The sequence below is a fragment of the Anas acuta genome, chromosome 1, assembly GCF_963932015.1.
Source record: "Anas acuta chromosome 1, bAnaAcu1.1, whole genome shotgun sequence".
Lineage (NCBI taxonomy): Eukaryota > Metazoa > Chordata > Aves > Anseriformes > Anatidae > Anas > Anas acuta.
Genome location: NC_088979.1, coordinates 94,350,693 through 94,422,781, shown reverse-complemented (window position 1 = coordinate 94,422,781; position 72,089 = coordinate 94,350,693). Strand labels below are relative to the sequence as shown.

The 72,089-nt window shown below is 41.7% G+C and overlaps 1 long non-coding RNA gene across 2 annotated transcripts; it reads right to left on the bottom strand.

Annotated features, from left to right (window-relative positions):
- Window positions 1-12,489: 12,489 nt before the first annotated feature.
- Window positions 12,490-41,469, bottom strand: LOC137850189 (uncharacterized). 2 transcript variants are annotated; one of them, XR_011092341.1, is made up of 4 exons: window positions 40,240-41,469; window positions 28,767-28,848; window positions 13,392-13,446; window positions 12,490-12,703 (listed from the first exon to the last, which is right to left on the bottom strand). It is a non-coding gene; the product is annotated as an uncharacterized lncRNA (long non-coding RNA). The 2 variants fall into 2 exon arrangements; XR_011092342.1 differs by lacking the exons at window positions 28,767-28,848; window positions 40,240-41,469 and adding an exon at window positions 18,834-19,455.
- Between the last annotated feature and the right edge of the window lie 30,620 nt (window positions 41,470-72,089).

Genomic DNA, 72,089 nt, shown 5'->3' with positions numbered 1-72,089 from the left:
AAAGTCACGTCTTGGACAGATTTAGCAGGATGTGGTCTCTCCTGACCATTCAGCCTTCATCTGCTTTTCCAGTGATTTCCAATAAATTCCATGTCTGCTTTCCTTTGCCTCAAGTTTTGATTTTCAATTTCAAACCAGTATTCTCTTAAGTAAAGTCATACAGTTGTTTTTGTTTGTTTGTTTTATAAAAAAATCTGGACTATGTTACTGTACTGCATTATAAATGAGAAGTGTACTGGGTGGTTAAAGTTTTCTCCAATACATTAAATGATTACTCTGAGGTTTGTTACATCAGCTAAGGAAAAACCAGGTATGATTTATTGACTGAAATGTGCTGAGAACAGATTACAGAAGCACAGAACCACAGCTTGCTTGGGGTTGGAAGGGAGCTCTGGAAGTCACCTGGTCCCACTCCCTGCTCAAGCAGGGCCAGCTGGGGCAAGCTGCCCAGGAATTCGTCCAGGTAGCTTTTGATCTCCAAGGTTAGGAACACCACCACCTCTCTGGGCAACCTGTACCAGTGCTCAATTATTCACATAGAAGAGAAGTGCTTCCTGAGATTCAGATGGAGCCTCCTGTACTCCAGTTTGTGCCCACTGCCTCTTGTCCTGGCACTGGGCACCATTGAGATTAATCACCTATTATCATATTTGTTCACTTTAAGGTTAAATGATGCTTCTGATACATTTTTTAATTTTAATTAGATGGAATGATGGTCCAACAACATAAGCCAATAGACATTTCTGATGGCAATATTGTGATCATAAGTATCCAGGATTCACAGTCCAAAATTTGCCATTAAATCTTTGTGTAGCTTTGAGAGAGAGTGCAGGTAAAGATATTGAGGTAGATAAGCTGTCTGTTAAACAGTGATGAAATGAAAACAATAGTATCTGTCTCACAAAGGAGTTGTGTAGACTGCTTAGTTAGTATTTACCAAACATTTTGAAAACGATTATATTCTATAACCCATTCTCTGAGTCTTCAAAAAAAAAAAAAATAATAAATAAATAAATAATGGAAGCCTTGTATGTTACTTGTTACTTCAAAAGTGAACTGCAGATTTAGTGTCCTGTTGTGCTACTGATCCAATTTTACATCCTATGTAAAGTCACTGATTTCAACACTGTTACATCAGGCAGTGAGTTTGTTCTTTGTGTCTTCAACCATTTCATTTTATCCTATTTTGCTTTCCGATAAAATCACTAGGGTGAGGAGGATTGGGTCTGAAATAAAGTAGGAAAATTTTATGTGACATGCTGTGGCAATTCAAGGTGACAGGTTAATTCTAAAGCAAACATTTCTAATAACTGAGGTACTTTATGAAGTTTGAATGACTTTTTAAAAATATTTTAAGACTATTACTTCTTATTAACAGGCAGTGACTTTAATGATAAGATTAAATCTACACTTGTAAAAATGTCTGTGACTCAGAAAGCCATATTCACTCTGATATTATACATTTCTCTAGTCTTATAAACTTCTTTGCACTTGATTTTCCCAGTTCTTTTAACTTACTATATGCCTGCTTCACATTGCCATAGTGGTAAAGAGCAGCCATAGAGACCTGTGAATGAAATCTGAATTTGAAATGAATCTCAGAAGAGGAAAGAAGAAGGTCTTGGTGCTCATTGGTGCCCAAGGACCACTGTGGTTGCTTATCAGAACAATCTTACTTGGGAGAACAAATGTTAATTCAGAACAATATACAACACTGTTGTTTTTCAACTAAACTGTCATTCTGAGCTTGCTGAGGACCAGCAAAGCTGATTTTTGGTTGAAGCTGACTGGCATAAATCTAATAAAATCAAGGCATCTTCCAGTTGAGGTGCAGCTGAAAAGGAGGACTGAAAGGAGAAGAAGCACTGGCCAAGGAACATACCTTGATCAACTAGATTGTATGAATTTTAATACAAAATGGCATCAAATTTAGCAGACTGTTCATGTTTTTTGTCCTGGTCTCACAGCTGGCAATTCCCCTCCTAGATCCATAAATCCCTCCTAAATCCATAAGCAGCTAATCTAACAGCCTTATTAATTATATTTCAGTGTCCCAAAAGTTGAAAGAAACCACATGCTTGGACCAATTTTTTTTCAAAGAAGGTGACTTCCAGGCAACATTTTTCCTTCCAGGGCATGAAGAATAATTTTAAGTCAACACTCTACAAAAGAGTATTCAGCTTGAGTCAGTGTTACTGAGATCACATACGAGGCCATGGTTTGCCAAATATGCAACCACTAAGAAAGTGGGATTTGCCTTGTTTTTGCAGTATTTTTAAATGCATGCTAATGTTCATGTATATATATGTGATAAATAGGAGCTTTATTAAAACAGGATATTTGTGGTTAGCTAAGAAGTTCTCAAATCAAATGATGTATGTATAGGAAAACACCAGCTTCAGTTCTCATTTGATATTTCTTTCCTGTCCTTTTTCCTAAACTTCAAGGCAGAAGCCTTGCCTTTAGCACCCTCCCAAAGACTATCGCCATCTTTGAGCCTGAGCACCTCTCTATGCAGAGAAGTACTGTGAGCTTCATTTCTGGCTCCCATGAACATGGCATGGTGCTCTCTTGGCTGCCTGAGCACCACAAGACCATCCACACCTAGCAATTATTTTAATCACGCCTTCATTTTACCTCTTGCCTGCAGCACACTGCCGACTAGGAAGAGCACTGGTAATTAGTGTAAAATTAGATGAGAAGCAGAGCTGGAGCACTCATTGAAGGCTTCAAGAAGGGCCAAGCCACCATTCAGGGCTCTGATGCTTCCCCGTGGGATGAGGGTATCTCCCTGACCCACTTCTTCACTCCACTCACCCATCCAACCCATACCACGGGACACACTGACATCTCCCAAAGCCTGTGCCAAAACACACCACCAGCCCAGCAGCCACAAAACATAACCTGAGCAAAGCATGCTTGGACAAAGAAGGAGGCAATGCTGTGTTTTTCCTGTGCGGTAAGGACGTATTCCAAACAACATCACCGTATCCTCATCTACTGCCCTGGCTGCAAACTCACTTTGCTTGTTGATGAGAGAAGAAGTCAAAGAGATGAGGAGAGAGGAGGGGACAGGGGAATGTCTAATGAACACTAAAACCATACTTTATTTATGGTAAGCCCCCACAGGTCCCCTTTAGCATCCTGGAGACTTGAGAGGAATGTAAACTAAGCCCCAAAAGAGACACTTAAGTGCTTTCCTCCCCCTGGAGCATCAGCTGAGATTGAGAGAGGAAAAGAAGGGGAGAGTAGCAATAGCCTCAGAGGAACAATGCATAAAGTGCTGGTTTCCCTCATGCAGCTGATGGGCTGTGGAAAGGAGAAAAGGTAAGAAGCATCATCTGAGTCCCAGAAGAAGGGAGAAGTACCACTTTCCAGTACTTATTTTCTTGAACAACAGATGCAAGATCATGTTTTTCTTAAACCAACTGTTAGCTGTGGCAAGGCCTGGTCCTGTGAGTGTTTATCTATGTGTTCAAGCTGAATGCCAAGACACAGACTTCAGTTAAAAATAGATACTTCATAGGTGTAAGGGAGGAAAAATAGAATTTGGAATTGAAACATTGGCTTGAAATTGCTTTTTTTTTCCTTCACTTCAGTTATGATCAAGGTAGCAATGATAACAAAGATGTCATAGCTAAAGGGCAAGAATAGAGCAATACAGCATATAAAGTGTTCTCCCTCTCACCACATTGAGCTATTGACAATTTTTTAAAAAGAGCAGAAAAAAAAAAAAAAAACTTTTACACAGGCCAATATAAAGATTTTCAACCTGCAGACTTGCACTGACTGATTAGCTTCACCTCCATGACTGGAGCCAGGGATGTTAGGTTAGTACACATTTCACGTTTGTAGGACTGGATGCAAATTATGAAATGTTCACACAAAAATACAATAGTTTCCCTTGCACAACATGTGAAATGGAAAGAGCTGCCATGGAGTCACATAAGAGATTCCCACCATCTGATCAGTTCTTCTTCTCCTATTGAAGGAAAGAAGGAAAGAGCTTAAAAGAAAAGCAAAATTAAAAGCTTTACCAGGAAAATGAAAACTCCTCGATAAATGCTGCTGTTGAATGAGCTCCTACTCTGAAAATAAATAACCCCTAACAAATTTCAGCCAATTCTGTTTTTCTGTAATCACACTTGACTCCAGCCAAAGAAAGCCAATGGCTTTGTTGGGCACTCAGGGAAGGACTTTCTCCTTAAAGCAGCAGAAGGTAAAATAAAAGTTCACTTAATTCATTTGTTTTGTACTGTCAGAGGTTTCATACATTATACATCTAGCTGCTTCTTACCCATGAGTAATGCATAAATGTTTATAATATGCACAGCCCATTCAAACTCATTTCCCAGATTTTATTATTATATGAAGGTTATACTGATTTCATCCATTTACATAGTAAGCTAAGAAATCTGAAAATGGAGCTTACTGTATCATCTCAGTTAGCTAAAACTGCACTTCTAACATGCTACTACTACCATGCTCCTTTGAATCCTAACTTTTCACCAGTATTTGGGATTCAGTGAACTGCTTCCATTTGAAGAAAAGGTATTTCTTCTGCTCAGTTCTGCTAAAGTAAAGACATCAAGCAGACCTTCTCTGCTTTCTGAACACTGAGTGGTTCAGACAGCCTTACACGTTTTCCCAAAGCATTCTTTCAGCACCTTTGCCTAGTAGGAGCTCTGCCCTCTCTCAGCTTTTTCTCTGGACTACACAAGTGTTTTTCCAGATGTTTTGCCATTTTCTATTTTTTTCTGGGATGCTTACGGTTGATGCTCCTCCTTTATAGATGAGCCAAGGCATCCAGAAACCCTCACCTATCCTGCAGTGCATCAACCCCTGGCCAAGCCTTGGCAAGAGGAGAAGTTTAGCCCTCCTCCTTCTCCTGCATTAGACTCACCCTGTCAATGCTGGGCACAGCAATGTGGCATGAAGCAGAGCTGCAGATCTGCATGGTACTAGGAGCAGTGCCAGCACTGTGCCAGGGGAGCAGGATGCACTTCAGGGGCTTGTGCCCCTTCACCCTCACCAGTCAGTCCAATCCAGTCAAGTAAATGGGTGCATTGCTCTTTAATTGGCATCATTACCTCATATAATGTTGTCTAATTACGTTATTGATTTCTTCCCCCCATTCTTTTTAATGGATTTCCCTTCCAATTCACCCTCAGTAAAGACACTGGCAAGCACAGAGGATGGATCTCCAGGGAACCTCTTCCAAACGTGCACTGCACCCAGGTGTTTCACTCTGTATTTGCCTCTTAGCTAGCCAGAAGCAACATGTTTCAGAGGATGGTGGAAGCAGCAAGAGACATCATGGCCCACTAACACAGTCAGGCACAGTAATTACTGCTCCATAATAACAGACAGAATTATTACTGTCAACAGTTTTTTTTTATTTTTTTTTCTGTTTCACAGCTCAGAGGAGCTGCCTGTAGAGCTAGGCAGGAAACAGATACTCATTTTTTTGCTCATATGCTGAAAAAAAAAAAAAAAAAAAGCAATTTTAAAAATATTCTGATTGCACATTAGGAAACACCCAAGAATTTTGAAAGAAAAATCAGCATGACCATCCATCCCACACCCAGGGCAAAGTAACAGATAGGTTGTAAAGGCACTGCAAAACAGCGTGACTCTGTGCGCGCAACCAGACAGATGTCAGAGGGCTCTGCTCATCCTCTCAGCTGTCTGGACAGACTTGTAACACAAAACTTGTCATGCATAGCATTTTGAAATTTGATTTTTTTTTCCTTGAAATTTCATAGGTGGTGCAAATTTGAATGTAATCTCCTTGCATTCCCACAAACTTAATTTCTCCACAACAAAGTGATTCCACTTCTATTTGTGTCTGTTGGGTCTTGTAAGTGCTCAAGGGGCCAAAGCCAGGTGCTGCTCCTAAGGCCCCAGGGCACTCTCCGGCAGTGTGTGAATAGAGATAAGAAGAAAGTGGTTCACAGCCAAAGTGGAAACACTTTCCACTAACCAGGGCTAGAAACAGCTTTTCTAACCAGGATTAGAAAAAACACAGTTCTGTGGATATGGGTAGTGCTGGAGCCACCTTTCAAGTCATCAGGTTTCATGACGAGAAAATGGTCCTTGGAGTCAGATCAAAAGTTCACTTGGCTGAGTACAGATGGTGTCAGTATCTAGCACGGGATGCTTAGCTGAGAAAATAAAAGAAACAAACCTTATATATGCTCTGGATTGCAAGAATAAGTAGCTTCAGGACACTGAGCTAGTAAGTGTACACATGTATTAGTTGCCAGTGGATATATTGGTCCCAGGTCACACACTGCATGGTGGTGCAGGCAAGTCAAAGGACGGGAAGGTGGCATATAAACAGAAAACGTGGCTATTACATGCTCCATCGTGAACAGAGTCAGCTGAGAGTTATCCACTCTATTGGAACAAATGCATTTGCCTAGTTATGAATGAGTTGATCCAGTCCTAAAGGACTCACAAAATTCAAAGAGATGCAAGGAGATGTATTCTCTACCATGTTCTCTGTGCCATCACAGAGAGCAGCTGCAGGTGTCAGACCAAAAGATGGTGTGAATTGTCACTCTTCTGCTCTGGGGTCAAAGAGTTGCCCAGAGCTATGTATTACCTGAGATGGGTCTGGCTTTGTCTCCAAGCTCTAGCATGGGAGATAGTGTTATATGGATCCCCAGGAATGCTCCTTGTTGTGTAGCCCTACCTTGTTGTTAAGAAAATGACAGCATTTTCTGCAATGGGGGATTACAGTATTTTCCACAGTGGAAAACAATACATGGGATTTTTCTGCTTTGCTGCAACAAGGTTAAGGCAACAGCAGCCATTCAATAAGCTGATATAATTGCCAGCTGTTTGTATGAACAAGTCTAAACTTTGGGTTAAAGTCCTATACAGAGCTTTAGAAGTGGTCTTTACAAACACTCAGGACAGGTGACGAGAAGTTATCCTTTTTTTCTGCCCTCTATGCCAAAGCTTATAATACTACTTTTCTACTATGAAAAATGCTGTCAGCTTTGTTGGACATTCATAAAAAAAAGCTTACTTCATGGCTTCTCAGTTATGGACAAAATGTTATGATTACTTTAACTTCTCCAGGCTAGCTCATCTGGATGGCTAATCCTCATAACAGAGCTCCTCACAGGTAATGAGCTACATTCTGCTCTCTTAAATGGGTGAGGTGTCACAGATCTCTGCAAACTTGCAATTACACCAGCTCAAAACTGGAGATGAACCATCCTTATACCTACTCAGAATCACATTAGCACCTCATGACTCATTCAGGACCAGTGCCTCTGTTTGCAATAAACACAGAGTGAGAAAAGGTCCCTGCCTTCAGGGATTTGCAGCCAGACATACAGGGAGGACAGAAATACCAACGGAGGATTAAAAGAAATGTAACTGAGGGCATGCAATATTCAGTAGGCTCTGTTGAACTAAGCTGTACTCCAAGCCAGCCTGTGTTTTTCAAGATTGTATCACTTCAAATCCTATATTCTGTTTCACAACATGTGTCTGTATGGGCCAGTTACACAAAACTCCCTCCAAAGCTCAAGCACAGGGAATCATAAATCATAATAGCACTTATGTTCAGACATTTTTACATCCTTAAATCACAGTTGTGGGTGTCATTCCAGGACAGGCAGATGCCTCACCAGCACCTTTCAGAGCTTTATCTCAGGGTACAAGCCACCCTGCAGATGTGGCAGCACGAGATTCCCAGCAGGGCCAGTAGCTGTCTTATTCTGCCAGGGCTCCCACGGACTCTGCTTGATTAAACTTTGCACATACACTCCCAGTCAGAAACTTTTGCATTACTCAGTAGCCAGTCCCACCTGTACACCTTGGTGCTCTGGCAAAATAATTTCTCTGCAGGCATAAGGTGCAAGGCACCCCAATGCTGCCCCATCACTATTATGAGCTGAACCCTTACTCTACCACCATAAAGAATATCCCTGAGAAATAAAGGCTGTGTGAAAGCCTAATCAGGCTTGAAGTCAGGTCATTTTAGTTTGCCTGGTGTTAAAATTTCCTTTTGGGTAAGGAGCCTGTTGCTTAAGCGTTGGCACCTAGTGCATGGTGTTCTGTCCACCTAGCCTGCCACTGGCCATTTGAGGTGTCCTGGGGCATTCAAGACATCCCACCAGGAAGTCAGACGTGAGCTAAAGAAGTCCTGTACCTCCTGGAGCAGTAGCTTGGCTGTGAGGACACGCTGGGTTGCCTGAAACATCACCAAAAACTTGTGCATGGGCAGAGTATCCCCTCTTTACTGCCTCCAACCTTACAAGCCTGGCACGTGTATTGCCATGCAAAGATCTGGCCCCCACACTGCAGTGTATGTGCTCCCTGCGTACATAGTAATAATTCCTGTTCTTTCCAAATTGAGTATTTGTGGGAACTCAAAATAAAAATAAGAATAAAATCCTAGAAGCTGTCTTTCAAAATTATTGTCTAGGTGTTTGACGTGCAACAAGCCCACATCCAGACAGATATTCCTTACAACATATGTGAAACAGTGAGAAAGTTAATCCCACCTTTGCCTTTGAACAATACAACCTAAAGAAATACTTATGCTATTTCCACACCAGGCAATTCTGCCTTTTACATGTTAGGTAATAGAAGCCTCCTTTCTGGGAAAAATGGTGCTTTTTAGTCACAGATATTTTAACACCACTTTGCCAGTCTTCTACTTCAGCTTCATTTTCTCCTGTGTCTCCTGTGTCTTGAGCCAGAACAGAGGTGGTGCAGTCATCAGGAGTGTTCTGGACTGTGTTACAAAGAAATGATGAATTATGCATCATTGATTTATGCTTTTATTTAGTCTCAATCAGTGGAAAATAGAAGCAGTGCTGATGTGTCAAACAGCACTCTTGGCACATGTTGCTAGAAAGATAGGATTGAGGAAAATTTAGGTAACATCCTATTGCGTTTCTTAAACTACAAACCCTCTCACAGTTGGCAAGTGTAAACTTTTACTGGATTTTTTCAAGAAGTAAACTGGCATCGTTTTCACCTGGATGTGCAAAACCTTCACACTGGGATGTAGAAGAAGGTTGCTAAGGAAGTATTCATCTTCTGGTTAAAAATGATTAACAAGAAATTAGTTTTTTTAAGACGTACTCATTGAATAAAATTTGGCATATATTACTGAAGCACTTTGGTGTATCAGCCTATGTACTTTGTTCTCCTGGACGCTCACTCTGCTGACTGGTGCCTGGTATTAATTCTACTGAGCATTTGAGATCACACCATGGCAATTCATAAACACCTTACTAAGCATTTTCTTTTTCAGACCTTCCACAAAAATGGGAAGATGAACAGTACAAAACCTCACCATTTGTGGGACAGGACTACGGCCAAATCACATAAAAGCTAAAAATAAAGAACCAATGTTTTATTCCCTGTTCTTGCAGAGCAGCCTTTGAGGGTTTATGGTGTTTTAAGTTTTTGATGAGAAATGCTCTAAAGTGAATATGAATTTGCAGGCACATCCTTGTGACACATGCAAGTCAATATATCCACTTTTGACCACGCTGTAAGATAAGAGCATGGTGTGAGGCAGATGAGGTGCAGTTAGTGGGTGCTGGAAGCCAGCACAATGCTGCTCTGGCATGGGAGGGAACCTGGTGGAGGGGCTGGGGACTTGGATTGGGCTGTTGAGTAGGTCCGGTGAAAGCACAATGAAGGCCGCATGCTCTCCCTGGAAAACAGGCAGTTTAGCTCTCTAGAGAAGTAAAATAAAATAAAATAAAATAAATAGAGGCATTGTCTGTATGTCTTCCTTGCACTCAGCTTAAATAAGGTCAGCACTGGAATGATCATTTGCAGGACAGAAGAGGTTTGTTTACAGGCTGTTTTAAGTGGTGTTTCTTCAGATTGTTTTTGCCACTGGAATCAAACATCACTGCTGGTTTGACATAGATAAAATATGGGGCAGAGAACTGAACAGCTATTTTCTTTTTACAACCTTGGCAATACAAATGTAATTGATTAAATGCCTGAGCTCCAAACTGACAGACTTGGCAGCATGGTGCCTCCTGAGGATGCTGGATTTACCCCAACTTTTAAGAAGCACGTAGCACTTTCTTCATTTCAAAGGGTGCTGGGGAGAACCCTGGGGTTTGCCAGCAACTGCCTGCCTCCCACCTTTCCTCACCACTTGTCCCTTTGTCTCCCCAGCCCACGCTGCCACTCAGTCACACTCACAGTATCACTCAGTGCACAGCTGCCTCTGAGCTGAGGCCCGTGGTTGCTGTCATGTCTACGGTCAGCATTCATTCCCTTTGCTCTCTTATGGAAAAATAATTGATTTGGTCTTTATGGAGGCAAGAGTTTCCTTTTCACTTTACAAGGGTTTGCTGTCTGTATGTTTATTGTTTTCCTTAGCAGTCTGGGAGACCCTATAGTCTGACCTAGCTGTAACCCTTGTTTCCTGTTTCTGTCAAAATACTGCTAAATGGCTAACAAAGGGGTAAAAAAAAAATTGCAATAGCAGCTGATACTTTTTATTTGTGTAAAGATAGTAAACGGTCAGCTCGGGTTGTGACTGAGATTTGGAAAGTGCCTTCACTCCATGACATCAAATCCCCGCTGGTTTCGAAAAAAAAATGTCATGACACAAATTCAATGTGCTGTCATTTTTAGGAAAGGGTAGGCCGTGCTTCCAAGCCACCTGGGCCAAGACAAATACGGAGCAGAGCAACTATTTCCTGGGGGTGGGACCGGCCAACCCAATGCTGTGGGGTACCACTGTGGGGTGCTGTGGGTGGAGGGGATGACAGAGGGGACAGGGCTCAGCTCAAGTTGCATGAGGGCAGTGAGGACACCCTCTGGTCTGGCAAAGGCTTGGGGTGTCCCCTAAGCAAGGCCTGAGCTGAGGCCTAGGTGCATACAGGAGGGCTGCCCCACAGCAATCCCCCTATTTCATTAGTGTAACCATTGCATGTGGCATGCCTGGCATGGAACCTGCCTGACACTTCCTGGTTTAAGATCCTATTTTCCAGACCTTATCCTGTTATCAGCCACAGGTTCTGTATAAATAGTTATATATGTATGCATCTATTAGTACTTATACACAGCCATTCAATCTATGGAAGAAGCCAATGGAAGCTTTCTTGTTTCTCCATACCAAATAAATAAGTAAATAAATAAATAATAAACATAAAAATAAAATACAGTCTTGTTGTCTATTGTTTTCCTAGAAAATCTCCAATTATCTTAACACGGCTACACCAGCATGACACTGAGGAAAATGTAAGGAGAGTGACCACAATATGTAGACTTAAAGCCAAGCTTTCCCCAAGGGGAAGCATAAAAAAAAAAAAAAAAAAACAAAAAAAAAAAAAAAAAAAACAAAAACCTCCACGTTGGCTAATTAGGTAGACAAACCTCAAGTATGAAAGCTGGAGGAGGAGTTGATCACCAGAGTTTTGGTATAGGAACCTGTGTTTAGTATAATTGCTACTAATGTGAAGTTTCCTCTTCTTCCTTGTATTTGAGCACTGTGTGCATGCATGTCAGAGCTGACCTGGGGCTGGGGGCTGTTGCTGTTCCCTGTCCTTGTTCGCAGCCTGCATGGGCTGCAGTTCCCAGTCTGCAGTTACCACGCAAAGATCCCAGCCCCCAGGTGTAAAATGCTGACTTGGAAGAGCTGTGATTCTTTTGAGCCAGTAACCATGCCTTCCTGTGCTTGGGAGGTTTAACTCGAGTAACTCAATCACTATGTTTGGAGTTTCAATTTTATTTTGAATCTGTATGCTTGCTTTCTTAAAGATAACTAATTTTTATTAGGAGCTGTTAAGAAGCTAATAAATAGGTGCTTTACATTAAACAGTACTTCTTTTTGTCAAGTGGAAGTAATAATATAGCTTGAAAAATAAGCATCTAGATTCTTCGTTTCTTAATGTTATGAAAGATTTAGTGATATACTTCACTATCACTGCATAATTTATTATTTTCTTTGCTTATGATTTGTTGGTCTTTCTATTCAAATAGAAATTGGGATCAAACTAAAGTGTGTATGACCGCTTTTTATCTATTAGTTATTAACAGTAAAATGTGTGGGATGTAAATTGTGAACTTGAATGTTGTGTGTTTAAATCAGCTTAAGAAAGGATTTAGTATCAGTAGTCGATGCACTGAATCAGTCATTTTCATGTTAGGTCTAGCATGTCTCACCTCATCAGGCATTTTTTGTGTGTTTTATGTAGCTTGGAAGAGGAAAACAGAACTTCTGCTTTACAGTTTACTGTTTGCTTACTGACCTCTCTGAAACCCAAGCAGTACCACAAAGCAGAACTGCCTTCTGTCTAAGGCATCAGCAGCTTCTGCCTCCAAGCGCTCAGCCGATGGCTTGGCTTTCCTTGAAACTTCCAGTGCAAGAAAACTTTGCTTTTTATTTTTAACTAGTTGCTGAAATTTACCAGCTAATACATTGTTTTCAGTGAATAAACATACAGTTGAACGTATGTCATTTTTTAAAAAAAGCATTCAATTACATATTTAATCCATTTTGTTTTTATTTAACTTTTCATGTCTTGTACCACCAAGATATAACACACTGGATTAACAAATTGCTACTCCTAGCAAATCAGTTTGGTAATCTTAAAGGTAAAGTCATCAAAACCCAGGAGTAGGAACCATCAGGATGGTATGAGAGCTGAGGTGGCCTCTGAGATGGAAGAGGCTAAAGGAGTCAATTCCTCTGGATGCCCTGCAATGAATATTGACAATGAATGACAATAGCCACAGTCATTTTTACAGGATTTCTGATTGTTATTGGCTCCACTGACCATTTTCAGAGGAAAAATAAGGTTAAGAAACCTTTGGGGAGGTTTTCTTAAGTTGTCATGCTGCCATTTTTTACAGTTTCTGAAAACTGAGGTGGCTGCAAGTCACAGATATATCTAGGCTTGAGGAGCTGATTTAAACTTGCTAACAGAGAAGAATTCCTAACTGCCTATTTATAAATAAAGAACGAGCTCCAGTTTTATACATATGAAAGAGATAGACAATTTTTTTCCTACTTATTCTTTAATTAAAACCCTTGCTGAAAACAAAAAATAACAATTAATTAATTAATTAATTAAAAGCTGTTATCCTAGACTAGAACTTTTGACCAAAACCAGTGGCCAAAACAGACCAGTATGTATTCATTTCTGACAAAGTCATCTGAAATGGTGTGGTGCTGCTTTTGCTGAGGAAGAGTGGGACAGAGTAGAGTATGTCCAGATTTCCACAGTTTCAAACTGCCTTCTGAATTCCCATTTAATATGCTGTCCTACTTCCAAAGCTTATAAAAATCTGGATGAGATAAATCATGAACAAATGTGTATACCTAAGATTAAAATATCTATCTGGTGGTAAAAGAGGGGCAGGATGTCAAGAATGTGCTACTTTACCTGCATGCGTGGCTTAGCTCCAATGAGACCTTGCCAATCTTTTAGGAAGGAAAATCTAAAAGAAAACATCATGAGAAAATGTGTTTGACAATTTTATTTTTGAAGTGTTGCTCCAGAGTCAATTGAGAGTTCAACAGTTTCCAAGACCATGTGAAGAAGCAGCAGCATGATGGATATGAAGGAGGAGGGCTGAAGGCAAGATGGCAACAGTTAAATGTGTGGTTTGAGTGAGTTCAGCATTAGTTTAGGAGACTGTGGTCATTTCAGACAGAGAGAGACAAAAAAGGGTGGGGAGTGCTGCAGAGATAATTCTTCTAAAAGCTAATTCATGTATTTGCTAGCGTTGGAGAATGGACTCAATGCACCCACCCCTCTCACAGTTCCAAAGAAAAAGTGCATTTTATCTTCTGAAACTGGTGCTGATTTTTTTGAAATGAATCACAAATGTCAGTGCCAAAAGCATCTTCAATTTCCAAAGAAGGATATTTGAGTTGATTACTTCATGTGCTTCTTTTTTCAGTCTATGTGTGGCCAGGTATAAAAGCCAAGAGGTTCACGATACTATCTAAAAGATACACTGTGCTCTCCCTGAGGTGCTCAGAATGCACCTGCAGCGAGGCTTTGGCCCTAACAGGCATGCCTCATCTCCTGTCAGACACAGGTGCAGAAGAGCAAGTGGATTCTTCTCAGTGGGAGAGCAAGCTATACAGAACAAAAGTAAAGCTATTTCATTTTGAAAAGTCATTGTAAAAGCTGGTAGGGTTGAGGGGCAGAAAGCTCCATCACACCGTCAAATAAAACGAATGCTTTCTGATTCAGATTTGGCTCCACACTAGGTGAGTACACGACTCTGCTGCCCTAATTATTTGAGAATTTGGCCTTTCAAAGGGATATATTTTATTCTAAAGGAGAGACCTTTCCATGTTTGGTATTCTGCAAAACAAGACTGTATGGTAAGGGCACTTTGACATTCATATGTATCGCGTTGTTTAAACTAAGTACACAAAAACACATGGTCAATAGCCATCATGTTTTAATTGCTACAGTTCATGGAAGGAGCATTACACAGAACAGAAATCCATTTAAAAGCTTCAGAGGTGCTTTTCCCTACATGCACACAGTATACTGCTGCTGGACAAATAGATAAATGCAACCCATTGGACTTGCAAATCAATTTCTGTATTGTTAGAGGCAAGTGAAAATGAGTCTTTTGCACTATTGACCCCAGACAGGCTGGGCATTGGTAATGGTAGGTCAGCCCGCTGCTTCCTTTATGGCCAAATGCTGATAACCCTGCTAAATTATCTCTAACTGAAACCTGGAGATTGTGGCTGGGGGGGGGGGGAGGATAAAAATCACAGGGGTTTCCCATGCTCTTCTGACACATCAGTCATGACGAAGCAAGGGGAGACGAGTTCATGGTGGAGCCCAGCATAGTCATCTCCAATGAGCACCAACAAGCAAGCTCCAACAAGTTTCAATGGGGCAGCTGAAAACTTTACTGCTCCCAAGTGTCCATCCCAGCCTTGCAAACATCCTCATCCTGTATTTGGGTACTTATAGTTCAGTGAATGCTGTAAACTATGGAGTCAATCTCCTCTCTGCACGGCCTTGCAAGCCCACCTAAGCAGAAAGTATGGTTTTAACATCAGCAGAGCTCTGTCTTGCAGAGGCTGTCTGGCAGCAGCAGTGGTGATTAGCAGGTGCTAAGGCCCTGTATTTTTCTTCCATGATGAGTTTTAACCCCCTTCCTTCTGGGGTCTAATGCTGAGCAAGCAGGATGGAAAGTCAGGTTATCACTTTGAGCGGTCAGCACCCAAACAGGAGGGCAGGCATAGGACTCAGAAGTGTGTTGACAAAGTGGAGAGGTGGTCACAGAAATCCTTCAAAACCCACAGAGCTTACTACAGACAGACAGACTTGGTAGAGAGATGCAGAGCCCTGTGCACTGGGGCAGGATTCACTAGTGACCAATGCTTGGTCTACTGAGCTGCTCTGGGGAGAAGGACATGGGGCACAAAGGGTGACAACATGCACATAAATTACCAATTATTAGTAATCTGTGAAAAAGGCAAATAGCCTACTAAGAGGTATAAAGACTCTAAACCAGCCTCCTGTGCTGGTGAACTTGTCCATACTCTCATCAAGCACAGCCTGTGGAGGTTACTTCATCCCCTTTCGACTGCAGATGAAAGAGCAAAAGGCCTGGGGTTGTTTAAGCCACAGAAGACTAGAGGGAGGGATTATTGCCATCAAACATGAAAAAGGCTGCTGTAAAGGAATAAAGCCATTATTTTCAGTCTTGGATAGAAGAAAATGAAGAGGGAGGGCAGTGATTGCAGAACAGCATAGACACGCTTTCCCAAATGCTATAGATAAAGCACCATTATGAGAACCTATCTGAGCAGGACTGGACCCATCATCTCTGGAGGCTTTAGGAACAGGCTGGAGTAAGTATTTTTCAAGAACAACACTGAACTTCAGGTCAGACAATGCTCCTAGTCCTCAGCCCTATTTTTCTGCTTTAAGTGTTACATCTCAAGTAAGTACAGCAGAAAACCAATCTCCAACGTGCACAGCGTGTATATTGCTATTGTAGAAAATTAGTAGGTATTCATGTCCCTTTTTACTACACTTTATAAAGCTTTGAGTTAAAGGAACAAGCCAGTATGTAATGATAAATGTGTCACTTCCAGAGAGGTAAGACATTGACAGCCAAATGTAAAATCAACAGAAAAACAGTCTGCATCATCCCATCCACAAGTCAAATAGCACTTTTCTTCATTTCTACATTGTTTTTTATTCTCCCTTGCCTTTATCTGTCATTTCAGACTTCACTTTCTCTTCCCTAAACTTAGTGCTGCATCTCCCAAATGGCTAAAATCAGATATTACCTAGACTAGGCTTCATGAGCCTACAGACACCACAAAACTTCTCTGGCTGTGAAAGCAGGAAGAAGCTTGTTCAAATGGCTAATGTAGAGCACGTCAAAGAGAGGAAAATGATTTGAATAAAAGGCAAAACAAAACAAAACAAAACTGCAGCATGCTGTTAATTGGCGCCATCCAAATGCCGATGTACATGTTGTCCTTGCGGTGGAGGGCAGGCAATTGGTGTAGTATGTTAAAATATGTCTGTGTCTTTCTCTGTAAATAAATTGTTTAGAGTTCTCAGATTTCTAGCTAAATGGTTATGAAGTTTATCAGGGCTTGCAGATAGTGTTGGTTCAAAATAGGATCTTGCAATTATCACTCAATTACAGTCCTTCGAAAACAGACAACGAGGCACCATTGGCACAGCCCCAGGAAAACATTCTGTACAGAGATACTAATCAAGACGCTGCTCCTAACAGCTAACATGAAATTCATTTTAATACTCTGTGCACTGAGCAACTTGATGTTGTCGGATCAATTCACCCCTTTGATTTTGTAGAGTCCCTGTGAACAAAGTGTAAGCTAAGGCTCTGATTCATTCCAGCTACTCCATTATTTACTAGTGTGTCAGAAGGCTTTGCAACTGATCTTTTATGGGGGATTTAGAGCATGTTCTTCAGGCAGGAGAGGGATGTCATGGAGCAAGCTGCTGAAAGGTAGTAACTCAGCCCACCAGTCATCCATGTCAGCTCTACCAAGCTCTGCCTCTGCGATTTTCACAATTCAGAAGATCGTGGTTGTGGGTATGGCTTGGCTGGACTTTTGAATGGAAAATGCAGTCTGTTTTCTAACAACAGAGATCTCTCCCACCCACGCTGCCTGGGGAGGGAGGTTTTACATCGGGGGTCTAAGGGAAGGCATAGCAATGAAAGTGAAATGGGAGAAATGAGATGACTCAGGAGATGAGACAAAAGCGTAGCTGTACAAGTCAGACAAATTCTTCTCTGTTTAGAGGAGGTCCAGAGGGGCTCACCTCAGACCAGGAGAGCACTTTAGCATGTCTATGACTTTAAGCAAGCTGTCACATAAAGTGTAATGATATTGACTATTCCATTAGCTTGAAGCTGCAAGCACCAGACAAAGAGAAAAATGTAATATTGCTCCCTTAGAAATATTTAACAGAGGTAAGATGGAATAAAGCTGTGACTAATTTCCTCATAATCATGCAATGCAGAGAGGGACACCGTATCTTCCATGTGAAGATCACATCAGTGGAAACTTTTAACCATCAGTGGAAACCCTTTCTACACAACTTGAATCTGAATTTGCTCATCTAGAAACACCATATGTCATTTCTTGGAAAGACCCAAAATAGTCACAGAAATGTGTAACAGTTTAGTACTCTAGACAACACCTAAATCCACATACACAACAGAAGAGGTGGTTGGACATGGTTACTTTGTTTCTTAGTAATTTGTCAGGCTTTAGGGTTTGGAAAGCTGAAGAGCAAAACCATAATGCAATTTCAAGATTAAAAAAAACAAAATGGAGCAAGGACATATTTTAAAGCCATGTGATTCAAAAGGTAAAACATTTTGGTTTGAAGACATGCTTCCTAGATTCTTGACTGATATGTCTAAGCTTCTTGATTTGTATGAAAATAGAGATTCCAGCTGTGCCAAGACAGGAATCTATTCAAAACAAGTCATGTTTACCAAACATTTCTACAATGAGCACTGTCATCACCCTTATGAAGAAACCCAGCAGTAACAGTCAGCTTGCTCCTAATGCTCTCCAGCACTGCTCCATGAATCCCATGACCCACTGAATTTGGAGAGGTTGGTACACAGCAGCTCTCAGGAAGGAAGTTGCTGGACTTCAGACAGATAACCAGACAAATCATCTAGTAGTGTCATGGGATACAAGGGTCAGGGTTTCTTGATGTTTGAGGTGGTGTGCTGGGTATTTAGAAAACATCTTTCCCAATTCTCCAAAAGCCTTTTGCCACCCAGCTGGCACTTCTGCCCAGTCCTAATGTCTGACTAGGAATGTGAACCACTGCTGCAATGCCTCTTTCCCAGCTGCAAGGAGTGCACAATACCAAGGAGCAATGATCCTGTTGTTGTCCTATTTGTCGTGACAACTCTGAGAGAGAAGCTGTGGCAGGCAGTGAGGGAGTTTCCTCCCTCTTTCTGTCTAACAGCAGTCAGTTCCTCATGCTTTTGTTTCCCAAGAACTACGCACTGATGTCTAGGGCTATTTACAGATACTTCTGCTCAAAGACGGCACAGATGTATGCAATACAAGATAAACAAATGGCATAAAGCAAATACCAGACTCTGTGTTCATGATTTCTTTCCCAACAGGAAGAAATCATCATCATTCTACACCTATCATCTCTCTGCATGCCCATCAGAAACAACAGAGGAAGAATGTGGTTTGCTTACACTGTGTTGCCAATTGTCTGCACCTCTGCTTCAGTACTGGGGCCACTAGCTTTACAACTGGGCTTGACTCTGGACAAGAACTGAGAAAAAAAAATGCATTTTGTACAGTCTGAGTTTCTTACTTGTCATATCCTGGCTTGGCCTCTTGGTCAGTTTTATAAAACTGAGGTGGGGAGGAAAGTGTATTTTCCAGCAGACTAATTCCTCTGTTGCCAGCTGCACTGGCTTCCTTTGCTGGCTTCTGCCCCTTCTTTCTTGTAAGTGAAGAAAAAAAAATCCCTTGGCTCCCTGAAGGGAAATTTTAGCCTCAGTTCAACAGGTTTCTCTTCAGGCCATGGCTCATATGCATTCCCAGTCTCACTTATCAACAGCTGGAGGACATTGTGTGCAATGAGTGGGATGAGGAAAACAGGTGAACATGGGAAAGGGAACAGCTGGGCTCAGACACAAACCTGCACTCTTCAAACGAAACCAGAAGAGTAAGGGTAAATAGTGTTCTGCCTTTTCTCTCTGGAAGCTGAGAAGAACGGTGGAGTGACAGGACCTGAGTCATCCAGAGCTCTGGGATGGCTGTCTTCTCCATACACAGAGCTCCTCAGAGAAGGATGAATTTACAAAACTACTAAAAAGGGAGTTTATGATCCAGAATACACACAGTGGTAAATAGAGAAAAAGTGACCAAGCAAGAAATTAAAAGTGTTTATACCCATCTTCCCACCTGCCCACTGGGTCTCTGCAGATAGGTTTTTGGCTTAAGAGTCCTGCCATCAACTCAATGACTTTCTGAATTCCAGCAACCATTGCACAACCATTTCTGGTCCCTAGGAAATCTTCTCTCAGTCCTTTTTGAGGCCTCACTAGGTGTTTGCTCCCTGATTCCCTCAGCAGACAGTCATCCTCTTTTACCTTGAGCAATAGGCTGACATCACTTTCCAGTGATTGTTGCTCTCACCTGCCACCCCTCATCTTGGAGAGCCCTATTTTCCTCTATTTACACCTGCTCCAAGGAAAAGGAAAAAGAAAGACAACAGAAAAGAGGAAGAGAGGGAAAACAACATTACAGAATAAAAAATAAGTACTTGAATTAAGCTTGAGCTACACATTAGGTTGCAAGATAACTGGAGGAAAGCAGACTTGGCATGAACCTCACTCCCTGATTTATCACTCTACAGACAGCATGATGCTAACTGTTGTTCTCCAGGCATCATCTCGGGTTATCTAACAGCCCCCCCTAAAGATGCTATAGATTGTCTGGTAACATTTAGGTAAGAGGAAGAAAGACAAAAGAGGAAAGCAGTGTCAGAATATGACATTTTTCATTACTTGTTGTTTCTAGAACCCTGGCAGCAGTCCTTTGCATTAAGTGTAATTCAGAAAGTGGTTGTCACTTCATTTTTTTCAGCAAACAACTTATCTACTTTGATTTTTTTTTCAGAAGTCAGCTGTTCTCCTGAAAAACATCTGCATTTATCAGGAAACCAGTGTCCCAAAATGTTTAAGTCAAAAGCTTAATCTTTGTTTGCTGAAAACCAAAAAGGCTTTTTTTTTTTTTTTTCTTTTTTCAAATGTTATGTGAGAAATTTCCACAGGAAAAGAAAAAAAAAATCTTGTCTTCAGATGGACACAGATTTATAGTCAGATGAATCATAAAGTGTCACGCTCTGAAGGAACTCTGCCCAGAGAGTTCCTTTTCCTGCTAATGTCGTGCTTCTGCCTTTGTGGTTCACTGCTTGCACATGTCCCTGACTGACATCCCCCTAGAAAGCTCAGTGAGATTGCAGAGAATTTTTCCCCCACTGTGTGCATGTCATTTGTGTTTTATTACACTCCCAGCTGGGTTTTTCACCTTTCATGTAGGAAAATGTATCGCTGCACTTATTGTTCTGGCCCACATATCTATGTGTTAGTGTATATATTTGTATATATACATATATACGTGTATGCGTGTGCACATACATGTATGCATATATATGTGTAAATGTATATATATATATTTATAAATGTATATTTAAGTACAGGTGGGTGGGTGGATGGCTGGATGTATAGATAGATAAATAGATAGATAGACAGCATGGAGCATTTCTACAGGCAGGCAGATGAAAAGCATTGTGTAGGGTCCTTTTTCTGGAAGCAGTCAGCAGTTGTGCACAAATATTTTGTACCTGAGATGGAATATTCCGAGTGGGAGTTACTGCCTGTTTTGTCTCATGCTAATTTGGCTGTACAAGGGCAGCACTGTCTGCAGGATGAGCGAAGCCCCGCTCTGCAGAGGCCCCCCAGGTCCAGAGGCTGGTGCTTGAGCATCTCGTTGGGCCAGGGACACTCCATCCCGCCAGCAGCGTCAGTTCAGGCTGAGTGCCCGCTGTCAAGCCACCGCGGTGGCAATCCCCCAGTGAGGCACAGCAAGCCGTGCTCAGGGCCTCAGCCCTGTCATCCTGTCTCCCACTTGGGCTCATTTATTAAGAGAGACGGCAGGAAGCAGCCATGGGGAAAGGGGGGTCTGGCGGTGACAAACCCATGGCATAACGAGGCTCCTGGCGGCCGGGTCCCATCGGTGCCACCCTCCCCATCCTGTGCTAAAAGCAGGCACTTGAGCTGTAAGACCAGGCACGTCCTAGCTGGGGGTCACACCGGGGGGCTTCGTTTTGCCTGGGTTGGGGGCTGGCTGTTGTGCTGACGTTAGGCTGAAGCTGGGATAGGGGTTGCTTGGGTTAAATGAGTCTCCGGCGGTCAAGTGCTCACAGCAAAGGCCAGACCACAAAAATCAGCATGATAGTTATTTACCATAACCATATACAAAACCACAAGCAGCAGAGGTTCCCTCAAATACATCAGAGACACTGCACATCTCTTTATTAAAGCCTGTCTGTGTTTGTTACACTTCAGCTTGCCTTCAAATCACAAATAGAAACAGAGAATACTAAGTCAGCAGAAACAAGTCAAAAGACAAAAATAATATCTAAAGAAGCAAAACGAGGTTATGAAAATGCTTCCCTCTCTCAATAATCGTTGCCTTTGCTTTAACTTTGAATTTATTTTACTCCAGTCCAGCACTGGAGATTAGTGATAAGCAGCTATAAAATTCCTTTATTCACTCATAAATAAAATATCTGCACTGTTTGAGCGTTATCCACTCCCTTTGACATTAATGAACTTGCCATACATTTTAGTAATCCATTATAATCAATCCAAAGTCCTTAGGCTAAAGAAAGCAGTTACCTGGTTAGAAATCAACTCTCTGGCCCTGTGTTAGTGACACCGCTGTGCTAATTCTTAGTATAATTCATATTTCTATTTAGACACCCAGTCCAATCAGACACCTATTGTTTTGAAGCGCTGCTTCTTTTTAAATTGTTTCCTTTTATCACTGATAGTAATATTTTCTATCTTTTCCAACTAAGAAATTATTTGGCACCTAAACTGTCAGTTTCACATATAAACAGGTGAAAATATTGAGGTCGCCTTTGTTTTTTGTTTACTTTTTTTCATCCCTTTTCAACCACAGCCTTTTCCCTTGACCTCTCCCAGTCTTCCTTCCAGGCCCCTGGCTCAAGACATGTTCTTCACTTATTTCTGCAGAGCATCCCAAGCCAGTCCCTAGGGTTTGCTCTGTCCAGCTGCTGACTCTGAAATTCACAGTGAGAGGGCTTCTCCCTCTCCACCATATCTGTCCCTTCCTCACCCCACCCCCGACCCACACTCCCCTATTAAAAAAAAAAAAAAAAAGTGTGGAGATTGGAGTGGATTGGCATTGCCAATTTACTGGAAACTCAGAATTGAACAAGGCTTCTGAACCCAACTGGATCAGCAAAGGAGCCAACATCTCTCAATCTGCCTGAAGATGGGAACCTCTCAGGATGTTGAGCAGGCGTAGAGCGAGAGATGGCCATTCATCCATTCCTCCCTCCCTCCCTCTTTCCCTTCCTCCCAGGGCTCCCTTCCTCATCTGAGCTGATTTTTTCTTCCCCTTCACTCAGACATAGATAAAGTGATCTGACCTTCTGTGCAATTATACCAAAGAGGGATTAATGGGTTTATTTACTACTCTTTCTCAGAAAGTTTTGTCATTATTGATTAGCCCATCGATATGAGGATTTGTAAAAGCACGAAAGTAAGTTAGGTCCCAGCCATCATCTGTGCCTCTGAAAAGCTCTCTTTGTGGAACAACGCAGAATATGTATCTTCATGCTTTAATATTATGGATATGTCTGATAGCATTTTCAGAAAAATAATGCAGTGTCATTGATCTAAAATTGTTTACAAGTTGGAGTTGAACTCATGAAGGACATGAAGGGAAAATGTTGCAAATGTGAACAGAATTTGAAGATTTTGAAGCTACATATTCAAAGATTTTAGACATCAGGCACACCTTGACGGGTAGATGGTAAGGGTTACCAAATGTCATGCCCTGCTATAAGCATGGAAAAAAGATGTCAGCTCCAGTTTACAGAACCTCTGTTCAGTGTCATAACCAAAAGCCTTGTCCTTTTAAGGCAGGCACAGATTGTTAGGTGATATATTTGGCCCTAAATTGTCATGCTCCTTTTTTTTTTTCATTATTTGCATTATTTCTTTATTTTATTTTTGGCTCAGGAATTAAATTAAAATATATATAATTGATTATTTGCAGTCTTAATTCTAGAAATGTACCATCACCTGCATGAAATCCGTCAAAGTTGCTTTTAAGAAGTGCAAAAGCAGGAAAAGAAATTGTGTTTAGTGATAAGATATATCCAGGGAAAGTACTGAGTCCTCAAGCAAACAATAGTCAGCCCCTATCTATGAGACCCCAGGCAGGTTAACAGACTCATTTTTCTAGACGTAAAGACAACAAGCAGACTCTAGTGCCAAAACCTCTAGCCTCTGAAGGTCAAGAGAAGGAGAGGAGTGTCAGCTGCTGTTGGGGAAATGGAGCAACAGGCAAGGGGATTACGCGGAGGGCAACTCATATCTCCCAGCCCAGAAGTGGGGGATACATCTGGTTTCTGATTTTGCGAAGTTTAGGTAAGATGAGGGATGCATGAATGTCTGTTGTATTAACTGCTTCCTCTGCACGAGTATATCTTTGGGTGGATGAACAATGCACTGGTTTTGGAAGGCTGTTGTGAGTCACATCAATCACCAGACACCACTGCCTGGAAGGAAGTCTCTTTCAGGTGCTCTGCACAGTTAAGCTCCATGGTTTTAGCCAGATCAACAAACGAGATAAGGGTAGGGCTGCAACCTCAAGATCCACTCCCCTTTGGAGAGATGAGGAACATAAAACCTCCCACCAAATAAGCAGGTAAAATGACTGTGTAAAGGGCAACTATTGCAGGATTTGAGGGGAGTCATGTACAGTGTTCACATTGTGTAGTTCTGGCTTTTATAAAAGATGAGTAGTCTGTATCTAAAGAAGGAGCTGTCTAGCACTTCCTAAGCAGGTGCTGAAACAAATGTGACCAGTCAGCAAGGTTGTTTTTTTGGTGGTACAATTTAATATTATTTAATCTTCAAATTCTGTGGGGTAGACCTCAAGGTAGCACTGTCTACATGGCTTATGCTAGCATTCATTGTTCCCTAATTGAGAGGAGTCATGCCAGACTGGTTCTCATTTCCTCCTGCAGAAGACCACAGATCTGTGCTTTGAACTTGCGAGATCCAAGATTAACTGGTGTCATCTTTGTCCTCCTACTTCATTTGGGAGTGGGAATAGGGAATACCAGTGGTCAGCTGTCAACCTCTTTCTGTTTTAGGGTGCAGTGAGTAGAGGGCAGGCTTTGCACGGTAAACTTGAGGAGCTGGTGTCCCTCTGGAAAACTGGCAAATCTCACTCCTGCTACATGCTGAGCAAACCTTGTGAATAGACATCACCTGAAACTTGTCAGTCTCTCCAGGAGATGGTGAGGGATTTACAAGATAGATATTTGTCCTCCTCAGCACAAGCATCTTTAACCCAGTTACAAGGAGCCAGGCAAGCAGCAGCAGGACACCACTGATTTCAGTCAACCTGCCCCAGCTGAGAATCTGACTCTCCCATGTGCTAGTTAGATGAGGGAAGTACATCAGCCCATGTCTGGACTAGTTCAGGTTTCTTCTCAAATGTAATTTTAGATCTCCTCTGCTATCATTTATTCAACAATGTGAATAAGATATAGGTATGTTCCATCCAATCACCTTCATTGATTGCCTTCTTTTGTTTCTTTGTAATTTGCTTTTTCTTTCTAGAGTGTCTCACCAGCACATTACCAATCTGTGTCAACACAGGGAAGGAGAAAAAATGCATTGAATCTAAAAAAAATTTAAAACATTATTTTCTGAACTACATTTCCTGTATTTCTTCATGTTAGTCATTTGCTGAAGTTTATAGTTTTATCTATGCATAACTAGTTGCAACTCTGCTGTTGCAATCTGCACCACACTATTTTAACAAGAATAGAAAAATGTAGCCAGCCTGAAACTGATCTTGGGTAATCTCTAGCAAAATCTGATATTCCACTATGTAGCAAGAGCTTGCTTTCATTTTTGGTCTGCCACCTGTGCAATGCTTGTGCACCTTTTTATTTTAGTTTTTGCAATATACAATTGGCTTGGCAGCAAAATAAGTGATATTCTTTAAATACTGTGTGAGTTCCATATATCCCAGGTATTTAAAGTAGGGAATGTTAAATGAAAATACATGTGAAGAACTGTCCCTGTGAGAAGGGTCTGAACTAGAACATCAGTTCTATCTAGGCTGCTGGTTCAGTCTTCGCTTCACTCCAGGATGTGATGTATCTGTGATTACTGCCCCTGTGCGTTTCCCATTGCTGCCACTTGCATGCAGTCAGCAAACAAGCAAAACAACATGCAAATAGATTATGTTCTTATGTAATACCAGAACAAAAACCAAAGACACCAGGCCCCACAGAAACCATACATGCTGTGAAAATGAAAGCAGCTTTTGAAATACTGGGCAGATTAACATTTTATCTTCATGTACTAGAGCATCATGCCCTCAGGGCCTCATTTTGTAACTTGCAACAACAACTGTGAGATGAAGGGATAAAGCAGCACATAAGCATTCAGTGTAATTAGTTTGTATAGGGTACAGTGGGACATAAAAGGTTGATCATCACAGTGGGGCTGGGAGTTACATGCCACATTGTAGAAAGTTTTCTTCCATTCTCCTGAGAAAACTGCCACCAGATCCAACAGGCATGTTTCAGAGAGTACCTCACTCTCCAAAAATCAGATCTAGTACAAAGCTAGTACTTTTTCAACTTTTTTTTTTTTCTTTTTCTTTTTTCCCCTCCAAATACCACAGAAGTCTATTAAAAATTATACCATCACAATTGCCAGGACCCCACAGAACCCTGCTGGAGATGCCTCCCATTGGGTATAACAGGAATTACTTTTATTCATTTTACCATGTCACCAGAAAGATGTGTTGATGGTGCAGATGGCAAAATGCACTATGTGACTATCTACTCTGCAGGTCTCCTGCAGACAGGTACGCCTGCTGTCTGCTCTCACATGAAGTGATTCTGTCACTGGGAAGTTCTGGGTGCCCTGCTTCAGGAGAGGCAGCTTGGGTCAAGCCCAGGTATCCAGCCCACCTGGACATATTCCAGCTACTTCTGAACGAGTAAAAAAACAGGTTAATTGTCCCATTTCAGTTAGGATATTTTGATGCAATAGATTTATCCTTTCTTTTTTTTTTGTTAGTTTGTTTCAGTGAAAGCTAATTCCAGGTGTCTACCCCTAGGCCTAGAACAGCTTGAATTTTGGACATCAATACACTCAAAGAAAATGAAAAGTTTGTCATATGTAGAAAACCATCTGTGTTAGCTTGCCAAACAAAACCAGTGAGAACTGGGATTCTGACCCTGAATTAAGTAGATTAATCATACTGCTATCATGGGGCATCTGTGAGACAGGGAGGATGCTGATGTGGTTTGTTATAACCCATGGCAGATGAGGCATGTTTGCAAGACAGCTTTGCAGGGAGGGACAGAGTCAGTGTCAATATAATCTACTCAGAATGGCTCACATTGGCCTTTAGAAAAACTGTTCTTGAATTTCTTTCTTCTTCTATTCATTATTGATCTTTAATACTGCAATAGAAGTAGACTGCTAATTTTCTTATGTTCTGTGTCCAGACAAACTTCTGCAGCAGATGAATAGTCAGGAAAGGAATTCATCTACAGCAGCGTTAGGACATAAAACAAAATCTGACTCCCTCTGACTCACAGACTTCTCCTACCTGCAGTTCTCACCCCTATGTAAGGACTGTGTAAGGACTGAGACACTTTTTTATCCGACGAGAATGGTGACCCTCAGGAAGGATGTCTCTTTGCTGTCAGTAAAGGGGAGTCTGTAATGATACAAGGGGGGCTGAGAAATGGTGGGCTGGGAGAAGAGAAGCTTCAACATAATAAAAAGAATGGCATCACTGTTCCCCAGCCTGGCTTTGCAAGTAAATGCCTCTAGCATCTGGGCTGCTCAAAACCCACTTTCTTTCTGCAAAAGCCAGGAAAAGAGACTGTGTTTTCCGTAAGGATATGGAATAGCTGCCGAGCTTCCTCTGGTTTTCTGGAAAGGGTTGGGAAGCCAAGTAGTGCAGTGTTTACCAGAGGTGATGTAATTTGACGTGTCGTTAACACAGGGCAGTTCTTAGATGACACAATCCATCTGTTAGCATGAAAAACAAGAGTAGTTCATACTGCACCTGGTGCAGTAACTTGATGTTGTTGAAGATATGCAGTTTTAGAGGTTACTGAATTTAGTGCATTTCATCTTGTAATTTGAAATAGCATTGCAATCCTAAGGGCTGGAATTTCTTTAGCTTCATTCCTTTACTTTTTAAAGGAAATAAAATTTTGGAAGGAGTTGTAAAACATCCAATATGGCAGCAAGACTTGACAGCCATCATGGTGGTGCAGTGTCAACTAAATTATGACATCCTGTTGACAAAGTTAAGACCTGATTAATTCCAGTGCCTTCTGACACAAACACTTTAGTTAAATACAAGTGGGAATTAACATGCACATCCAAAAACATTTATAGTTATGTTACATAAAATATAAAAAATGCCAGTATCAATGAAATTTGAAAAGGCTTTCCATGGAGTAATACTCATTGGACAAGCCATTACTCACAGAAGCCCTTGCTCTTCTCTTCATGAACCAAATTTTTTGCTTAGATAAGTTCACTACGGGTCATTAACTCAGAGGGTGGTTCAATGGAAGTGTCTCCAGTGCTGGTGTCTGTAACAGTGCTGGTTGAACAGAATCCTGTTAGAGCACTGACAGAAACAGTCTCTTCAGGACACAACTCTTCTCATGCTTGTAATAGAATACTTGTAATCTCTGTATTCTTTTGGAATATATTGCAATCTTTGGATGATATGGACTGTTTGCTATAAGGGCTTCTTTCTCACCACACAATATAAAGACTGTTCAGACAACTAACTCAGATGTAGGTTGCCCAACACCTGAGGTCAGATGAAATGCACTCCACCTAGGACATTTGGAAGCATTGCTAAGACCAGACTGGGGCAAATCATGCCATTGCTGAGGTAAGCATACTTCTGTGGGCAGCAGAGAAACTCTGCTGCCTGCATCACCACTCGCAAAGGCCCTGGGACATCTGGCTGGCTGCTGTCTGAAGCACAATGCTTCCCCAGGAGCAGCAACCTTGCTAACCAGTGCTCAGCCATGTCTTATGCCCAGACTTTGCCCTGTTTTGTTTTGTTTTTTGTTTTTTTTTTTTTAGTTGGAGAGAAGCAACACAGACACTTTGTTTCATATTCACTTAATAAAAGAAATTCCCACTTCTGTGAAAGGAATATCTTGGTCATAGACTGACACATTTAGTGTTCTGTCATCTCCTTCCTGCAGATTGCTAACCCTCGGGAAATTCCCTCACTACTGTGCATCCCCACTGTGAAAGTGACAGGGTTGGGGTGGAAAGCAACAGGGTTCACTGCAGAGGCATCCCCACATTGTTTCTCTCAGCCTCTCTTCCACCTGGGAAGCAATAAAAACATGCTTATTCTGTGATGAAGACATTGAGCGGTCTGGATCCAGTCTTACCCCAGTTGTTGTTCTCTTATTGGAGCAGGGAACGTGTAGGTCCTAGTCCTTCTCCTCTGCACCTTCTCTGTCCTTCCAAACACTGTGTGAGAGACGTGTACAGGTCAAATCCCATCTAAGCCTTGGAGTCTGGAAGAACTGAACCACGTGCCTGAATTGAGGAATTCTCAGCAGGATCACCCTCACCTAGGAAACCTTTGCTCCCTGAAGGTTGAACTCAAGACTGAAATGTTTGTTTGCACCAGCCAGTGCTGAAAGTACTTCCATGTAGCCAAACCAGAAGGTGCAGTGTGATGCCAACTCTAAGACTGGCACAGGAGGAGGATTTAAAGCACCAGTTTAACTACTCTCCTAATTAGTGGCATCTTTATTGGAAAAATACCTTGTTGGTGCCACAGTAGACATTATCCACACTTAAGAGAAAGCTTAGTTTATAAACATATTTCACACTGAAGAGCTGCTCTCCAGTTGCTTGAGTCAGCTGGTAGCATGCATGTTATCTATATAAAATATCAACCTACTGACAGACATAATTACTGAGTTTGTATAACAGAGGATAGGTTATATTCCCGTGTGAATCCTGAAATGACAGTTTGTCTTCATTCAGCCTGTGGTTTCCCTCACTGGGCTCACCCTGTGAAGTGGTTACATGTGCAGGATGACAGGCACAGAGGTGCTTCAGCCTCGTGGGTGAAGTGGAGGGTACCTGAGGTCTAACCACAGAGACCCAACACATCTTAGTGGGTATGTTTTTAAGCTCTCTTTTCCTATTTCCTCAAGGGATGCACATCACACTGGTCTTACCATTGCCATCAAAACAACAATGGACAGTTGCTATGGAGGCACACAAACTCCCTGGCATATCCCTAATTTGAGCAGGATGAAACTAGAGCACATGCCAGGTCAGCATATTAGATCCATGACCATTCCAGACCAAACAGGGCAGATGACCTGGAGAGGTTTGTAAACAAGTGGAAATGCAGGTGTTCCCTAAGCAATTAAAATATGCAATTCTTAGCACCTTCAATATGACTCTGGTGAGAAATAACATCTAGATACATCAGTGGCTATTGAAATAAAATGTGCAGGATGTTATCCATCTCTGAAAACTATAACTTGACTGCTGCACCAAGAGGGTACTCATGGACAATGACACCACACACGTCCTACATGTACTTCTCACACCTTTTCCTTCAGCACAGGCTACTGGCCACTGCTCGAAGCAAAACCCTGAGATGTTTAACCTGAGTAGTCTACTTGTGCACTGTCAAAGTGTTTATTGGAAACAGCCTAACAAAATGACACAGTTAATGTGCAGCTTCTTTCCGCTTCATAAATTTTCTTTTACCATCATACAGTCCGTACATATGGCCTGGTGTTCTGTGGGCCTTATGATTTGCTCCATTCACTGCACTAAACATAATGATATGTGCCTACACAGATAATTAGACAATAACACTATTTGCAAAATAAATAATATTACATGGCCTTTATCTGGGGTGAGACAATCGAATAAAGAATAGGCCTATCATAATACTTCCATCTGATAGGATAAACAAGATACAGAAAGATGTGGTAAGGAAAACAGGTCTTCATGATATAAATTTTTCAGTGCTAAAACCTGAATTCTTGCTTATTTGCTCCATTCCCAGCTTAAGTCCAAGTTAATTACAGCATTACAATAACACTCTGCAAACTGAATTTCAAAGAGCATCTATTTAAAAGTTCAAAAGTTAATGATGAATAAATCAACAATAGTTTATAGAAAAAAATAGGAAAGAATACAAGGCTGGTTTGTTAAATCTACTTCAATTTTCCGAGTTCTCCATATACTAACATCCAGTCTTAGAAAAGGGCAGGAAAAGAAATTGGCACCTTTTGGAGTTGATTATTAATTTGAATGACTTACTTCTGATGTTTTCAATTTATCATCATGTTCACCTCTAAACATTAAGTTAATCTAAAAAACAGAAACAACTTAAACCTTTCCCCCACTGCATATGTAGAAATCACAGCCACAGAGTACCATAGATGCTGGAAGTATGAACTGGAAAAAATAATAGAAAAACTTCATGAAAACAGTATTTCCCTCCAAGATGCAGATACAACTTCTGGCTCAGAAATTGCAGAAGACAAGAAATTTCAGACATTGGTGAAAGCTGGAAGGACATACACTTGGTGGCAGTGCAGTGAATACTTGTTTCTTTTCTGTGTTTGTGTGACTGTGTTAGTAACTGTCAAGTGGCTCATATTTTATTACTAGAATTTTTATTTTTTCTTAAAATTAACTACAGTTTTCTGAACTTTAGGGAGAGTCTGATGGCCTTCTCCCATTTTTTAATCACATTTTTTCCCCACAGGTCTAGGTTTCTGACCTCCACATGGGTATAAATGTGGGTGTGCCTGGAACTCTATGAATAATGCCAACCTGGCAAAATACCTATTCCAGGCCCACCTACAGATTCCTTTCTGTGTTGCCTGTCTTAGGGTTTTGACTTCTTTAGTTAAGTCATACCTGTGCTGAGGACCCATGTTCCTATTTAGTTAGTTAAGCACATCTCAGAGGAGTAAACTTCACTCCTTTGGATGGGTAGGGCCAGCACAGCTGCAGCATATCCAGGTATTTCAGGAGTGTCTTTGCCTCCTGAACTGCTCTAAAATTTGTTTCTTAAAATTAAGGGCTGCTCTGTGCACTGGCTCCAAGATTATGTAGGTAAGCACAGGTCCATCAGGTTTAACGGTGACAGCAAGACAGGGCTTGTCTGCTCCATTCAGTAAAGTACAGCATTGGGTCACCGTCATGAATAACCAGTGTATGGGTCATATACTGAGCAGTTTTCGACCTTCATGGTTTCCTTTACAAACTGTTCAGAATGGCCCAAATTTGTCATCCATGGTAACTATTTGGCTTTTGTCATTGATGCAATTGATTCATCAGAAACTGCAAGGACCACATCTACCTGCCAGGAAGGGAGGAGAGCATTTCCAAAGGAACCGCAGCTGCTCGGCCCTCCCAGCTGCAAGACCCACATTGGGAAACAGGGAGCTGGAGGTGGCTGGGGCATGGGTGAGGACATAATTCCCAACATAGGGCCCAAAGGGCTGGGAAGGAGACAGAGCTGGCATTTTAGCCTCAGCTAGCTGAATGAGGAGCTTGTTTGTCTTTTTTCTCTCCTTAAATAATGCAGATGCTCTCTTGGTGCCAGCTGCTCGCTTGGGTTAGCAGCCAGCCTCCCTGCCACACCACGCTGCCATTACCAACATGCTCCTGAGAGAAGGCTTTGCCAAAACCCACAACCAGAGCCAAGGCTTCTGCGTTTTCCTGGCCAGGCTCCTTCTGGTAAATACAGCCAGGGCTGCGTGTCCAGTCCGCGTGGGTGGGGAGAAACTGGAGCTTGGAAACAACCCGCCCTGGCCAAGCACTGACAGGAACAGCCCCCGCCACCCACATCCCACCGCTGCCCCCACCACCCCCGGCCGGTTCAAATCAACGGGATTTATGAATTCCACCGGGGTGACTGCTAGCAGGGAAAGACTGCCGAAAGCGGCCGGGAAAGAGGAAAATAGGGAGTTAGAAATGAAGCATAGACCGCACTGGCAGGAAGGTATGTCTGCGTGGCCTCGAACAAAGAGCAAGTGAAATTTTTGCACAGAGAAATAAGAGATCAGCTTCATCATGAGCATGTTGCCAAAAGCATTAACTTAAATACATGGTAGGGAATCAGCAAAATTGGCAAGTCCCTGGCCAGTAAAAGGGTGTAGTTTTGTGTTACTGAGACAGCTGATGTCTCCTTTAAAACAGTGTCCTCTGAGTCACCACATTCACTGGAACGAAGGTTTAATTTAAGGCATTCTGCTGGAAATCCTAATCACAAGGGTGCATAGTCACTCTCACTTTTTCTAAAACATGTACATATATAAGTATTTTCTGCCAAAAAGCAGAGTTCTAAAAAAGAAGTTTTCAAACCAGAGTGCCCTACAGCTGAAGCTGGGACATCACCCAAGAGACAAAACTTGGCTCCAAAACAGGCAGAAGCACAACCAGGACCCCAAATATCCACACAACATACTACTCACTGGCCTGTTGAGTGGGAATTCATTACTATAGGTCTGATGTTTTTTTTGTGTGTGTGTGTGAACATTGATGGGGAGAAGTACAACAAGGAACCACGTGCTTTGTTTAGAAGGATGTGCATGCAGCCATCCTAGTTGTGAAGGCTTCAGCAGGCTTTAGCTTGGAGCAGTCCCTACCAGGGTGGCTGCTTGCACATCCTTCAGCTGTGCACAAGACCTTCAGATAACTCAAGAATATGCTGACAGAACACATTTGCTCCCCAGATCAGATGCATCTGATTTGAAGTATCTGGATGATCTGAATTCGGAGCTTACATAGATACAATGCCAGATAGGCCCCAAGGTCTCATTGGAACTTCAGCTGTCTGTTCATGTACCCTGCTGCACAGATATGGCTGCCACACAAAGTATTTTTCTAGACTGCTCTACCATACAAACACTGTGGACTCTGTGTCACTGTCCTAGGCACTCACACCACTGTGAAGTAAGCACACTGGAGCAGAGTTTGCCGAAAAGGTGCTCTGAGGCTGGAGTGATCAGGCTGAAGCTGTGCTATAACTTCTCCTTTCTTCGTGTTTATTGCTAGGAGTGAAAGAGACAAAGAACCCCTGTCCTGAGCTGAGTGCTTTTCCCTCAACATACCCACCCACTTTGCACAATATAGGGCATTCAGAGCCAAGGAATCTGGGATCCATCTGGCTCTGGACAAGCCTTTCCAAAGGTGCAGTTCCCTACATATTCTGGTTCTTCCCCATACTCCCAACAGTCAGAGGATGGTGATCAAATCACACAGTTTAGGATGCTGTACTGGATTTTGCAGAGATGTGGCCCCAGGCAGTGGGGTGCCTCAGGCACCTTCACCCACATACAGCCACTTCTTGCTGTGTTAGACAAAGACACATCCGTGGTGTTGGTGGGTTGCAGACCTCCAAATGTCACTGAAACTAATAAAACTGATGCAATGGAGAGAAAGCATTAACATTTTCCTTGGAGTGGGTGAATGGTCAGCACCTGGATGTTTAGCAAAACAACTTCAGGCTGAACAAGAGGAGGATCCTCTAACCCTTTATTATTGTTTTCTTTGGAAAAGCTTGGGGTTTCATTGTCAAGAACAATTTAATGTGATAAGTTACAGTGTTAAAAAACATGCACAGGAACAGATGAATAACTCAGTATACTGCCTGCTCAACCATGCTGAGACTGAAGTCAAATATTTGAGGTTTGCCACAAACCAAGATGAAGCTTATTTACACTAACAAAGGGCACCCAAGGAACAGTGGTGGCCTTAAGTATGCACAATGTGTTTATCAACACCAGATATTTACCTTAACTTTTATGCTTGGAGAGCGGCTTCCCACATGCTCAGAGTCATGACCTACGTGGTTAGCTTTGTCTTGTCTTGCTTCTGTACAGCACATGCTGTGTATTGTAGGAAGAGACCAGGCTTAGAAAAAAAACATGCGCAGCACAAAATAATACCCCAGAGTATTCATGGAAACCATCCTCCTTTATTATATCCCAGACCATAAGACTCCAGAGCTTTCTGCCCTTGCTAAGTTCTCACAAAACCTTCCAGCTATTAACTATAAATTAGACTCTCTTTCTCAAGGACATTTTTATTCAGAGAAAAGACGTTTTGTTGCCAACAAAGTGGAGTGAGCTTCCCTCATACCAAGTCCTCTGGCAGCTCCCACAGTCCCCTGTTAGTGTGGTTTGTGGTGGGGGAGGGCTTCCTCAGCCTCCACACTGGGCCAAGCACAACCAGTGCTGGGGACATACATGACAACACAGGTTCTTGCACGCCCAGACCAAGTCACTTCCCTCTGCACCAAGGTGTGGGGAACCACGCAGGAGGAGGGAAGGGGCAGCATCCACTGAGAAGCTGCCAGGCCAAAGGAAAGACCACATCACTCTTCACCTCCCCTCCTTTTGCTGTCCTCCTAGGGCATCCAGAAAACAACTTACCATCACGTGTTCTCTAGGGGCAGATTTTATATCAGGGATTTGTTATTTCTCCATCCCACTGGTCTTTCTGTCTTGCTTTTGTTGACTACTTATGTACCTTGTCCTTTCTCTAGACTCTCCAGAAAACCTGAATCAATAAGGAGGATGTGAGTGCTGCTCTGATGATGCATGAAGACCCAAAGCAAACATCTTGACAAAGGACAGCAAGTCTGGGGAGAAGGAAATGCACCTGGCTATCAGTGAGGGGGAAAAAATCATCTGGTTTCCCCAGTACAGGGCAAAACCCGAGTACAGAGCACCTGTGATGTCCTTGGACCTGTCTCCGGACTGTGTCTTGCTCAGAAACTCAGTCAGAAAAGGTCTACAAAGACTACAGCTGCCTGAGTCAGGGAAAGGCATTAATACCAGTTGTATCAGCAGACTGCTAATTCCCTCTAAAACTTCTGTCAGTCCAGTCTTTTTGGAACAATTTTCCATAGACAAGGGTCTATTTTCAATTATATTTGGTTCTTGTGGTTCCTGGGTCATGCTGCACAGAATGGGTTATTAAAACACAACAGAGAGACAATCACTTGCTTTTTGTTAATATTTATGCAGCTTAAGTTCATCTAGTCCAAACCCCTGTATTGAAGCAAGATTAAGTGTAACCAAGGATCTCTGGCAGAAGATTGTCTAGCTGAGTCTTTAAAACATTTTGGGAAGTAAGTTCCCTGATTCTCCTAGACAACGTGCTTTAAAATTTCAGTAACCCGCTTTTTTAAAAAGAAAAACAAACAACAAAAGATTTTGCTGGTAAGCAAGGTATATTATCTTTGCCACAGATTGAGTAGATATGAGTAGATTTATACTTTCCTAGGTGGACTTGAAGAAAATTGATTATCATCCTATACAACAGCCTTTAAATATTCAAAGACTTTATGTATCTTTCACAAACCTTTGCCCTTGAGTAAGCCCCCTACTTCCTTTAATCTTTCCTAACAGATGATGTTTTTTTTTAATTTCTTACTGTTCTTGGAGCTCTCCTCTGGCCTCTCCCTAATTTGTCTACATCCCCAGGCACTGAGAGCATTTGCATTATCCACTCTGATCTTCTGGAGAGCAGTTCCTCCTCCCTTGTAGATTGATCATTAAAAGCATTTTTCTGCATTATGTTATCTTTGAAACTCAATGTGAAATTTCAAAATGAGAATAACAAATGCCGCCAATAATACATGTCTGACTAATGGACTTGCTCGCAGAAAAGTCAAAGCGTGCCAAAGCAGTCCTACCCCTCCTGGGCCCACAGCTGCCCCTGGCTGGAGACACATCCAGCTGGAACGACAACCTATCTCCAAGGCAGTGAGCTTCAGAGAAATCCCCATGTAGAAAACAGAAACTTGATCAAGACTTTTTCATTCCTTGACGTGAGTACCAGGGATTTGGCGTACTTTAGATCCTCTGGTTCCTCAGAGATTAGTTACCTGATTTCATTTTTTAGGATAAAATACAAGTAACAGAAGAGAATGTGGTGTCCAAATTGCAGTTGAAGTGAGCAGAAGTTCCCTAAATATCCCCAGTATACCTGGGACTGACAAAGATCACCAAGGAGAGAATGATGCCACCACCAACTCCGCTCTGGCCGAGGAGTTCTGCATGAGAAACCACATGGCCCCCACCATTGTTACTTCACCATCAGTTTCTTTCCCTTTTTACCCCTGCCAGTGTACAATAGAGAGCTGCCAAGTCCCTTCTGCCACCCAGGAAGAAATGAGCTGCTGTTCTTAGTGGTGGGTTGTTGGTTTTTTTTTTTTTTTTTTTTTTTTTGGTGCAGAAATATGTAATTCCATAGGGCAATATCCTTCTACAAACGATATCAACCCTGGAACGTCTCTTCTTATTATCAGAGGCCCAAGGAGGTTTCCCCTTTTCATTCATCCATGAGAAAATGTTTGATGTGAAATAATGAATGTGGGGTTTTGCTTTAATCTTCAAAATCAGATGCTGTTTATTTTCCAAAGAATTCTGGAAATGAAAAGAAACGGGAATACAAATAGGATGCCAAAATTAATTTAATGGAAAGCTCAGCTGTTGAATAGTGTACTGCTAAACTTCCTGGATAGCCTCAGAGACCTGCAAGCCAAACGTGGGACATCATTGCGCTAGACACATTAAACAATCATTAACTTCCCTGTGTGAGGGAAAATGATTAGGTGTTGCTCAGTGCACCGTGTAAGAAATCACTTGTGCAACCAGAGGTTAGCTTCAAAACATAAAATCCTGCAATCCAGAAACAGAGCAGGTTGTACCCTTATGCATGTAACACAATTGAATGTGTGTGGCACAGCCTGCTCTCTCACCCCATAGTCCCTCTGACCCCAGCCTTCTCCGGCCTGCTCGCCTTCCCCGAATGCTCAGCATCACACCTTTGTGTCCCATTTTTGGTCCTGTGCAGGCTCTGTCAGAGTACAGGCTATCTGAGAATTTCTTTCTGCAGGGTGTTTTCACAGTAGTGAAGTTTGACTAACGTGTGGAGGATATGCCTGAAACTTTGGTATTTCACCTGTCAGCGGTTTGTTTTATCTCAAGACTGGTGCACTGCATGTAAAATATGACACTTCCAAACATGTTGGTGAATTCTGGCTTCCACTGAAGCCAATAGTCCATGGGTTGTATTGATAGTTGGATGTTGACAATAAGTTTGGAAGAGAAAAAAAATTCTTATCCGTGACTGTAGGTTGTAGAAGGAAAATGAGTGATGATTTTAGTTTAGCTTGTCTTAAAATTGCATTGACCCACTCCACTGCAAGGCACAAAGAAAACTTACTACAAGTTACAAGTTACTGTTATTGGACAGATGGTTGGTCTCCTCTGAAATCCTTTTGTATCAGCAAAGTAGAACTGAAGTTCCTTCAACCACTCATTGGCAGCCAACTGTGACACTTGGCTAAAGCCAAATTTACTCAACCCATCTTCCTTGTGTAGGAGCGCACTGGGACTGAGAAAGCAAATACAAAGCAAAACACACCCTGAGGATGCTAGGCCTTGCCTGCCTGTATGCAATGTGCCATACGGGACTTTCCCAGCTGATAAATAAGCTGGCACAGCAGGCCTACAGCTGCTCTAACTTGTAGGTGCAGCTGGTTCATACCTCAGGATCAGCATCTGAGTCAGTGGGGCAGGGTATGGCTGCGCATGGCCAAGGAGTTTCTGACTTTGGAAGCTCTGCCAAGCATTCCCGTTCCTCTAAAAAGTGCTTTACTGTCAGCAGAGTTTGAATACAGTCTCGTCTCATCCTGGAATTGAGGTACCCTGGAGAAATGGCATGAATATTACATGTTCAAAAATATATTACATAACATGTTTATTATTTACCTTGTTTTCAGTTAATTGTTTTTTTGCATGGACTAGAAATCACTGCAGACTTTCAGATACTGGCTTTGTCTAGCACACTGTATTAAATCCCCAGGGCAGGCCTAATTGGCTTGTGGTTGCAGATATGTTGTAACTGACTTGGCTTGAAGTTTTGCTGGCCACTTCATTTAGATTCATCCTTATTTGCTCCTTTAAAACAGGAAGAAGACATCCAGATTTCTTGGGTGAGGTCAGTGTGAGGTTTCTTTCCAGACACAGGGGCCATTTTCTCCCAAATCCTTCAAAATGAATTGAAACACTAAAAGCACTTCAGACCATGAAGCATTAATTCATGGGAGCTTGTTCTCTCAAACTGTCTATTTAAACAGTGAATAATTTTGGTATTTCATCTCTTAGACCAAATTTACATGTCATGTTGCAGACCTTATACTTGTAGCTGCTGTCAGGATTGCCTTACTGCAATGCAGTCCAGCCGTAGAAGGATAGGAAATTACAGAAAATAAGTTGTGCTTCTCTATAAGCCTTGTCTAAACACAGTTTCTGTGCCCATACAATTATTTTAGTCAGTGATACGACTTCCTTCTTGCACACTGCTAGGTCTGTGCCGCCACAGATGGGAGTGCCACATCAGGACGTGTTTAAGACATATACAGTAGCCTTGTGTATGCATGTGCCCCCGTACATCAGTGTGCTGATTCTGGCATCCACTTCTGTATAAAATTAGCCCTAATTAGATCAGCATCAGGCTTGGTGGGGATGTAGTTACACTGAAATAAAAAAGCCTTGTTGTGGTAAAACACATTCTGCTTTCTCGGTAAGAATAACCTAGATTTGTGTAAACATCTTTACAGTTGGGTGATTGCATCCATACCAAGGAGGAGTGGGGGAAAGGTGGAGATTGTTTTACTCTAATTATACCAATAAGGCTAGAGCAGTATGACCTTTCTGTACAGGCAAGGACTTAAGGTCAGGATATAAATGTCCAATAAGTGGTGACCTCTGAGAGCTGGTAGATGAAATATGGCTTCTGATAACAAAGCTTTTCACGGAATATAGCAGTCAGGACATCGCCATGTAGGAATGCAGAAAAATGGCAGTGGGAATATTATTTATCAGAATGATTCAGGAAAGTGCACATAATGGGAAAACTTTATTTTTCCACAGCGATCAGGGTGTTCTTGGGAACTCAGGACTGGGAAGAGCATTGTGCGTTGGCAAGTTCAGCCCCTCACTACCTCAGGCAACATATCCTATAACCTTTCTCGTAACTGACCAAGCTGTATCCTGAAACCGCTTACCTAGGGAGGAGGGAATGGTGCTCTCCATTTCGCCTCCTGGGAGGCTGATAGTTACTTGCATTGACATTTCAGTCTGGCAGCACAAAAGCTGAGTAATGCACCAGAGTACGGCAGCGGTGCCAGGAGTCTAACATGCTCAGCTGGAAAACTAGTAACAAAAAGGCAGGGATTTAAAAAAATAATAATAACAGAGTTTGGCTCCCAGAAAAACTGAGTTCCTAATTCTCTTAGGAAAATCCTAGCACTGGCTGCTGCTAAGCATACACGTATGCCTGCAGGGCTGGCACCTTAGTCATTCAGAAAACATTCCTAGTCTCATGCAGACACCGTGAGAGGTTAAGTGTCCCTGGCAGCTAATGAAAGAGCTGAGCCACGGCTGATGACCATGCTGACCAAGTGTGGGAAACCCAGAGGTTTCCACAGCTTGCGAACCTGTAATTGCATTTCCCAAAATGTTGATTAACACCCGCTGTGTAAAGAAAGAAATTCCTCTGTCTGGGCTCTCCGTGCAGAACCCACCCAGGGACAAAGCAGGGCGCGGGGAGGGGGGAGCAATGATACACTGCTGAAGCTATGCCCACACAGAGAGCTCCACTCCGGTGACTCACGCGGACAAGAAACTGTACACGGGGGTCTGTGAACATGCACCACAGACACAGCCTCTTCCCCAGCTCCCTCACTTCCCCTGGGCTGGTCCCCTCTGCCAGGGACAATGGGGAGAAGGCATCCCCTCTCACTTGCCTCCCCCTCCTGGAGCCGAGGGGAAATTCAGAGGGACCACTCACCTCGCTTGCTTCATCCCACACAAGCCGCAGAAGAGATGGCAGTCAGGGTGCTGGCCCCACCGAATATCTAAGTTGGGTTCCCTGTGAAATGAGGGGGCAGTTCACAAGTCAGAGTGCTGGTTTTCCAGCTCTTGTGCAGACCACAGTATACAGGGATGCAGACCTTTCCAATCTGAACCTGTCGCCAGAAAGCCCCTCATTGGTAACAGGGCAAAAAGCCATCAGAAAGTCCCAGAAACCTTTCTTCTATACCCTGCCACTAGGTTCTGCCATATTTAAGGACCACAGATGTGGAGCCAAAAATAAAAATAAATAAAAAATAAACACTCTGCTGGGTGCTTTCACTTCACACACTTTGCATGGGATGTTTTTTTTAGGATGGCTCAATGCTGAGCACAAGCCTCCTCTCTAACAGACTTCAACTGCTTCCTTTCCCGTGCTCTCCCATCATCACCTTCCCCAGAGAAAGCCCAGAGGGAGTAATAATCTCTTCAGTAACTTGGATAATTTATTCAAACTTCCCCTCCTCTAGAGATAGCCAAGCTTCATTGGCTGGGAGCCAAAGATCACAACTATTTCAAGTCTTCTTTCTCCTCCTCCATTCTGGGTGCTAAGCACCCTAGTCCCATGCTGGAGACAGCTGAGCTGAGGGCCAGCACCCAGAGCTGGCCAGGCCCTACCAGAGCCAACAGGAGCTCATCAGAAGTCAGGTCCAACCATCTGTTTGAAGGTAAACACGTAGTTGGACTTTCTGCCCATGCTGTCTTTGTGTATGTCAGCAGAAGAGCAGCCAATGAATTGCAGATGGCTGGGCAAGTCCCACAAAGGCCTGGCAGCTGGGGTAAGCAGCAATCTTCAGATTTCCAGATGAACTTACCTGGCTGAAAATCAAACCTGAGAATCTTCATCAGGCTGCACCATCACATGGAAATCCAAAGGTAGAAGGTGAGGGGGAAGGGGAATGGGGAGAGTTTACATAAGCATTATGATTTCAGATAAGGTTACTCGAATCCTGAACCCAAAGAGAAAAGCAGCTCTAATTTTAGTTCAAAACAGTTACTTCCACAATTCAGGTGATCAGTATCCCTTGATTTCTCTGCATGTGTCTTCATCTCCTCATGATCTGTCTTACATGTCTAAATAACTGTGGCAGTAGAAACATGAGAGCTGAAGGATAAGGAAGGGAACTTTTAAGTGGTAACTTCATTATTTTTTTAATTATTATTAATTCCAAACTGTCTCTTTCTGTATGAACCTAAACCCATCTCTACTATTCAAACTGGTCTTGTAACTCTGCCGTTGGTGACCAGTCAGTATAGTGGACTGCACAATGAGCCCCTTCTGCAAGGATGATTTGGGAAATCAGGTTACTCTGTATAGCTGCAGATGAAATATCCACTGGGGACATCATCATTGTGTTTCATTTCATACTCTTGATGAGTCATCAGGTTTTAGACAAAGGTTTGGCGTTCCACAATACCAGAAGGGTAAGAATGCCTTTCCCTTCACCTTGGCCCCATCCACCCTTTTTCCACTTGCCAACATAACCCAGCCTATCTTCCCCAAACCTTTATTTCACTGTGGTCGAGCCTATGCTGTGAATCAACTACATCAAGTGTAGGTTGAGCACACCCTGTGCTCTGCAGGCATTCCCCAGATTTGCTCCTGCTGCGGCATGGGGCCACAGCCTCCTCCAAGCCCTGGGACCTACAGCAGGTACTGCACAGACCAGGTTCCATTTCTGCCTAGAGCCAGCTGCAGGTGAATACTTAAAACCAACTGGATTTTCTGTCTCCCAACTGCAAAAATAGGACAAGAAAGGAGCTGAGTACCATCAGGGTAACATGGTTAAATAAGAGAAAGTCTACAGATCTTGGCATCACAATGCTCATTCTCTTCCTTTCTCTGTAAGGGCCAAAAGGGTAGCAGAGACAAGCCAGAGCAGTTAATCATGAGCAGGTAATGCCGGCAGGAGATTAAGTGTCTTTTCAAAGCTGATTGAAGTCAGTGGAAAGACTTTACGCTCACTTAAGGTCCTTGGAACAGGCCCTAAAAGAAGCTGTTCTGTGGGGGATATTTATATAATTTAAATTAAAGATTATAACAGCTCATAGACAATTTAGTGTCCTGGATCTGAAAAATGTTGTTGCATTTGTTGGTCTTTTTTTTTTTTTAATTATCTTAAAACTAAATTTTTTGGATTAATATTATCTATTTAGGAGAGTTCATAAATGCAGATTTAATTGCCAAACCACTGATGTCTCTATAGCTATAAACACTCTACCAGTTTAATAATGTACATTTTAAAAGCTTCCTATCATCACTATTTACACTGCAGGGTCAATAATTATGTGTAATTCATGCCTCTCATTGCAGGAATTTTTCTCAAAACAAGTAACAGCAAGTTTGTTTTGCTAAATCTTTAAATATTAAATTCAGCTACAGGGATGTCTTGGCTAATATACATTGGATAAGATTGCCTAAAAAGCTAGGCATCTGTAAGGCTGGACTGGGCTTAATAGCTTAAAATAGAGGCTTAGCAGACTAGGTCAGCTTAAACAATCCTTCTTCACGCACCTAGTTAGGGTAAAGATCTCCTGGCCACAAGAGGTTAAAGAGGTCAAGAGCTTAATATGAAGGAGAAAGATATCAGACAGATTCAGTCAAATAACAAGAGCATGCAGAGCTATAATAGCACTAACTACAGAGAGTACTATCAGAGAGGTGAAGTATTGGAATGCAGATCCATAGGGAATGCCCAGCTATCCAAGGAAATTTAATTTTATGAGCGGAGAAAACTCTGATATATTTTCCTGATGTAAACCTTTCTATAACATCTAAAAGATCAATGCTTTACTCTTTTGAAGGCCCTTGACTAGTAAGCCCAAGGGATTGATCAATTGCAGTATGTCGCACATTTCAGTCTAGAACATCTGAACACTACAGGTTGTGTTGTTTTTTTACAAAATTGATTTTGTGTCTACCTAAACTTCCTTCCTCCTTTGTCCCATGTGTGTTTTCTCCCTATGCCTTTCTGCTCCTTTTCCAGGCCATTTTCCCCCAGTGTTGCCAGCCCTATGTGTAGCACCTGGCCAACATGCCCAGGAACCAAGCTCCCGGTCCCATAGGCATTTGATCCAAAACTTAGGCAACATAATTCCACTCATGATAACTCTTGTTTATTCAGGCAAGCAGAAAAGGTTGTGATTCAGTCTTGCTTGGAAGTAAACATTCAACGAACAGTCTTACTTTCATGATAAGAATCAAAGTATCTTCAGATCAACAGGAAAAAAATCCTACCTAATGTCTGAGTCTCATAAAGAGGGGTCAGTAAGGGAGTCCTTTTGCATTTTCTTTGCATGAGTGTTAGGGTCTGAATTAGGAGATCTGAAGATCCCCTTACAAGTTACTCACCCAACAGGCCCTTGTCTCTCTGGATTGCTCAAGACTTACATGAAAGTGTGCACACTTCTCAATGATGAAATGCAAATCAAAGGGGAAAGGAGGGAAGCCTGGTGCTCCTGATAGGCATGATCACATCTGTAATGTGGAGTGATGGATGCTGGATGGTGTCACACAAAATAACATAAAATTGGACCCAAAGCCAAGAGATCACTGTAGGAGAGGACTAAAGCCACAGATCCAAAACCAGGAATATATAATTTAGCCGCCATCTGCATGTGACTAGCCTGGGAAAACCTTATCCCCCATGAGGACTTGGCAGAATTTCTCCTAGCAGTGAAGACAGCTGGCTTTGGGAAGCCCCAGCTGCACAGGAGCCCCTCTGCAGGGGTCTGTCGCTAGGCCTGCTGCCCTCCTCTCCAGGGGTGTTTTGGGGCTGGGAGCAGCCACAACCTGGGAGGTTTGAAATGGAAACTAAAAATTCTGCTACCCGTGATGCACACCCTTCTGCCAGCTACTAGGGTCAGTCCAGTGAAACTCTTAAGATGGTACTGTCTTTTAAACATGTTAGTAATATTAGTAAAGCCAGTGAGTCCAGCCATCACACCTAAATAAATCTGCTTATTCAGTGTCTTCAAAGAATTAAAGCTTTAGTAACTCTCCACCACTGCTAGTCTGGAAAAGATTTGTCCTGAAACACATAGGCACAAAAAGGCATAAATCATAGAGTGTGTTATGAATGCTTATTTTGCCTCTTATGGCTTTTGTAAGGGTGATTCACAACCTTTACTTTCTTAAATAGACTGTTTGCTTGATATATATACTCCGAGCTTGTGAGCAGACTTCTCTTAGCAAATTCTGGATGTTTCTTCCTGTTATTCACTTGGTAACTGCAACCCTTCCACCATCGATTAGTGTGTTGCAATATAGGGTGTTAATCGACTTTAAACATTTAATTATGGGTTGTTTGAGCACAGCATTTTACAAGCACAGTGGTTCATCACATTGCTGGAACAAGTACAATACAGCATCTTTAAAATTATGCACAAATAATAGATTAGCTTCAGCAATACTTTTTCAGCAGCATTAATAAAATCTCTCAAGCATGCACAGAGCCAATGGCCAGGAGGATTCTCAGGAGGTCTTTCATACAGGATGCACATCTTTGTTACGAAATTCCTCAATGCCTTTTTGCTGTCTCCCTAATGACCAGTTAAATGGGCTCCCATGAGAATGCCTGAGTCAGAGCCAGCTTGAAAACTGCTGAGGAAACATCCTCTCTTACTGGAAATGATTTCCATCAAACTGCCATGTACCATATTTAGACTAACGGATCAGTAACGCCAAACAGAGGGAGCTAAGTTCATAGGGCTTGGGATTCTGCTCTATGTGAAAAGAGATTGCCTTTGTCTGGCCACAGTCGCTCTAGGGTACGCAGTCCAAGAGCTCTGTAACACTAAGAAACAAATTCCAGTGGTGAGCTGTTGCCACTAGGCACAATCAGAGGAGGGCAGGCAGTGTTTCAGGAGCAGCAGCTGACCTGATGAGGTCTGATTTGACCTGCAAATGGGACATCAGGCACATCTTCTAATACCTATTTGTGGGAGAACTAGCCTAGTCAGACAGCCTGTGCTACCTACATGGTTACAAACTGAGGCACTATTTTCCTTTCTTATGTTACAAATATATAACCCAGAAAAACTTATTTGCAGCCATGTGCTTCCCCCCTCAGTGGATGCATACACCAAACTATCAATTAACAGAGCATAGAGACTGAGGTCACTGGAGAAAATAAAATGTCTGTCCTGTGTTATGCAAGAAGTCTAGCATAAAGCTGGTTTTTTATTATGCTTTTCTTGCTTAGCTCAGTGTCTATTAAGTAGATAATGGTAGCTGAAAGCAAACCACATGCAGGAAATTTTCTTTATTTTTGTATAATAAAGATATTTGTTGAGTCTGGAGTGTTTAGGTAGCTGTCCAAAGCATTTTTATTTTTGGAACTAGTGAAAAATGTTTACCGAGGACTGAAGAGAAAAGCAACTCCCTGGACCTCACCATGTTTGTTCTTCCTATTTAGAGGATGGTGTTTCCAAAAGGCCCCAGGTTGCCCAGTTGTGTTCTCACGAGTGGCTGTATTAGCTTTGATACTATCTGAGGTAGATAAGCAAAGAGCTGCTTTGGAAATCCCAGGGTGGAGGGAACAGGGCAGGAGAAGTGGTTGGAGGTGCACATTCAGGGGTTGTTAGACCCCACTTCCTTCCACTGACTGGAAGAGCCTCAGCCACTTCCTTGCTCTTCATAAACATCTGTGAGTGCCTCAGTGCATGTTGCTTCTTGATTTTTCTAGCCACTGGCCCTGCCAGGGCTTGCTACCTGGTGTTGCTAACAGGCATTGCATTAGCCCCAGGGCTGGAGTTCCCTGCATCAGCTCTAGACACTCCAGCTCTGCTCTCAAACACAGAGGTATCAGGAAGGTTCTAGTCCATAGAAGTCTTCCCCTTCAACACTCCCCAACGAGATAAAGGATTAGCTATTTTCATTCTCTTCCCTATTATTCCTGGAATAATAACATTGTAAATTCAAGCAGTCTGAAATCAAGGACTACTGGAATTAAGAGTATTTGTCTTTGATTATGTAAGAGATGCCAAGTTTGACTCAGAGCGTCACAGTCTAAAACCAGGTTTAAAATCCAGGTTGCTCAATTTCCAAGAGGTGGAGAGGATGGCTTTATATCTACCTCTTTATCTACAGGTCTAACAAAGAGGACTGAGGTTTGGGTTGAGGTTAGGGTCCAGCCAGATCTGGCACGCTCATTCTGTGGCCATATAACCTTTTCCATAGCAACTGTGCATTGCAGAATGACCAGAGGAGACTTTCTCTGGATGTGGATCAAGACTGTGCGGTAAAGTAGCATACGGTCTGAACTACATCTGCTTTATTTGCTGTAGAGGTTGGAAAGTATGAAGACAATGAGTCAGGGGACTGGAGGAGCAGAAAAGCCTGACTGCCTTCTTGGGGGAGCGGACTTCTCCTCTTGCCTTCACCACAGTGTGCCTGCATGATGTCAGGTCTGAGAATGTATCACAAGAAGTCATGCACTCCTCATTTTCTGCATACCAGACCTAAGGCCTTCTGGTCTGTTTTGCTAAAATGTTGAAATTTGTAACAATCAAAGTGAAATGGCATTTGTTCTTGTATGTTGGTGTTAATGTTAAGTAGAATGAAAAATAAAATTCTCAATCTTAGAAATGAAACACCCAAACTACCATGTGTTCTCTAACTGTAAAACATCCCCTATATTATGTTCTCTCCACTCAGCAGGGCACTAGGACTTAAAAATCAATCTTGCTTGTGTCCATGCACAGGCGACTGGTGTCTACCACAGGAAAGGCAGTGAGGAAACTGATAGCCATATCTGCAGAGCACGGTTTGAACATTGTGCAACAAGTTAAGCCTGGAATCACACATTAAGCAGAGGACAGAACTAAAATCGTCATTACTTGTGTGCAGCTCATCCGGTGCACTGAAGGAAACAGAAGCTCATTGGAAAAAATAGCATGTAGACAATGACTGAAGACTGTCATACTGCAAGCACATAAAGGCTACAAATAAAGGTTGCACAAGCATCCTCATCTCAGGCAATGGCTAATTTCTGAGGGCTTGACTTCGCAACATTCATAGTGTCTTTTTAACTTAAGAGGTTTTTGTTTGTTTGTTTGTTTGAGGGGGACAATGGCTTTCAGTCATGCAAGCAGATTACCAAGTAATTCTTTACTGAGTACGTTCAAAGAAAGGGGCTGATCCTGTCTGGCTAGGTTTGTACTAGTTAATGAGGCAAGGGCTGCTCTCTGGCCCAGAGGCTAGGTGGAACTCTGCACCACATCCATGTGGCTAAACCTCTTCCTTCCCCATGCTCTTGCCACCCAGTGAGGGTGGTTACATGCAGATTGGGAAGAAACACTAGCACACACCATCTCTAAACCTTGCTCTGGGAAACTGGGTGTTGGCCCAGGACCAACCATGACCAGGGATTCTGATAGCAGTTAATACATAGAAACAAACCACAGGCTAGCACTTGAACCTGTGCCCTGAGTCTGTCTTATTTCCTCCTATACCTACAGCTGGAGCGTATGTCTGTGCTGCTGAACAATCCCTCCTGACTTTCCACACAGCATAGGTATAAGTATGCTCCAGGGCTCTCTGTTGGAGCTGCTGCACAAACTCCTAGATATAGCACCTGAGCACGCTCACAGCTGTTTCCAGAAACCATTTCCAGGGGCCAGATGGGCAGGATTGACTTGCTGTGCCCTGTGCATGATTCTGGCACTGTCCCAGCAAGGCTCCACATCCCCCACATCCTTACCCCACACCGAGGGGAATGGCAAAGAGCTCTTTTGGTTGCATGGCCCAAATTCATCCTCACAGCTGTAGAGGACATAAAAACACACTGGGAGGGGGTTGAAGCACATGTGAGGGCTGCTAGGGGACCCAAAGTTGTTCCTCATGGCTGGGGTGAGAAGTGGAAGACAGGAGAGGTCGCTGGTGGCAGCTCATCCCCAGGCTGCCTGGAGAGCTGCCGCTGAGAGTGTGCCTGCAGCAAGCAGCAATGCCAAGACAAATCTCAGAAACCAAAATCTGATTATAGAGAGGCAGGGATGCCAAGAGGCATGCCAGAGTGGCTTGGCACACTGGCAGGTGCTGTAATGAGCCACACCAGATATTTGGCTCCAGTGAAGGAGCTGTGCTTTGGCAACCTGCAACCCAAAACTCCTGAAAGCTACCAGATGTGCAGGAGAACAATGGCTGGGACATGAGGGGAGACACCTCCAGGTTTGCTTGCATCCAGGTTCCCTGAGCACTATCAGAAGAGTGAGGCCAATAGCACTGCTTCACCACTCTATCATATCTTCTTCATGGTGCTGAGGCAATGAGGACCATTTTTTGGGGAGAGGTGACGTGGCTTTTGGCAACTCACACAGCTACAGGAAACAGGCAGCAGGAGCCTCTCAAAATGGCAGCTCCCTATGATAAACTGATAAAGCCACAGCAACAAGTGATTGCTTCCATGTCAGCATCTCCACTCCTGTCCCTGTCCACTGGCAGGGTAGCAAGTGATGGCAGTAGACACACCGCAGCACATGGAGCTTGCGGTCTTCCAGGCACATGGACAGGTGGGCACACAGCCTCTCCTGTGTGGTTTTACCCAGCTGAGCAGCTGCACTCTACCACATCTGCTCTCTCACTCCCCCTCCTCAAAGGGAAAGGGGGAGAAAATATGATGAAAAGGGCTCAAGGATTGAGATAAGGACAGGGAGATCACCCAACAATTATCACCATGGGCAAAACAGACTCAGTGTAGGAAGATTAATGTAATTTATTACCTATTACTAACAAGCTAGTACAATGAGAAACAAACCAAACCAAAAGCAAACAAACAAAAACTTCCCACCATCCACCCTCTTCTATGTCCTCCTCTTAAGTGGCACAGGGGAACAGGGAATGGGAGCTAGGGTCAGTCCCTAATGCTTCATCTCTGCTCCCTCACGGTCCCTCCCTCCCCCTGCTCCCCTTGGGGTCCCTTCCAGGGATGCCGTTCTTTCCAAACTGAGCCTGCGGGGGCTGCCCACAGGCAGCAGCTCCTCAGGCACTGCTCCCACACGGGTCTGTCCCACGGGGTCCATCCCCCAGGAGCAAACTGCTCCAGCACGGGTCCCCCTTGGGTGGCGGCAGCTCCCCCCAGACCCCCTGCTTCTGTGTGGGCTCCTCTCCACGGGCTGCAGCTCCGGCCCGGGGCCTGCTCCTGTGGGGGCTCTCCATGGGCCGCAGCCTCCTCCAGGCCACATCCACCTGCTCCACCGGGGGCTCCTCCACCCATGAGGGGGCTGCAGCGTGGAGATCTGCTCCATGGGGGACCCATGGGCTGCAGGGGGACAGCCTGCTCCACCAGGGGCCTCTCCGCAGGCCACAGGGGAACTGCTGCTGCCTGCCTGGGGCACCTCCTGCCCTCCTGCTGCACTCCCCTGGGGGCTGCAGGGCTCCTGGGGCTCAGCTCACTCAAAACACAGCAGCAGATGTTGGCCATGGAGAGTCCCTGAGAGCTCTGAGAGCTGCATGTTAGAGGTTTGCAGGAGAGGACAGTTGGTAAACCATATAGCAGCGAGTCTGGGTTGCTCAAGTGAGTGACTAGACTTGCACAGATAGTGAGAAGGAGTCATTATATTTATTTTGCATGACTGGACATGTGAATAAAGGCAAAAATTTCCTGCTCCAAGGAAAGAGAGAGGGAGAGAGGCTGGGCTGATGTAAACTGGAAAAGCAAAAGCAGAAAGACGTAACCCTGATTTTTATTTTTTTTTTAAGCTGTTCTAGTGATGTCCTTGAGGCTGTTAACTCATGCCAGAGGGGCACAGATGAGTCCTTACTGTCATCTGTTTTCGCTGGGCTTGGGTCCCCAGATAGCAGGCTGGGGACTCACCTAGTTTAGTGGTCAGGAAGCCCTGACCAGCTACAGCAGCTCAGCAGCCTCACACTGTGCTGGCAAGGACAGTGGGAGCACAGAACAGACTCCTGGTAGACCTGGTGCCCATCCTGTCCCTCAGTCAGGGACAGGGATTGCTCCTTGTTGCTGTTGGACATAATGAAACAGGCATAGCTCTAAGTGTGTTGGTGAGTGTGAGCCTCCTTCCACAGGCATGAGAAGAGCCTGCTACAACCATCTGTCCTCTCTAAAATGCAGTGGGGGAGAAGCTGATGGTTGGCTAGGGCACTTCACCTAGTTGCCTTATTTTGGATTTGTGAGCACTCACTTTTGGTGTGTTAATATGAATGATAGTGAATGTTATTTCATGTCAGGTTTAGCCATTTCATAGCTGGAACATTATTATGTTTTCTCATTTTCTCAAATGACCTAATCACCTACTCTATAACAAATTGTCACTTTAGATCATTGTTTTACATGACCAGGTCAAGTTTGGTGTTTTTATTTTTTTTTTTATTGATTTTTCTTTTTTACTGTTGTGAAAAATCTGCTAACAAATCCGTTTTTAAATGAGAAACATCAGCTTGATTCTCTTATGCCTTACATGCCTGGCTGAATATTTTCACTTACACCATAGGCATTGAACAAAACAATGCTTATTAATAAAGAACTAATATAAATCTGAGATACTGTTATCTCCCTATTTATTTCATATTTTAAAAATATGTTGTTTCAAAAGGTTTATCTTACTCACAGTACTCACACTTAACAAATATCTTTGCAGAGCTAGAGACAGATTTGACTGTGTACGCCATATAACAAATTCAAGTCTGTGTTATAAGGACAAAAATGTTTAGTTGTGGATTAACCCTGGAACCCCAGCTGCAGGGATGCTCACCATGAGCCAAGGTCCCTGTCTCTTCACAGCAAGGCACCAAGTCTAGGGACCTGCAGGCCAGCTAAGCACACAAGCAGCAACGTGATTTCTTTTCCCATCCATGCGCTAAGGGGCATTCTCACACATCTCCAAAAATGGCACCTGGGCCCTTTTTCTACACACAAAGTGGAAGATTTAGATGCAGGGACATCCTCAGCAATGGGCTATAATGCCTATGTGGGAATCAGAGCAAGGGCAGGTCATTCTCCACCAGGTTTGAAAATGCTTCTTAGAAGTCTCAGAGGGCTAGAGACACTACTGAAAAAGATCAGGTTATAAAGTATCCACATCTTCCTCAGCTCCTAGGGACATGCCAATAAAATGCACATGTGCACACATGGAGCACAAGAAAAGCCTGTGCAAGGATACCAGCAGTGGTTCCAAACAGCTACCAGAAGCAACACAGCTGCATTAATGAGGCTGTCCTCATGGGATCCTCAGTTCAGCTAAGAAACGCAGTAATAGCCTGGGCAAATTATAATACCACTATTTCCTTTCTCCGGTGCCCAGCCAATGTCAGGCTTTGGTATGTGCACAGTGCCTTTTGTGCCATGTAGAAGTATCCCCTGTGTCTAGGCTTTAATTGGCCCTACCCTCATAGTCACAGAAATGCGTATTTCCCTTTCACTTCAAAGCACCTACCTCTTTCCAGGAGCAGATTTTCTTCCTGCCCCACTGTCTTGCCCCAAATCAAGATGTCGAGGTCAATCATTGTTCAGCTGCAGCAAGAAAAGCAGATTATATTACCTGGTGGAACTAGGTTACCCCCAGGTACAGGCTGGGGTGCGCTTTTTTTTTTTTTTTTTTTTTTTTTTTTCCCAGAGCTGGAAATTATCCATTACTGAATACTAAAAAGGAAATTGAAAGCAGTTCACTTTTCCTTTGCTTCTGCTAAAACAGATGAATTGGCATTTCAGCTCTGCGGAGAAATTCACAGGACCAATCAAAAAGCAAGGGTATGGCTTCTATATAATTAAATTGTAGGCAGTTATATTTTCCAGCAGCAGGTATGTTACTTGAAATGAACCTCCATGCTGTGTATCTGAGCAGTTCCAATTAAGAAAGTTCTGCTTTGAGATCTCGCAAGCCAAAACACACAGTATGGCATTGTGCCCTCAGCTATTAAACTGGAAATACAAACCACTTTTTTGTGGTTCAAATAATCTCCAGGAGATAGTTTTACTGGAAGTTTTAAGTCATATTCTTCACATCATATTCGTCTAAATTGATGATTTCCATGACCTTTTCATATAATTACAGGAGTGTTGTGTGTCCATTTTGATTAAATGGTTCCATACACCATTATGTTGCTGTTGTTTTTAATGTTGCTGAAGTAATTAGCTACTCTCTCCTCGCTCTTCTCACAGAAGACTATGGAGGACACACTGATTTCTTAAAATCAGTATCTACTTTTTATTGCATTGCATTATCTGATATTTCCACTAAGCTGATGTAATAAATTGGTTCATAAATTTCATGGATGATAAGAAAGAACTGATCATAATCACAGACAGAAATTTATAAGAAGACCATTAAGAACAGTAAGCCATACATTCCTGTACTCGGGCTTCCTTGCCATGTAATATTACAAATGAATGGCATACTTTAATGACTAACAAATTAAAATTTAATGGACTTTCCATTGCTGCCTACTGTCTGTGCTTTATTTGAACTCAAAGTAGAGAGCCTCTATTTTCATTTAATTCGGCTGTCTTGTTGGATGTTTTGCATTCAGTTAAGTGACCTAGAACACACATTTGCTGGTACTGCTGAAAATAACACATTGATAAAACCAGAAACACAGGCCCTTCAGTTCTTTCCCGATATTTGTTGTTGTTTTTATTCTCGACTACCTTTAGTCCTCCTCTGACGACCCTACCCTTAGTTCTTCAAAGTTGATAAAAGTCATGTCTCCCTGTGCTATGAAGAGACACTTGCTTTAAAGCTCCCCAGCACAACATGGTGGGTGTTCTGCAAGTGATTAGGTAGGCTTGCAAAGTATTAATAGTAATTGCATTACTAATTTCATTAGCCCTTGCATTATCATTATGTATTAATTACTATAGTTATGCCATTGAGTGCTAGTATCAAACACTGACACTACCAATTCCCTGAATGCATCTTGTGGTTGCTGAGCATGATCACTGCTCAGCAAACTGCTGCTTTTTGACAGCTGCAAGGTAACTAACACTGCTGTCTGGGTTTAGCAATCACAGTACACCACTGGAATCTTTCCTACAGAAATCGATTATGGAATTTAGATTTAAAGTGGAGTAAAAGCCAAGCTGTCAAATTGCAGTGAGGAGTCTCTGTCCACCCCCAGGACCAGGAACTGCATACAAGAGAGGAATCAAAGACTAAATGTTCTTTCTTTGTTGGTGGCATAAGCCATACCTCAGAAAATCAAAAATCTCCCCAGAGGACTAACCTGCCCCTCATCTGCCACTCTTCAACATCCAGGTGTGCCCTAGATGGCCAAGCCAGGCACAGCAAAGAGCATCCTCATTGCCTCCAGCAAGAGCAGCAGTCTCTTCACCACCAGTCAAGTAAGAAGCAAGGGGGGGGGCAACTTGGCCCTCTTGCTGCTTAAGGTCCCCAGTTGTGAAATCAAATTAGCCCCAAAAACCTACCAGCCTTTTAGGCAAGCAAGAGTAGATACCTTCTGTCCAGCTGACCAGCACTGCAAGGACAGAGAGGACAAAGGACTGGAGCACATGCATGCAGCACGGGACCTGGCCTTATGGCTGAAAGTGACCTGAGGTTTCTTCCTTTGCCCTCTCACCCTTCAGAACAACTTTGCTGAGTTGTTGCTTTTTTTTTTTTTTTTTTTTTTTTTTCTGTGGGTTGTTGTTGTCCTGCTTTGGTTTGGAGTGGTTTTTCACTTTATATGTTTTGCTTGTTTTGTCTTGTCTTTGGTTGTATCTACACAGAATGTTTCTATGCCAGCTGGAGATAAGAGATCCTGCCTTACATGGGGCTCACTGCTTGTTCTTCTAACTATTTAGAAAAAACAAGATGACTTTCAAACTAAAGCTGTGTAAACCAGGCATTTAAATAAGGTTCACATGTGGTAGCAACTTCTTGCATCATATACAATACGTCTAATAGTGGAGCACCGGTCCTGGTGGAAGCCTCTGAGTTACTGCAGGAAAAATAACCATGCTGAGTAATAAATAATCATTTGCATTGAGCCTATATTATTTTCCTGTCTATTTTAACAGCATACTACTATGACATTCTTCTTCCCATTTAATTTTTTTTACTTCTGGCCTGTATACAATAAATACAGTTGTTCAAAACGCAGCAAAAGCACGTTATGTCTGTCAGTCAGTCTGATAAGCAGCATCCATAGAAAGATGTTTTCTAGTCATAAAACAAACAGTAATTCATTCATTCCTTGTGAATTCCAGCAAACACTTTAGAGGCCTCTTTGTAATCCATTCACTGCTTTATTGACCCAGAATCCTCCAGGGAATGTCATAAATCCATATAATGTGTACTACCATTTGTGTCTGGATCCTTGATTTAACTGAAAGATATGTTTAAAAATCACACAGAAGCCATACAGTTCTCTTTGGGTCACATACATAAAAAGTAGCTCAGATAGATTAATTAATTCTACAAAGGCCGCTCAGTTTTGCCACAATTCAATAAACTGCTCAACTTTAAGCACATGCTTAGATTTCATTGGCATGAATAGGACTTAACCACATATTTAAATTTAAGCACACACATAAGTGCATTGCCTCGGTAGTCAGGAAACCAACCTAATTCAGAGTATTTAAGCATGCATTTCTGTCCATGTGACATGTCACCGGATAACAGCTCCTGTGCTTCATCTACCCCGCAGGCACACTGTCAAATGCACATGCTCTGTGCAACAAAAGTGAATTTGCTCAATAAGAAGAGACTGAGGTTACATGTAAAAGTCAAATTCTATTTAATGGCTTTGATGAATGAGAGGGTCAAAAAACCTTCAAGGCAATGAGCAGATCAGCAGGAGCAGAGACAGTTACACAACCGAGTGCCACACAGAAGTGCCACAGCTATTTCAGGTAGCAGAGCCAGGGTTAGTGCTGCACTCTGACAGGGCTGGTACACTGTGAACCTCCTCAAGGTTACATCAGCCTTGGCAGAAACCTGCATCAGCCTAAATACGGACCTGACCATAACTGTCTTCTCTAGGACTACCCTAGACATCTCTCCAAGGCGAGTCATCATGTCATGGCAGCTCACTGTTAAACACACCCTTTTGAGCTGAAATCTTGTACAGAGAGATCCTGCTTGATGGTAAACCACTCTCTCATCTTCTCAGACCAAGCTGTTCTGCTTGGACCTCTGCCCTGACAAGCACAGAGATCACAGAGATTTTGAAACCCACATTTTTTTTAAGGATGGCAGAATATCAATGCTTTTCCAGTTAAAAGCAAACACATTTAAGAGTCTGGCACACTGGACTGGAGAATTTGACTGCAACAAAGAAGCTTATACCAAGACAAATAGAACAACAACACTAAAAGTAACCCCTCTGTGTGCTACTTTTCTTCCATAGGTAGTAGTCACGTCACTTGCAGTACATTCCTTCAAAGATTCCCCCCTTTAGGATATAGTGGAAAAGTCACCTTGTGCTGTCCTTACATTAGCTGAGGTAAGCTCACATTTGTATCTCTACTTAATGCAGGGTCTCACTCAAGGAGCTGCAACTAAAATTATCTTTACTGTTCTTTCTGTTTTCTTCCCAGCAGACATTCATTCCTAAAAACCTCTCAACCCCTCCAGTGACTGAAGTAGCCACCCAGCTTCTCCCTTCTAACAGCAAGCATTTTTCCAGCATCCTGAAGAATGAGTTTGCAGATCCCAAGGGTCATTACTTTAAACAGCAATGCACCAGCTTGCAGCACTGGGGTGTTGCAACCCCAAAATCTGCACCTTTGGCCTTTCTATGACCAGGTCTTAAGGGTTTCTCACCAATTGGTCTACCTAAAGACTCAAGTGTCTGCTTGTGGAACTGGCTCCCAGGAGTGTCAACATTTCCCCCCCGAGCACGGCACAGAGAAGGCACCTCTGCCTTTGATAGAGTTGGAATGCAAAACTCCCTCAGGTCCGTCTACATCCAGGCACGGCAACTCACCTTGTGAGGGATTAACAACAGTGACAAAGGACAGCTCTTTCTCCAGAGCTAGCAGGGGGATTGTTTCATGTACTCTGGATCAAATGGTACATTAACAGTACTACAGGAACTGGCAAGGAACTGGTGAGGAAACGTCCATTAATTTAACATCTGAATGATCACTGCCTAACACTACATAAATGTAATAAATCACTTCACTTAATCTTGAACAGAAGTGACTGTTCTGAAAAGAGTCTTTTGTTCAAGGCCCAGTGGTTTTGAGATGTGAATAAAGGACTAATAAAAAAAAAGGAGGAGGCTGGGAGAAAATTTTCTTTAAACGGGAGTTTTGCTTTGACCCTCTGAGAACTGCAGTCTGGTGAAATATCTGAAGTTTTTGTTTTTTATTGAGCAATAAACTACAGTGAGGTTTGAGTCTGTGGTGTCTCAGAGAAATTGTTAAGCCTGGAAATCACATGGCTGAGTGACTGGCATGGCAGAAATATTTGGCACTTCAAACAACTCGCAAGACAAATGAGCAAGAAAGAAGAATTTCTTACACAAGTGTAACCCAATTAATGTCAACAAAAACTTGTAAAATTTATGGTTCAATTTGTCTCGGGGAAAGTGCAGAACTGACCCTTTCCTGTACCTTCTGGGCAAGTTCATTAGCAAATTCACTGGTGTCTTGTTAACTCTACGGTCCAGTTATACAGTCAGGGGCAGGTTCATAATCCTGCATCCCTGCAAGCCAAGGTTAGAGGTGGGGTGTCATAAAGCTGCTAAAAACACACGACCTCTTGGATCAACTGCACTCCTCCAGAGGTGCAGGTAAAACGTACTGAACTAACTGAAACTAAAGCTGGTCTGGAAAACTAAAGAGGGCAAAGATCTTGGGCCTACTGAAGTCCATAGAAATATTACTTATCTCAGGAGCCCTTAGATCACTGTCTCATTCGGGTGCTTTGTTTTGCAGGAGGGTGCTGTGGACAACACAACAGAAACCCCAAAGAGCACCCGAAGAGACTTTTGCCCTTTGGCTGCTGCACAACCATTTTCCTCTTAAAAAGGCCTGTCTGCACCCCTCTCCAATGAGCCAAGCATGCAAGAACCTGCCCACATCCCCTCCCATAGAAAGGGGTCTGTGCAAACGCTTCAGTGATATTTCAAGCTGGGGACAAAGTTTGACTTTATTGTCATGGCATCAAAATGAAAACACTCAGTCATACTAAAAACAGTGGAAAGCCAGTAATGAAGCTGGTTTGGACCTTTTTGCAGCTCGTTTTCCTTTTGAACAAGACAGTTTGCTGTTGCATACAGACATATCTTCTTGGCACCTTAGTGTGTGGACATTTCTTGGGCTGCTTTGTGTATGTATTTAAAGCAGCTGACAACTTAATTTCTCTTTTTATAATATTTGTATGTCAGTTAGTTTACCATATAGTTTTGGTTACGGTTGGACAGTCTCATCTATGATTCAAAATTGGGTTAATGAACAAAAAAAGCTCCTGAGACCGCAAGAAGTGTATCCTCACACTTTCTAAAGAATGATTTTCTGAAGAAGTTGTGAATCTTTCAATGTTGGAAGGGAAAAAAAAAAAAAAAAAAAAAAAAAAAAAAAAAAAAAGGAGGGGAGGGGAGGGAGTTTTGTGGAAAGGAACTTAAATGAAGCCTAATTTCTTTCTTCATACAAAGGCTGCTATGGGTCAAATTGAGAAAATCCCTCAAACAGAATGAATGTAGGTAAATAAGCCAGTGTTTCCACATCACCTTCCCTGTTTTCATCTTCTGCAAGACTGCTGGAATTGCTGTGAATTATTATTATTGTAAACCCCTGGTGGTAGTTTGACTTTTTTACTTTTAGAAGAGTAATTGTTTTCTTTAACTATAATTGCTGGCACAAGTTTTGTTTGGTCACTTTTCAAGACTTTCTGTCTTTACATTTTTGGAAAAGTTCCTTGGAGAACTTTCTTAACTCTTTTTATTTTAATTCTCTCTGCTAGGTTGATTCGGTTGATTCATTTATTTCCAGTTTGGGAAGTTTTTTATTTCATTTTCCAATTTTTGAAGGTTTTTTTTTATTTCATTTTATTTTTGATGGTGATGTGCTTGAGGGATTGGATTATTCTGTTTCAGGCTTTGATTCTCAAAGCTGCACACCTCACACAGCATCTGCACCTATACAATGTTTCCACTTAGTTTTCCACACAATTGAAATTACATACTTGTTATTAACCTCTTCCCATTTCATCCTTTTCTACAAGTGGTAGGCCATGCTTTGAGATGTAATCCCAAAAGTGAACACTATCAGAAGACCTGTGGAGTCAGGTTAGGACTCCATTGAGTCCCATTAATTTTACGTGGAAGTTTTTCAGACACTTTTGCAGTCTTTACTTTTGTTCAAAATGCCCTATAAAATACAGCTGATTTGAATGACTACATTAGTAGAGTTTTTTAGAAAACAAGGAAGTAAATGAAATATCAGGGAATATCAATAATCATGGCAAATGTCCAGCTGAAGGTACAGAGTCTGGATCCTTCGTTGCCTTACCTCTGGGTCACATTGCCAACAAGAATCAGCCTTCACTGGGATGAATTGCCTGAAGAGGCAAGGGCCATATCACACATCCATTAAAGGCAACGAAGAATCTTATTGAAATATCTGTAAGAACACCCTAGCATCCTTATGAAGGAAAGTACAAACTTTTTATTAGGGTCTTAGAATACATCTATACCCAATGAGGGCAGGTGCACTGTGAGGAACTCCCTTTCTCCCCACTCATGTTGTCTCCCCTGGAGGAAGAACCAGAAGAGGAACCAACCATGAAGTAGGTTTGAGGACACGTGTGCTTTCCCTCAGGAACTGTTCGTGAAACAGCGGCTTGCTTCCCCAGAAGACCAGAGCCAAATAAATGTGTATTTCCTGCCAGATTTAGCAATCCCGTCCTCTGAATTATGTTGCTTCAAGGTCAAGGATGGATAGCAGTCACAAGGACATGACAGTTTTAAGATCCAGTTTATTATTCTTGCCACTTTATTAGAGCTAGGGTAAGGGAGCTGTAGATCATTAGTAAGGGGTGTATTTCTGTATGTGTGACTGCCAGAGTACTCCCTTATAGACCTGGCAAGTTGCAAGGTGTCAGGCTTTGAAACTGTCATATGCAAGTTTTGGAGTTATTTTCAGAAAATTCTTTAAATTTATGCAAGATTTATGTTTCCTGTTTTCCCTTCAGACCTGTAGTGTTGGCTCAGATCCCCACCCTGAGTCAGAAAGCAGATGCATGATGTCGGCCATGTGAACAGACTTGAGGAAGTCCCTGATGCCACCGGGAGGGCTGCTGAGTTGCAACCTGAATCATCTGACTTCACAAACATGTTGATCCAAGGCCACACTTTTGAAAAACATGTGCAAGACACGGATTCTCTATGTCCAGCACTGCTGTGTTAGAAACACCGATCTGACAACTCTTTGGGGACAACCTGCACCACATCTTTTTGGCCTTACTGCTGTGAGTGATGATGCCATCTCATGTTCATGATGACTCATGTTCTAAAGCCTTCATGCCTACCACAGTGGATTCACAGTGCATCTGTTTCAACTCCTATGAAATACCAGTAGAGGGTCTCAGACAGACCTACTCAAGACCTGAGTTGGGTTTCAGGTTAGAATATAAAAGCATGCATTTATAAACACTGGGAAGTTTCTGTGTGGCAGATGGTTTATGTCATAATACCATCAGCAGTTCATGGTTAATCCTGCACTTCATTTCATGTAAGTTACTTCATGTGACAGAAAAAGAAGGGATCATTTACCTTCCTTTTTTTTTTTTTTTTTTTTAAAACCCCAAGTCAGAGTTAAGCCATTGTACGAAAAGAACAGTAACATACTGTGGGCTGAACAAGCAGAGTTTTGGAGTTGTTAAAACCAAATTGCAGTTTCCCCAAATACAGTTCAGACAGAAGTCATAAAATACAGCATGATGTTATTTGTTTATTGTAAAATGCCAGGAAAAATAGGTTCACCTTTGGGCATTTTTAAAGGTAAGGAACCATAAGGTGTGAAAGCATGCTGTCAGAAGTCTCATTAAGACATTATTTACTAGTTCAAAATGAATTTACATTGATCTTTTGAAACTATTGCTAACCACAAATGCATTAAAACTAAACAGTCTTCATTTACTGAGAAATAAATGTGTCAGCATAACCTTGACTTTTGTCCAATGCTGTTCCGGCTTTTAATTCACAGGGGCTCAGTGTTAAGCAGTTTATTGCTTGTTGTGCTAAAGCATGCTAATTTAATTGCTAATATATTTCCTTCCTACAATCATTTTCAAAATTGTTATCATGAGAAAATATATATTTTTAAAGAAACTGCTGCAAAATTTTAGCAGTGCAGGGATGTATTCACTGAAGTTATTTCTTGCTACATAATAGGTATGGCTTAAAACAGTTTTAACATAAGGGGGTGCGTAAAACATGGAAAGAAGTCTGACTGCGTTTCTCTGAATTGTAAGGAGTTTGGGAGTTTTGTAAAATACATGTGCACTCTTTAGCATTTAAATCAATAATTGTACGTTCACGTTGAGGAAAATGACAACATCGTTAATGGTTCCAGAACACTATCTGAAAAATAAGTGATTGTTGTTTGTTTGATAACTATAACACATGCTTAAGATGCCACTACCCATGCCTGGTTCAAAGCCAAAGAGAGCCTATATGTCTACACCACACTGGTCTTTGGACTAAGTTCCTGTTGCAACAAGAAATTTAAGTGAAGAAGGTAAAGAGAACCACATTTGGTTCTTGCCAGTACATAGCATGGATTTCTTACTGACCTCAATTCTCAGGCATGGCAAAAAGGAACATGAGCAAATTCAAGCAGCAGATTTTTCATTTCTAGCCCAGTGAAGCCCACTTGGAAGAAGCATATTCTGTGTATTTTATTTTTAATAAAGAACTTCTGCTCTCACCTTTCTCCTTTACATTCCTAAGGTAAAAGTCATCTGTTTGCAGCTCCTGCTCTAGCCTTCTTTTTATTGTTCAGTCTGTTCCATCCCTCTTCATTACTGTTTTTCCTCTGCAAACTCTGTAAGCTAGATTCATACCTGACACACAGTGAAGAAAAAATCTCCACAGCGGATGTGCCTGGCAGGAAGAGCTGTTCTGTGCAGCCACCCTAGAGCTGGAGCCACCCCTGTGCAGGCCAGAGTAAGGCAACTTGATGCCATACCACTGAGGAAAGGCACACCTGGTGGTGTGAAGTGGGCTATTATGAGCTGCACCTGCTAGTTGGGTGCTCTCAAAAATACAAACAGCCTTGCCCACCCCCCCTTTACAAAGCCACTCCTTCAATCTCTACCCTATATGCAGGCTTAGTGTGGCCTTTATACAGGAAAGAGTAGGGACACCAGTTTAGCACAAGCCCAGGTGGAGCTTGTGTAGCTGAAGAACCAAGATTTGCATAGTTACTGAGTCCAGGCCCTTGACACTCTTGAAGCTAACTTCATTTTAAGTTGTGAGTAAAAAAATCTCATTACCAAAGGGTGATGTTGTGAAAGTACCTCATATTTTTTAGACCCAACAGGTAAGCATAGTGAGGTTAGCATGTGAGTGAGGTAATACTGTGTATGGTAGACTTTCTGCAAAAAATGGCAAGTATATATTGGGATACAGTGGAGTTCATTGATAATGGAGTGTGTAAGATAATTAAGTATAAGAATTAAGGTAATTAAATATTAAGAGTTAAGATTAATTAAACATTAAAACTTAATACTTGATTTAATGATATATAATATGATATATAATGATATATAATATATTAAAATAATATAATGATATAAAATTATATAATTATAATTAAATAATTAATAATTAAATAATAATAAATAATTAAATAATTTATAAATTAAATAAATAATTTAAAATAAATTAAATAAATAAATAATAAATAAATAAAATAAATAATAAATAAATAAATAAATAATTTATAAATAAAATTATAAAATTATATAATGATATATAATATATTAAAAATATATATGTGAATATATATGATATATATTAAGAATATATGCTTATATATTCTTATTATAAGAATATATAAGAATATATATAAGAATATATAAGAATATATATTCTTATTATAAGAATATATAAGCATATATTCTTAATACTTAATTAAGTATTAAAAAATTTTTCTATTCATTCTCACTGAAATTGAAGATCCAGGCTGAGGTATGGCACATAGAAGGGGCCAAAACAGAATTCAAATATAGTAATTTGTGTGTTCTCATGTTGAGAATTATCACCTTAAGATCATGGAGAGAAAGAAAGAAAAAAAAAAAAAAAGAGCAGGGAACTGGTTACCCTAGAGGAGATGACTGTTGGAAGACAGTAATTGTCTTTAGGTCCTTTTGTTTGTTTGTGGTTTTTGTTTGTTTGTTTGTTTTTTTGTTGTTGTTTTGTTTTTCCCCCACAACATACAGAAAAATAAGCACAGAAGGAAGAAGGTAAAAATTCCTCTTAGACATTATTAGACAGAAGCAAGAGATTAGTCTGCCTGGATAAGCTGGGAAATCTTATCACTGGAAATCTTCAGCATGATGCTGAGACCATCTCTTAGGAAATGGCCTTGGCACAGTTGCTTCTCCTTGAGTCTGGAAGAAGTATTAGATGGCTTCCTAAGGGCCCTTCCGATGACCTGTTCTGTCCTTATATCTTAATTTTGTGAAAGGTAAAATTTGTCAGTGTGACCTCCCTAGCCTTAACCAGGATCCTCCATCAAAAAGATTGTTTTCTGTCAATCTTTTTTCATTTAGTGCTTGTCATAAAATCACTATAACCATACAATTTTTCTACTTCATTAGGTAATGAGCTCAAACCCTATAGCTAGCTGGAGAGGTAAGCCTAAGAGAAAGGTGCCATCCAGGAGTTTTCGTTTGTTGTGGTTCCTGCCCAGAGAGGACTGGGTCTGAGTGGAGTCAGATCCTAGTGGGTCCAGACCTAGCAGCAGGAAAGGTGGTCCCACGGAGGCAGAAGAGCAGTTGGCAGGCTGGTGCAGACAGCTCCTCTGGGCTGAGCTCTCTGTTTAGAAAAAACAGCTCTGCTCCACTGGAATAGAGCAAAAAGACTATTTAAATGTCTTTAAACCCTCAGGACCTCAGTTGTTTTTGCATTTAAGTCAACTTGTACAGCGTTTTCTAGATCTGAATGATGGTAGACACATTCTTAAGATATCAAAACATTGTTTTATCAAGATATGGCTATTTTCACAAATACATGCAGCCAAGACTTCTGTGTAAATTCTTCAGTCACAGTGCCTCAGACTATATTCAAACTTATACTATTTGCTCTTTCCTCTAGATACTGGTGGTATGACTCCCTCTCCAAAACCAGAAGTGATATATTTGCTTATTGTTAATGTTAATTTATACTCCAGCCTTCCCAAAGTCCCTCAGAAGATTGTGGATGCAGGTGTGAAAACAAAATTCTTATTATTCAGGGTCCGGAAACACACAAGGATAACTCAACATGGAAATTCCATTTTGTCCAATTAGGAGATCATCATGGGTTATGGGCCCCAGGATTCTTGCATGTTTGGAAGTAGAGAAGAAAACAAAATGTAAAATTTGCTAAGGGAATTATTATGTACATTCTTAAAACTTAAGAATTGATAAAGCACAATTTGATGGCTACAAGTAATCTTATTTATTCCAATGCAGACACTTCATTTGTACTAGACAGAAGTGCAAGGTCTATTCTGTCCAAGCTTAAGCAAGAAGAGGCTTTTGGTGATAAGTAGTCACCTTTATCAGTCTTTTCTAATTCTCTGCTCCAGTCAGGGCACCCTTGCATTGCTGGACACGTTGCCAGACTGTTGCATGTCCTGAAAACAAATCCATGGCTGGGAAGCCAGTCCAGCAATGAAGGACTGTTCTGTGCAGTCTCCAGACACTTAGAACCTCATATACTTGCATTATGTGGCTTGTTGAGTCTAGATTTCTTTAGACTTATTCCTCTTATATATTTGCTATAGGTCCTAGTAAGGTCCACAGTACGTAGAAGAGACCATCGAGAAGCAGAGTTCAGCATTATAAAAGTACAATAAATATTTATATTCTGTATTACAGATCAACAGCATGGGTCCTCCTTTTAACAAGAGGTGACCCTTTAGGGTCAGTTGATCTGCCTGTGTACTACATGATAATAAAATGGTAATATTCATTTTTGTCTAGCCCTCATGTCAGTTAACCATGCCTCTTCCCCTTCTCTTTCCATTTTCCATCTCAGCTGTAGCTGGCAGCATTGTTTTTATAACTCTAAGTCACCGAAAAAATGTTTGCAGCTGTCAGAAAAGTGCTAAAAATCTTCTCTCGTTAGCATATGATCATTCAATTAAGAGAATAAATAGTGACCTAGAGGTTGATTGGAACTGGCTTTGTTTCCCACATTTCCACAATTTAAGATGGAAGTAATAGGAGAAATGTTGTGTGGAGAATGCTCACATACTCCCTGCTAATGGTGGAAATGCTTAAGTATTGTCTGCACAGAGCTAATATAAACCAAAGTGGTTTATTACCACCGTTTTGTGACTTATGACTCACATTATGACTTTATTTTGAAATGGTTTCATTAAAAATTAATATGTGGTGAAGGAAGAATGCACAACAAGTTACAGCGATCAGGTTCTATTGAGGGCAAGGCCACTTGGTGATTTATTTCCTATAATCCACTGAAACAGGCATTTCTCTGCTGCACCAGTTTGGATGCTGCAAGATGCAGCATATTGTGTTGGTACTTCCCAGGTGGGGCAGTCACGCTTTTGTATCCAGCTGCCAGTGCTGCAGACCCTTAGGGTTTGGGTCTTTTTAAGATCTGAGTAGTTTATAACAAAATCTGAATAATTTATAACCAATGTTCTCAGCATTGATCAGTGTGCTTTTGTAACAGAATGTCTTTTTGATAATGCTTCATTCCTTTAATGTCTTGTGAAAACTCAAGGAACTGGCTATTGCATAGCTTAATGGAAAAATCAGCCTTCATTTTAATCAGATATGTAATGGAGGATATGTATCGATATTACTTTCCTCTGCCAGGTATGTGTAGTTTTAACACCAAGACAAAACAGGACCAATCGAGAGACAAGTTAACAATCCTGAGGAACTGCTTTCCCTGCTGGGCTCCTCAAGCTGGTTTCTGAGCACCATCTTACCAACATCACTTGCTGGGACAACAAACCCCCAGTCACCCAGCAGAGACATCCCCCACACCCCATTCTGACCTCCTCCCCGGGGAGATCACGCCTGGCTACTTCCATGGCACTCTTCCCGTCATCAGCATCATTAAGTGACTCACCATCACTTCATAAATTAATAGGCCCACATGGGAAAATGGAGGGAAAGAGAAGTTGTTGAGAGCAATAAAGAGTGTCAATGGTCGGGAAAAGAGAATTGAACCCAGGAGGCCTGGCGTCCACAAATACTGTCCCCTTTCAGGGGCTAAAGTACGATCCATCTTTGACAGGTTATATCCTTTAAGAGGTTTAATCTACTCTAAGCCAAATATATACATATGTATAGTTTTAAAAGCAAGTGTTATAGTACTATGAAAATGATAGAAACACAAGAATTTCTCCTAATTTCTGAATTTTATTTATGTAGATTGACACAAGAAGATTTGTGAAAGAATATTTTTCTGTTGGTGACACAGATGATATCCACTTCAAATATCTTTATAAAGACCTCTTTGTATTAATACTTCATTCTAAGAAAGGACAGAATCTAGTTTTAGAGTAGAGGAAGTCATTACCAGCTCTGGATTTGAATGTAAAACTTTTCACGTAATTAGGCGTTAGACTTCTTTCTTGTAATTTCTGTTTGGTTTTGAGTTCATTATTAAGTGCTGCCAGGGTCATATGCAATATCCAGAGCTTCAGCCAGAGTCAGACTCCAGACACCCTTTTATTTCAGGTGTGTGTTCGCCTAATTTAAACACACTCAGAACTTCTCTTTCTTGGTCTGGAGTGAAAAGCAGAAGGAGTTTAACTGAACCAAGGCCATTATGCTCTTGGAAAGAATATGCCCCTTGGGATTTAATATATATTCTTTATGTAGACTGACTTCAACCCTGTAGGTAATTCATCCTGACTTTCCTGGTTGTCCTTATTCGGCTGAATAGTCCAATAAACACAGTGTTAAGAACAACTAGATTGTTTTCTTTGTACATAACTTGCTGTTCTATGAATGAGGGGATGTATTTCTAGAGGCTGTTTCTGATATTATTATACAAGCATAGGAAGTTTTCTTCCCAAAACCACATCTTTTAAACAAACTCTGTCCTTTATTGTTACCCGAATAGACAGAGCTGGCTATCAAATATGGGCAAATGCTTTGCACGTGCAGATGGAGGAGGTGAGGTACAGAGAGAGGGGAAGACATTTCCTCTATTACTTTTTCAAATTAAGATTTTGACAAATGAAACCATACGAAACCTCCTTGTGAGTGGCTTGCAACTGAAACTTCCCCCTGACAGGTTCAAGGAGTGTCAAGGAAAAATGGCACTTAAACAAAATGGTTCATCAGACTTGATCTTTTGGGAAACAAAGTACTTTATGTTTTGTCTCTGCACATGCCTAGCTTGATGGGGCACCAGTCTACTCTAATGTCATTATCGTTATTAATAATGTTGCAAAGCTGTAGAGGAAACCTCTGCTTTCCCAGGCAGGTTGCTGAGTGCAGGGCTCGGGATCTTGGATTTCACGCAGTCTGCACCCGTCTGGGAGAGCTCCAAGGGGTGAGCAGGGTGCACAACAACCAGCCCCTCTGAGCAAGCCCACCCCATCTGCATGTCCTGCATCTGGGCACCTCTAAGAACATGGAGCAACCATCACATCACCCCAGTTCCTCCATGTCAACCTCAGAGGCAGAAAGGCTTTTTAATACCCCTGTTTCACCTTGCGTGCCAAGCCAGGAATCACAGCTGGGGCTAGAGGCAGATCGTTGTTTACCACCAGCTGGCATCCTCCTGCCAAGCGGGCGGTGGCAGGCAGTTGGCACCATGCTTCCAGGTCTAATTCCAGAGTACTTTAGTGCTCATAGGAAATTCTTTGTAACATTCCCTTTGCTCTAATATTCAATTAGCTTTCAAATGAGTGAAGAGCCTGGATGAGCTGAGATGGCCATTTTACCAAGTACTGTACCATCACAAAGAGTTCACAGACAGCTGTTTCAAAGTAATTGAAGTCATAATGCGCAGAAAAATGACTTTTCTAATGGTTGCCTTGAAGATTTATTTTTTTTTAATGTAATTAAAAAGTAGATTTAGAAATATGCTCAGCAACCCAAAAGATTAAATATTAATATGGTGCATAATTAATAAATGATACATCTCTTGATTACTAATGGGTTATTGACTCTAAAAGCCTAACATTATGGAATATTAGGGCAAACAAAGGCTTTGGGGGAATATCTCTAAGTTTCCAGAATGAAGCTGCATCTTTGTCTTCTAAAAAGTTGTACACCTCATTCAACACTCTCCAAACCACTGAAAAATAGCATTAGAAAGTTAGATTGTAAGATATAATGATTATAACCGCTCTTGAAAGTGATATTCTTGACATTTATTCTATGTTGGAGTCCTGCCCTGCAGGTCATTCTATCAATGAAAATTCTGCCTAGAAAGATATTTTGTCTTAGAATAGAAATTTTTCACATTACCATTGTTGTTATCACCTTATTCCTTTAAAATTACAATGCTTTGCTGAAGTCATGTATTACATCTGGCATCTAAGTTAAATGTACCCCAGTAAAAAGGAGAATTTGAGAAAGCTTTGGAATGTCACCAAAATTCTTGATACCTGTCCAACGTTCAAGACAAATATTTAGCAACTTTAAAAGATACACTTGTTTTTGCAAGAAATAATAGAATAAAACAAGCATTATTAATTCTAGTTTATAAAATTGCAGAGATTGGAGAGAAAATAATTATCAATTTTGTGATGTTGGTATGATTATTTGTCTTGTCTGTTTCATATACCAAACTTGTGACAAGATGGTCACAAGGTGAGGCGCTGCTGCCAGCTGGCCTTCCTTGTACCCCTAAGTGTGAGGATGTGCAGACAGGGAGATTCACTTTATCAAGGAAGCAGTCAAGAATTAATGAGAATATAAGCCAGTGTTTTAACCCAGCAATTTTATCCCATTTGTACTCAGGAAAAGGGTCCAACTGAAGCTAATGATGGCTTCCAGCTCAGCAGCATGTTTCATTTAGAAGAATGAAACAGCTGTGTTTCATAACCATTAAAATATCAGCGCTCACATCCAAAAATGCCAAAGCGGTGATTTGTCTCTTCTCTGAGGACAGCTCTCTGCTGAGGAGGATGCTCAGACCTGAGAAGCAGTTTGAAGCCCGTGTGCTGTCATAAGTTTCCTGCCTGTCTCGGGCAGGTGAACCAAACCCAGGGTGGCTTTGCTGGAGCCCACCAGCTCCCATGACAGACCTGCGGGACCCTCTGGACACAAGGAGGGGCTGGCGCTGAGCCACCCCTACATTTGTTTCATATCTGGCACCAGCCTCCCAGGTGCTGTTTCATGGCTGGCCCAGCCACTGCCTAGCCCATCTTTCCCCTCTTGTATTTGTGCAATTGGTTGCTCTTGTCTTAGTGTATTTTCCTCTATCTCTGTCAGATGAGATTCCTTTTTTTTTTTTTTTTTTTTTCCCCAGATTATTTGTCTTGTTTATCAAGATTGTGTTTAATTTTAATCCCAACTTTCAAGTACACTTGTATCCTCTCCCATCTTATCAGCTGCAAATTTAATCCTTGTTAGGGATGATTACATACTCGTGCCAATTTAGGGCCCATTAACTTTAATTACGTTAAGAAACCTTTTATTCAGTGTTGTGGGATGTTGGTTTTTTTTTTGTGTTTTTTTTTTTTTTTTTCCTTAACTGTTACATCTTACCTGGCTCAGATTTAAAGACATTACCAAGAAAAATATAAAACTGTCTTTTGATAATCCACAGGGTTTTTTTAGATGGATTTTCAATCACTGTTTGGGGAGTTTACATATAAAAATGCATGCATAAATTAAACAAAATATTTTAATTTAATGAAGTTCCTAAATACAAGACAAGGAGAAAATGGCTTAAAAAAATACTCTCCTTTGCAAAGAACAAGAGCTATCCACAGTATTGCTAGCTGAGGAGGCTTTTAGGAAAAACTCCTGACCATATTGATAAGCTATTAATACGCACTTTAACCCACAACTAAAACATTCATTGTCCTTTAAATGTTTGATAAATACAGCGCTATCATCACTTCAAGAAGCAACACCCAGAAAAACTGGCCTTTCAATCCATTCTTGCCTATGATAGACTCCAATCTTTCATTCAAAGCCCTGGGACTCCACTTGTGGTCTGTGTTGTTCACAAAGAGAAAAAAAAAAACAACCTTTAGAAGCCAGGATAGTTGATATCAATAAACAAGTTTTCAGAGCAGGTGTTTCATGTTCGGACTTTTTCTGCTAACCCACTAAAGGATCATTGCTGAAGGGATACGCTGCCTGCCTGCCAGACAAATATATGGCACAATGCGCACCGCATGTTTTATGGGCAGCATTAATTCATAACTGATACCTAGATTCAGCTTACACCAGGAGAGCACTGGGCCACAGTCTAACTTGGATTTTTAAATTATCAGGTCTTGACAAATTTAAAAATGAAGTTGATAATGAACTAGCTTAAGAACACATTACAAAAGTGCAAATTTAAACTATTCCTGTATAGATGTATTAGGTCTAATGAAACACCATAACAGAGACTGTATATATTCGATTGCATCAATTCAAAGATGTTGTACAAGCTAAACAAAAAATGTTTGTACCCTCGAGTTAAGAGCACACAGAGCCAAATCTGTTTCAGTGGACTGTAGGGCATGATTTGCTTTCAAAATAGTCTTGATGTATAGAATGCTATTTCTAAAAGAGTTTGACATATTACTTGCAAATTCTGCTATAATCAATGTACACCAAAAATATTTATTTTTGAGTATGTATGTGAAACATCCCATGTCACATATTTACAGAGAGACTTGATATGGATTGAATCTTACTTGGGGTGAATTTGTTTGGCTTTCATAATATTCCCTTGCAGAATACAGAACAAGTGAAGTCATTTTTGTGATTCTTTCCTTTTATATTTAATCCTCAAATCAATGTTATAATGTTGGATAGTTGACATTAAAGCCAAATACTGCTTATATATCTCATTGAAACCATTAGCATAAAGCCAGAACTACTCTATGATGGATAGTTTTCAGATTTTTCTGAGTGAAATACCCATCTTGCCTGACAGGGGCTGCTTCTGGACATATTACAAGCAGTTTTGAGTACTTGTGGAAAAAGACAGCTTTCACTCCTTGCTTCATTTAGCTTGTCTTTCTGCTCTGTAGTGTTGGAATGGCAAACTCGCTTTCCCATTGCATCAGACACAGACTAGTCACAGCTATCAAGCTGGACCTTTGACTTTACAGCATGAATTCACCACCACTTTTGCCAATATATCCTCCATTTCTTTTTTTTTTTTCTTTTATCTCTCTCTTTTTTTTTGTTTTGTTTTGTTTTGTTTTGTTTTGTTTTGTTTTGTTTTTGTGTCTGAATTTAGTTTTAAGATAAAATAGTGTTATCCCTGAAGAGAATGATAGGGATGAGTAATTCCAATGTCTGCCCCAACAACGTTTGGCCTATTACATTACAGAAAATGTGCCATATTATTGAATCATTTTGTTGCACTGCTTCATTTTATCCTGAAGAAGAGTTTTGAGGGAGCTGCACTTGAATGGCTTCTGCTTTTCTACCATGGATGTAAAACTCAAAGCAGTGAATTGGCTCTAACTCCCTAGCTGGCAGACAAGGAGTACTTCCTATCTCAAGGGAGGGGTCTATCCATTCTTCTTTTTCATAATTCCCTCAGCATCATAGTCACAAGATGCCATGGCCTTGTCTCTGCTCCAGTGGGACCACTTTCCTTTGCCCCTTCAGCAAGGTAGCAGCACCACAAGAGCACATCAATCAAACAGCGTGAGCAGAAAAGAACAGGTTACGTAGAAAAATGCTGCAAAAGTAATAATAAGGAAATAATCCCCTGGAACTCTTAGGGTATATCACAATAAAACAAAACAAGCATGTGCTGGAAATTAAATCTCCCAGCCGTATTGATTGCTAATGGCCTTTTTTAAATTTCAACCTTATTTACTATGTAGAGATAAGAGCTGACTCTGAGCACTTTGTCTGATTCAGAACCTCATATAAGAAATCTAAAGATCACTCAAATTAAGAGGAGATGGCTAACTACTCCCCTGGGTTATACAGAAGAATATTTTATTTGCCCCCATTAGAGCAAAAGAATAGCACAGAACAGATTCAGTCCAATCAGAGATACCATTCAACAAAAAGTGGCAGCTGCTTTTGTTTTTCTTAAAGAGTGTGGAAAAATATGTCTGTTTCCATTAGCACTACACTTTCCTCTGTTGCTTTTTCTGATGTTTTATTGTCGTTCTGCAAAATCTAGAGGTATGCAGCAAAAATCTCTTTAAAGGTAAAATAATCCTCTTCATGTTACCTGTTTTAAAAGACAGCAATGTATTCATTCATGTAGAAACAAAGCAAGTTACTGGAGGAATGAGTGTCCTGAATTGTAAAGCACAAAGCAATATTCTGAGCAAAAGAATACAAAATACCTACTTTCTTTCTAAATAGGTTGCATGTTTCCTATAAGATCAACAGCACTAAAATCACAGCAGAAGGTACTGACAGAATATTTGAGTAACCAACTGAAGGCTTGTATTAACTATATTTTAGTTTTATATTCCCCATGTGACTTGGCATCACAAATATAGCTGTCATAGACAGCAATACAGCAAGAAGTGG